The sequence below is a fragment of the Dendrobates tinctorius genome, unplaced genomic scaffold (genome assembly GCF_039654945.1).
Source record: "Dendrobates tinctorius isolate UK_male_01 unplaced genomic scaffold, ASM3965494v1 ptg000084l, whole genome shotgun sequence".
NCBI classification, from domain to species: Eukaryota; Metazoa; Chordata; class Amphibia; order Anura; family Dendrobatidae; genus Dendrobates; species Dendrobates tinctorius.
This window is the reverse complement of record NW_027361752.1, coordinates 26,729,707-26,801,795: the sequence shown is the minus strand read 5'-3', so window position 1 is coordinate 26,801,795 and position 72,089 is coordinate 26,729,707. Positions and strand designations below refer to the sequence as shown.

Here is a 72,089-nt window from a genome sequence, read left to right as displayed (position 1 = left end):
AACACTCACATTAAGAATAAAGTCTTTTAAAGAAATTATTAAAAACATAGGTTTGCCATCTTTATTATACTCCCAATCCAATCCAGGTCAGTCAGGGCCTCTGGGCATCCTCAGTGACAGATGCTGACATCACTGAGGCTGTTCAGAAACTTTCCCATGCTACTGAGTTCATGTCCGGTCAGGCGGGGAGGCTGCACAGGCAACTTTTCATTCATTAGACATTGGTTTACAGCCGGGGAGTAGCATTAGCATTGGTCCCGGTTGTAAACTATTTAACCCCTTGAGATGGATTGCAGTGTGGGACTTGACTGTACAGCGGATAGGAATGGGATTTTGTTGCTTTTTTAATTTTTACAGAACAAGGGCTTCGATTGGATTGGGAATTTAATAAAGATGGCAAACCTGTGTGTTTAATAATTTCATTAAAAGACTATTCTTAATGTGTGTTTTTTTAACTCTTTCATACTATTAGATTAATAATGGATAGGTGGCTTATTGACACCTCTACATTATTAACCAGGCTTAATGTCACCTTACAATACCAAGGTGATATTAACCCATTATTACCCCATATGCCACCCACTGCAGGGCAATGGGAAAAGAGAGGCTAAGTGCCAGAATTGGTTAATCTTACAGTTGTGCTTTTTCTAGGGTGGCTTGAGGCAGATGCTTTTAGCTGGGGGTGCAATAACCATGGTCTCTCTCTAGGCTATTAATATCTGCCCTCAGTCACTGACTTTCCCTCTCTGGTGGAGAAAATAGCATGGGAACCCACGCCAGTTTTTTCCGTGATTTAAATCTTTAATTTAACACCAACAGCTCCAATATTTTACACACACACACAAATAACATTATTAGTGAGAGACAGATATAAATCTAATGGATATGCAATGTTTTACTGTATGTAAACCATGTCTCATATCCTGTGGGGTTCGGTAATGATTTTGCAGAAGCCGACAATTGAATTATCAGCTATTCTGCCACCTAGGTCTGTATGAAATATAAAGTGATATATATATATATATATATATATATATATATATATATATATATGTCTCACTGACATATATATATATATATATATATATACACTCACTGGCCACTTTATTAGGTACACCATGCTAGTAACGGGTTGGACCCCCTTTTGCCTTCAGAACTGCCTCAATTCTTCGTGGCAGAGATTCAACAAGGTGCTGGAAGCATTCCTCAGAGATTTTGGACCATATTGACATGATGGCATCACACAGTTGGCGCAGATTTGTCGGCTGCACATCCCTGATGCGAATCTCCCGTTCCACCACATCCCAAAGATGCTCTATTGGATTGAGATCTGGTGACTGAGGAGGCCATTTGAGTACAGTGAACTCATTGTCATGTTCAAGAAACCAATCTGAGATGATTCGAGCTTTATGACATGGCGCATTATCCTGCTGAAAGTAGCCATCAGATGTTGGGTACATTGTGGTCATAAAGGGATGGACATGGTCAGCAACAATACTCAGGTAGGCTGTGGCGTTGCAACGATGCTCAATTGGTACCAAGGGGCCCAAAGAGTGCCAAGAAAAAATTCCCCACACCATGACACCACCACCACCAGCCTGAACCGTTGATACAAGGCTGGATGGATCCATGCTTTCATGTTGTTTACGCCAAATTCTGACCCTACCATCCGAATGTCGCAGCAGAAATCGAGACTCATCAGACCAGGCAACGTTTTTCCAATCTTCTACTGTCCAATTTCGATGAGCTTGTGCAAATTGTAGCCTCAGTTTCCTGTTCTTAGCTGAGAGGAGTGGTACCCAGTGTGGTCTTCTGCTGCTGTAGCCCATCTGCCTCAAAGTTCGACGCACTGTGCGTTCAGAGATGCTCTTCTGCCTACCTTGGTTGTAACGGGTGGCAATTTGAGTCACTGTTGCCTTTCTATCAGCTCGAACCAGTATGCCCATTCTCCTCTGACCTCTGGCATCAACAAGGCATTTCCGCCCACAGAACTGCCGCTCACTGGATTTTTTTTCTTTTTCGGACCATTCTCTGTAAACCCTAGAGATGGTTGTGCGTGAAAATCCCAGTAGATCAGCAGTTTCTGAAATACTCAGACCAGCCCTTCTGGCACCAACAATCATGCCACGTTCAAAGGCACTCAAATCACCTTTCTTCCCCATACTGATGCTCGGTTTGAACTGCAGGAGATTGTCTTGACCATGTCTACATGCCTAAATGCACTGAGTTGCCGCCATGTGATTGGCTGATTAGAAATTAAGTCTTAACACACAGTTGGACAGGTGTACCTAATAAAGTGGCCAGTGAGTGTATATATACAGTATATCAATTCTGTATATATGTTTTTACAAATATTTGAGGCCATGGATCAGTTAAATGTCCATTTTGCAAGGCTGCGAGAATATCTCGACATACGGATGCCATACGGATGCCATACGGATGCTTAGATGTGGGAAAATCGCATCCTCGCATTGCGAACAGATGACATACGGATCACTGTTCAAGGAACATTTCTGAGATTCTCGTCCATGTAAAACGGACCAATTTTTTATACGTTGTGTGTGACTCCAGCCTAACTGTCATCTTCTTTTTACATCTATTGGCTGTCACTACATGGGAGGCTGTCAGGCATAACTTGAAGCATTTGAGTGTGTCAGGCAGGAATTGTCCCTTTGGTTGTCAGCAGGAAGAGACCATGGTGCATTTCAAAAGTGATTGCTGGGGAGGAAGCAAAATAAGGGCAGAGGTGTCAAGTAAGATATAAATCCACAGATTACTGTCCCTGAAATATCCTGATATTATCTATGGTGTCTTATAAATATGCAGCATCAAAACAGCAGCCAATCCCGTATGGGGGAATTTGTCCTCAAGCTTTCTGCCCTAATTTGTGGCAATGGTCAAGCTATTTGACCAAAATCTAGTCTGCCTGTTTTCCTGTAAGATTCTTTTGTTGGGTGTTGTAATAAACCCCAAAACTTTAACCCTAATCCACTTACAAGCTAGGCGCTTCTATTACCCTGGTTTTAGTAATAACCAACAGTTGTCATCATGTGACATAACTGTAATATTATGGAACTGTATTTTCCACATACAGGACAGTGGAGGCTGAAAAATGATTAGTGATGAGCTGGAAATGGAGTTAGGCAGATTTAAACAAATTAGACAGGAAAATTCAATTTGAATTGAATTGATTTAATATAAATTGAATTTGCCTTATTATGTTCTGAGGTTTATAAAAAATTACTCACTTCACCATGCAGCCCCACTTTGGTACAGTTTCTGTTAGGCGCCAAGATTTTTTCTGTGGTCATTCATTCAGGTTCAGCCACTGGGATGACTGCTGAGCACAGACTTTGGTCCCAGTGCCTTGCACAGGCTCATGCTGCACGTGTAGTTGCTGCTAGCTCTCCAGCTAAGCCTATGGTGGCTACTATTTTACACATGCAGGGTTGTACTATGGAGCCTAAGTCCAGAGCAGAGCAGCAGAGAGTCCTACTGAGCATGGCCGGGGTATGGCGCCTTCTCATTGGTGCTCGGACATCACCTGCTCTGGTTATGTGGCAGCTTCTTATTGGTCCACAGGCAAGGTCCTGTCTGTCTGGATTTGAGCTGTATGTATAAAAGGTACTCTGGAGAGTACACCTGGGTGTTAGTACCTTGTGTGCTTGGTGTGTTGGTGGCTACTTTACCACCCTGTGTGCACGTGTGCAGCTAATAGCACTGCAAGTGTTTGTCTAGACAGGCAGTGCAGGGTGAGAACTCCCACTTGAACTTAGCATCTGCACTGGGCATCCTCAGGCGCCCATACTAAAACACATCTTGTGTCAGAGCAGGGTCAATCACCAGCTTAGTCTTCGTTGGGGGGTTAAGGTATAGGGACCACAATTAGTATTTTTCTATACATCTGTGCAGTCTAACAGGGTATAGTCCTTTTTGCTTTGCTTCATAGTACCACTCTGTGGTGTAACAGAGGTTGTTACTTTGCACTCAGTGCACATTGAGTGACATTTAACTCAGTGTGCTTTAAGTGTTTTCCCGCAGCCTTGCTCCACCATTGTGCTAGCTACACTTTCTCCATCATCACACGGTGGAACCCGGATTGAGAACGCACTTTATTATAATTTCTTATTTGGTGCATTCCACCAATCCTAACAGTATACTAGCACCAGGGTCTGGCTAGCAATGGCAGATGATCAGCGTCTTCAGCAGTACATCCAGCAGCTTGAGAGCAGGTTGACCACTCTCAATTTGGTTTCTACAGCTGTGGATCTTGCCGCATTGGCAGGACAATCAGCCGCTGAAGCCGCTACTAAGGTTACTACTGCAGCTCCTGTTTCCTCTATGCCATGCTTTTTGCTGCCCAAAAAATGTTCTGAGGACAGCAAGGCTTTTAGAGGGTTTGTGAATCAGTGCTCAATCCACCTGGAATTACTGGTTTCACGATTTCCAACTGAGCGTAACAAGGTGGGATTTATTATTTCCCTTTTGTCAGGCAGGGCGTTGGAGTGGGCTACACCATTATGGGAATGAGATGATCACCTGATCCTTAGCGCCTTTCATTTTCTGGGTGCCCTGAAAGAGGTTTTTTTGGGGGCCACAAGTAACTCATGATACTGCACTCCAACTCCTGACTTTAGCTTAGGGTTCATCCTTGGTTAGCCAGCTTGCCATTTAGTTTCGTACCCTGGCTACCGAGTTGGAATGGCCTGATAAGGTCCTAATACCAATATCCTGGAAGGGATTAGCAGGTCATGCCAGGAATGCTTTGGCCACTAGGGAGATTCCAACTACACTGGAGGAATTAATATCAGTGGCCACCCGCATCGATTTGCGACATGTTGAGCGTGGTTTGGAGTGAGCCCAAACTAAACCCTGGGTTCAGTTGGCTCTGAATTTTGCCAATCCCATGTGTCCTTCAACTCAGGTTGATGGCCCTGTAGAGCTCATTGATGTCTCTCAAGTGGAGCCAATCTACTGCTTTGTACGTCTGCAGCCGACTTGTTTCGCCTGCTGTATGCATAAAAGGTCCTCTGGAGTGCACGCCTGGATGCTAGTATCTTGTGTGTTGGGGTGTTGGTAGCTACTGTATTACCCTGTGTGCATGTGTGCTGTTAATAGCACTGAAAATGTTTGTCTATACAGGCAGTGTAGGGTGGGAACTGCTGCTTGAACTTAGCATCTGCACCGGGCGTCCTCAGGCGCGCTTTCTAAAGCACACCGTGTGTCAGAGCAGGGTCAACCACCAGCTTAGTCTTCCTTGGGGGGTTAAGTTATAGGGACCCCAATTAGTATTTTTCTATATGCCTGTGTAGTCTAACAGAGTATAGTCCTTTTTGCTTTGCTTCATAGTGCTACTCTGTGGTGTAACAGAGCTTGTTACTTTGCGCTCTGTGCACACTGAGTGACATTTAACTCACTGTGCTTTAAGTATTTTCTCAAAGCCTTGCTCCGCCATTGTGATAGCTGCTATTTCTCCATCACCGCATGGTGGACCCCAGGTTGAGAACGCACCTTATCATAATTTCTTATTTGGTGCATTCCGCCAATCCTAACAGTTTCCACTCTGTCTCTTTAGGGTTTCTGGTACAGAATATGTTTTGTAGACCATGACATTTCACATGCTGTCATAACTCTCCTCTTTATGTGATGTCATGATGTTGAGCAGCTTAGTCAGTAGTGAAGATACTGAAGATGCCAGAAGGCAGACACAAACTAAAGATTGGACACAAGCAGAGTCATGCAGTGGTAAAAGTGAGGGCTAATTGAAGTGAATATATATATACACACTGTTCAAAAAAATAAAGGGAACACTAAAATACCACATCCGAGATATCTCTGAAATAAATATTCCAGTTGCAAATTTTTATTCATTGCATAGTGGAATGTGTTCAGAACAATAAAACATAGCAATTATCAATGTAAATCAAAATGAATATCCCATGGAGGTCTGGAATGATACTCAAAATCAAAGTGGAAAATCAAGTTACAGTCTGATCCAACTTCATTGGAAATGCCTCATGACAAGGAAAAGATGCTCAGTAGTGTGTGTGGCCTCCACGTGCCTGTATGACCTCCCTACAATGCCTGGGCATGCTCCTGATGAGGCGGTGGATGGTCTCCTAAGGGATCTCCTCCCAGACCTGGACTAAAGCAACCGCCGACTCCTGGAAGTCTGTGGTGCAACGTGACATTGGTGGATGGAGCGAGACATGATGTCCCAGATGTGCTCAATCGGATTCAGGTCTGGGGAATGGGCGGGCCAGTCCATAGCTTCAATGCCTTCATCTTGCAGGAACTGCTGACACACTCCAGCCACATGAGGTCTGGCATTGTCCTGCATTAGGAGGAACCCAGGGCCACCAAGAGGTCTAAGGATCTGATCTCGGTACCTAATGGCAGTCAGGCTACCTCTGGCGAGCACATGGAGGGCTGTGCGGTCCTCCAAATAAATGCCACCGCACACCATTACTGACTCACTGCCAAACCGGTCATGCTGAAGGATGTTGCAGACAGCAGATAGCTTTAAATGACATCTCCAGACTCTGTCACGTCTGTCACATGTGCTCAGTGTGAACCTGCTTTCATCTGTGAAGAGCACAGTGCACCAGAGTCAAATATGCCCATCCTGATGTTCTGTGGCAAATACCAAGCATCTTGCACGGTGTTGGGCGGTGAGCACAACCCCCATCTGTAGATGTCGGGCACTCAGACCATCCTCATGGAGTCGATTTCTAACCATTTGTGCAGACACATGTACATTTGTGGCCTACTGGAAGTCATTTTGCAGTGCTCTGGCAGTGCTCCTCCTGTTCCTCCTTGCACAAAAGCAGAGGTAGCGGTCCTGTTGCTGGGTTGTTGCCCTCCTACAGCCCCCTCCATGTCTCCTGGTGTACTGGCCTGTCTCCTGGTAGCACCTCCAGCCTCTGGATACTATACTGACAGACACAACAAACCTTCCTGCCACAGCTCTCATTGATGTGCCATCATGGATGAGCTGCACTACCTGAGCCACTTGTGTGGGTTGTAGAGTCCGTCTCATACTACCACGAGTGTGAAAGCACAACCAACATTCAAAAGTGACCAAAACATCAGCCAGATAGCATTGTTACTGAGATGTGGTCTGTGGTCCCCACCTGCAGAGTCACTCCTTTATTGAGAGTGTCTTGATAATTGCCAATAATTTCCATCTGTAGTCTATTCTATTTGCACAACAGCATGTGAAATTGATTGTCTATCAGTGTAGCTTCCTAAGTGGACAGTTTGATTTCACAGAACTATGATTTACTTGGAGTTATATTTTGTTATTTAAGGGTTCCCTTTATTTCTTTGAGCAGCGTATATATCTACTATATAATCATCTAATTCTGTCTGTCTGTAACAGAAGCCCCTCGTCGCTGATTGGCTGCACCCGGCCGGCCGCGACCAATCAGCGACAGGCGCAGTCCAGCCGCGAACTGGCACGGCATTTGAATGATGCACGCCACTGCTACCGTCGGGAGAATTGCGACACTAGACGCTGATCTCCCGACGGTTGCCGCGGGTCATCTCCTGCCGCATGGAGGTCAGTGGCAACACAGCCGGGAGATGACCGGCGCAGTGCTCAATGTGCGGATCGCACCCAGGGTCCGGAGGAGAGGAGACTTTCCTCCAGGCCCTGGGTACCATAAACCAGTAAAAAATAGAATAAAATAAAAAATAGTGAGATACTCACCATCCGATGGCCCCCGGACTCTTTCCCTCCTCTCACCACGCGCCCGGTATCTTCCGGTCCCAGTAATGCTTTGCGCGAAAGACCGCTGATGACGTCGCGCTCTCGTGAGAGTGACGTCATCTCCGGTCCTTCGTGCTAAGCATTACTGGGACCAGAAGATGCCGGGAGCGTGGAGAGGAGATTGAGGCCGTCAGAAGGTGAGTATATCGCTCTGTTTGTAACGTAAATCCCTCGTGCACTGTGCCTTCCTGATGCGATAGCGATATATAAATAATTTTTTTAACCCTTCTTATGCAAAGTGAACTCTAAAATTTCTAATTCTGCTTAATTTTTATTTTTTTGTAAAATTACAGGTAATTTCTATTTGCCTCAAATGTATTCTCTCATATCTACTAGAGTTGAGCGACTTTTGGTTTTTTAGGGTCGAGTTTCGTTTCGTGAAACCCGACTTTTCCAAAAGTCGGGTCGAGCAAGATCGTCCGATTATAGGGAAAAGTCGGGGTCGTCCCGAAACACGAAACCCAATGTAAGTCAATGGGGAATAAAAGTCGGCAGTGAGAGGAGGACAGGAAACACACCTACAGTGCCCATTTGAATGCCAAAAGCATCAATTCTTCTTACTTAAGCTTGTCAACCTTAATTAACTTCATAATACAAGTTACGCACTGAAAAATGGGGGTTATTTGGCTAAAGTTGTGGGGGGGGGGGCTGGCTCCAGGTTTTCATGTGCCCTGGGCGAAAGAGCGCCCCTTTAACACATACCACAACTCATCATGCTCCGATACGGCAGAGAAATAGCGGTATAGTACAATGAAAAATACTTCACTTTTTACATCTCATGACGAGGCCCATCTATTTCTCCATACAGAATCATTGGTCCCATATAATGTTTGAAACAGTATATGATGAGCTCCACATAATGCTACAGTATATGTTGGTCCCCATGGATGAAGCTCCACTGTCTTATGGGCCCAAATAATGCTCCAAACATAATGTGCCCCATTTCTAATGCTCTAGTGCAGGGGTCCTCAAACTTTTTAAACAGGGGGCCAGATTACGGTCCCTCGGACCGTTGGAGGGCCGGAATATAGTTTAAAAAAAATTATGAATAAATTCCTGTGCACACAATAGGCAGCACAGGTCCCCATTAGGCAGCACAGGTCCCCATTAGGCAGGTAGATGTCCCCATTAGGCAGATAAATGTCCCCATTAGGCAGATAAATGTCCCCAATAGGCAGCACAGGTCCCCATTAGGCAGGTAAATGTCCCCATTAGGCAGGTAAATGTCCCCAATAGGCAGCACAGGTCCTCATTAGGCAGCACAGGTCCCCATTAGGCAACATACTTCTCCAATAGGCAGGTTAATGTCCCCAATAGGCAGCACAGGTCCCCAGTAGACAGGTAAATGTCCCCAATAGGCAGCATAGGTCCCCAATAGGCAGGTAAATGTCCCCAATAGGCAGGTAAGTGTCCCCATTAGGCAGCACAGGTCCCCATTAGGCAGGTAAATGTTCCCATTAGGCAGCACAGGTCCCCAATAGGCAGGTAAATGTCCCCATTAGGCAGCACAGGTCCCCATTAGGCAGGTAAATGTCCCCATTAGGCAGCACAGGTCCCCATTAGGCAGGTAAATGTCCCCATTAGGCAGCACAGGTCCCCAATAGGCAGGTAAATGTCCCCATTAGGCAGCACAGGTCCCCATTAGGCAGGTAAATGTCCCCATTAGGTCCCCATTAGGTGGCACAGGTCCCCATTAGGCAGCACAGGTCCCCATTAGGCAGGTAAATGTCCCCAAAAGGCAGCACAGGTCCCCATTAGGCAGCACAGGTCCCCAATAGGCAGGTAAATGTCCCCATTAGGCAGCACAGGTCCCCATTAGGCAGGTAAATGTCCCCATTAGGTCCCCATTAGGCGGCACAGGTCCCCATTAGGCAGCACAGGTCCCCATTAGACAGCACAGGTCCCCATTAGACAGGTAAATGTCCCCATTAGGCAGGTAAATGACCCCAATAGGACCTGGCGTTAAAAAAGAAAAAAAAAGTACTCACCTATGTCCCTTGCTGCTCTGAAGAGGTGCCCGCTCATCTCAGTCTTCTTCCTGCACAGGCACACAGGCAGCGTGATGTCATCAGGCCGCGCAGGGGGCGTGATGATAATCACACCGTCTGTGTGCACTGTGCTCTGCTGCATACGGAGGGCTGCGTAACGCCTTTCCTCGGCGCCTCGTCCCGCCTGCGATTACAGGGCCCGCCGGCATTGAACTGCAGTGCAGTTCATGAGTTCATTGTCGGCCTGGCGGGGGGCCGGATAAAAGTCCTTGGCGGGCCGCATGTGGCCCGCGGGCCGTAGTTTGAGGACCCATGCTCTAGTGTATAATGGGCCCTGTAAATGCTGCTCCAGTGTCTGATGTCCACCTTTGGAATGTTCCAGTGTATGGTGGGCCCCATCTATCATTCTCCAGAGTATAGTGCTCCCCAAAAATTGCTGTCCCAACATTGAAAACAATCAAATAAGTCTCCTCTCTAGGGAATCCCTGTACTAGTCTGGACTCCACGTCATCCCCATCTTCCATCTCACTGCACAGTATTTCAACCTTGCAAGTGCTGTGATCCTGAGCAAGCAGGGGGGCCCACTCGTTGGCGACGGCACTGGCACAGGGCCTCTGATAGTACGGTGGTGTGTCTGATGGCGGGTGGGCCGAACCTGCACTTTCATCTGCAGCTTCCTCTTTGTCACCGTGTAAGATGGAACTGTATATGGGAAGGGTAACCTGAGTTTCATCAGGGTCAGATTCAGGCCGTGTAGTGTGCGAGGGGAATGTAGTGGTCTGGGTCAATGTACCAGCAGATTCATCGAGCAGTGGCTGGGCATCAGTGCACTTGTGTCGCCACCAGGAGTACGGTCGCCACAGTGGCATTACCTTCTTCCTAGGGAGTGTGATGTCATGCTTGGGAGCAACGAACGATCTCTCTAGCAGGTTAACTGATTGGGCGGCGTTATTCCCACGAGTCATGACCCTCCAAACAGCGTTCATGAAGGCAAAGTGTTTGTTTTACGTGGGCAGTATGGTTGCAAAGCTGAACCTTAAAGGAATGTCCAGAAGGGCACCACCAGGAGTGGAGCCTACGGTTAAATTCGACTCCACCTGGGAAACCTCAACCATGCCAGCTACAGAACAGATGCACACATTGCAAGCTTAATTCCGTTAACGAACGAGACTCCGTCATGCCCCGCGGACTGCGTCCGGCTTACTAGAGGGACACGTGAGGCTCTGGCACATGAGATTGGCCAATAACTGGTGTGTCATGCCCTTACATGTCCGTGGCTGCATGTGCGCTACACTGAAAAGGCCAGCGTTTGTCGCTTACAGGTGCAGATAACCCGCTGAACAACGTTAGTGATGGGGATCACTGATTACAATTATTACCCGCGAACAATGATTTCCCAGTAAGTGCAGGTCAACCGCAGTTCCGGAATTAGGCCTAACCGTCATTCCTGAAAAAATGAAAAACTTACGTATGCAAACCACAGGTGCTGTAGCTTGCTTAACAGCTTGCCAGCCGTTCTCACGCCCAGTATGGATTACACGTGATTGCACAAAGGTGAGAAAGGGTACCGTATCCCCAGATAACATGTATGGATAGAAAAAAGAGGGGGAGAAGCCAGCGCTGCTTGTGGTCAGAACGTAATACATAAAGTGTGAAAACACACATTGGTTTCTATCTGTATTCAAAAATGAGACATTTAGCAAAAAATTGATCAATTGTTTGAGCTACCCCGCCACGTCAAGGCAGTCTCGTATGGGGAGTCCTACTCTACGTTTTTTATGTTCGCTGTGCCATTGCGGCCTCCTAAATGTATAAAAGCAAGACCTCATTACATGCACACTGTACCTCAAGCATTTCAGAATCGCTCCTATGGCACCAGAGAGGACAAGCGCAGATAAAGGTTAGCCAGGTCCATGCAGACATTTCAGGTCCAACCTCCACACTGCCTGACCAGCACCACAGATAAAGGACGATCCAGGCCCAGATACAGGTGCGTAATCAAATAAAGCCTAGGGCAGGGCAGGGCCGCTGTTAATGTGAACAGCAGCCTAGATCAATCACTAAGAAAACAGAAAGAATAGCGTACATGACCCAGCGCGCACGGCTACAGTGGTGGTCAGCCACAAAACCAATATCAAGAAAAAAGAGGGGGAGAAGCCAGCGCTGCTTGTGGTCAGAACGTAATACATAAAGTGTGAAAACACACATTGGTTTCTATCTGTATTCAAAAATGAGACATTTAGCAAAAAATTGATCAATTGTTTGAGCTACCCCGCCACATCAAGGCAGTCTCGTATGGGGAGTCCTACTCTACGTTTTTTTATGTTCGCTGTGCCATTGCGGCCTCCTAAATGTATAAAAGCAAGACCTCATTACATGCACACTGTACCTCAAGCATTTCAGAATCGCTCCTATGGCACCAGAGAGGACAAGCGCAGATAAAGGTTAGCCAGGTCCATGCAGACATTTCAGGTCCAACCTCCACACTGCCTGACCAGCACCACAGATAAAGGACGATCCAGGCCCAGATACAGGTGCGTAATCAAATAAAGCCTAGGGCAGGGCAGGGCCGCTGTTAATGTGAACAGCAGCCTAGATCAATCACTAAGAAAACAGAAAGAATAGCGTACATGACCCAGCGCGCACGGCTACAGTGGTGGTCAGCCACAAAACCAATATCAAGAAAAAAGAGGGGGAGAAGCCAGCGCTGCTTGTGGTCAGAACGTAATACATAAAGTGTGAAAACACACATTGGTTTCTATCTGTATTCAAAAATGAGACATTTAGCAAAAAATTGATCAATTGTTTGAGCTACCCCGCCACGTCAAGGCAGTCTCGTATGGGGAGTCCTACTCTACGTTTTTTATGTTCGCTGTGCCATTGCGGCCTCCTAAATGTATAAAAGCAAGACCTCATTACATGCACACTGTACCTCAAGCATTTCAGAATCGCTCCTATGGCACCAGAGAGGACAAGCGCAGATAAAGGTTAGCCAGGTCCATGCAGACATTTCAGGTCCAACCTCCACACTGCCTGACCAGCACCACAGATAAAGGACGATCCAGGCCCAGATACAGGTGCGTAATCAAATAAAGCCTAGGGCAGGGCAGGGCCGCTGTTAATGTGAACAGCAGCCTAGATCAATCACTAAGAAAACAGAAAGAATAGCGTACATGACCCAGCGCGCACGGCTACAGTGGTGGTCAGCCACAAAACCAATATCAAGAAAAAAGAGGGGGAGAAGCCAGCGCTGCTTGTGGTCAGAACGTAATACATAAAGTGTGAAAACACACATTGGTTTCTATCTGTATTCAAAAATGAGACATTTAGCAAAAAATTGATCAATTGTTTGAGCTACCCCGCCACGTCAAGGCAGTCTCGTATGGGGAGTCCTACTCTACGTTTTTTATGTTCGCTGTGCCATTGCGGCCTCCTAAATGTATAAAAGCAAGACCTCATTACATGCACACTGTACCTCAAGCATTTCAGAATCGCTCCTATGGCACCAGAGAGGACAAGCGCAGATAAAGGTTAGCCAGGTCCATGCAGACATTTCAGGTCCAACCTCCACACTGCCTGACCAGCACCACAGATAAAGGACGATCCAGGCCCAGATACAGGTGCGTAATCAAATAAAGCCTAGGGCAGGGCAGGGCCGCTGTTAATGTGAACAGCAGCCTAGATCAATCACTAAGAAAACAGAAAGAATAGCGTACATGACCCAGCGCGCACGGCTACAGTGGTGGTCAGCCACAAAACCAATATCAAGAAAAAAGAGGGGGAGAAGCCAGCGCTGCTTGTGGTCAGAACGTAATACATAAAGTGTGAAAACACACATTGGTTTCTATCTGTATTCAAAAATGAGACATTTAGCAAAAAATTGATCAATTGTTTGAGCTACCCCGCCACGTCAAGGCAGTCTCGTATGGGGAGTCCTACTCTACGTTTTTTATGTTCGCTGTGCCATTGCGGCCTCCTAAATGTATAAAAGCAAGACCTCATTACATGCACACTGTACCTCAAGCATTTCAGAATCGCTCCTATGGCACCAGAGAGGACAAGCGCAGATAAAGGTTAGCCAGGTCCATGCAGACATTTCAGGTCCAACCTCCACACTGCCTGACCAGCACCACAGATAAAGGACGATCCAGGCCCAGATACAGGTGCGTAATCAAATAAAGCCTAGGGCAGGGCAGGGCCGCTGTTAATGTGAACAGCAGCCTAGATCAATCACTAAGAAAACAGAAAGAATAGCGTACATGACCCAGCGCGCACGGCTACAGTGGTGGTCAGCCACAAAACCAATATCAAGAAAAAAGAGGGGGAGAAGCCAGCGCTGCTTGTGGTCAGAACGTAATACATAAAGTGTGAAAACACACATTGGTTTCTATCTGTATTCAAAAATGAGACATTTAGCAAAAAATTGATCAATTGTTTGAGCTACCCCGCCACGTCAAGGCAGTCTCGTATGGGGAGTCCTACTCTACGTTTTTTATGTTCGCTGTGCCATTGCGGCCTCCTAAATGTATAAAAGCAAGACCTCATTACATGCACACTGTACCTCAAGCATTTCAGAATCGCTCCTATGGCACCAGAGAGGACAAGCGCAGATAAAGGTTAGCCAGGTCCATGCAGACATTTCAGGTCCAACCTCCACACTGCCTGACCAGCACCACAGATAAAGGACGATCCAGGCCCAGATACAGGTGCGTAATCAAATAAAGCCTAGGGCAGGGCAGGGCCGCTGTTAATGTGAACAGCAGCCTAGATCAATCACTAAGAAAACAGAAAGAATAGCGTACATGACCCAGCGCGCACGGCTACAGTGGTGGTCAGCCACAAAACCAATATCAAGAAAAAAGAGGGGGAGAAGCCAGCGCTGCTTGTGGTCAGAACGTAATACATAAAGTGTGAAAACACACATTGGTTTCTATCTGTATTCAAAAATGAGACATTTAGCAAAAAATTGATCAATTGTTTGAGCTACCCCGCCACGTCAAGGCAGTCTAGTATGGGGAGTCCTACTCTACATTTTTTATGTTCGCTGTGCCATTGCGGCCTCCTAAATGTATAAAAGCAAGACCTCATTACATGCACACTGTACCTCAAGCATTTCAGAATCGCTCCTATGGCACCAGAGAGGACAAGCGCAGATAAAGGTTAGCCAGGTCCATGCAGACATTTCAGGTCCAACCTCCACACTGCCTGACCAGCACCACAGATAAAGGACGATCCAGGCCCAGATAAAGGTGCGTAATCAAATAAAGCCTAGGGCAGGGCAGGGCCGCTGTTAATGTGAACAGCAGCCTAGATCAATCACTAAGAAAACAGAAAGAATAGCGTACATGACCCAGCGCGCACGGCTACAGTGGTGGTCAGCCACAAAACCAATATCAAGAAAAAAGAGGGGGAGAAGCCAGCGCTGCTTGTGGTCAGAACGTAATACATAAAGTGTGAAAACACACATTGGTTTCTATCTGTATTCAAAAATGAGACATTTAGCAAAAAATTGATCAATTGTTTGAGCTACCCCGCCACGTCAAGGCAGTCTCGTATGGGGAGTCCTACTCTACGTTTTTTATGTTCGCTGTGCCATTGCGGCCTCCTAAATGTATAAAAGCAAGACCTCATTACATGCACACTGTACCTCAAGCATTTCAGAATCGCTCCTATGGCACCAGAGAGGACAAGCTCAGATAAAGGTTAGCCAGGTCCATGCAGACATTTCAGGTCCAACCTCCACACTGCCTGACCAGCACCACAGATAAAGGACGATCCAGGCCCAGATACAGGTGCGTAATCAAATAAAGCCTAGGGCAGGGCAGGGCCGCTGTTAATGTGAACAGCAGCCTAGATCAATCACTAAGAAAACAGAAAGAATAGCGTACATGACCCAGCGCGCACGGCTACAGTGGTGGTCAGCCACAAAACCAATATCAAGAAAAAAGAGGGGGAGAAGCCAGCGCTGCTTGTGGTCAGAACGTAATACATAAAGTGTGAAAACACACATTGGTTTCTATCTGTATTCAAAAATGAGACATTTAGCAAAAAATTGATCAATTGTTTGAGCTACCCCGCCACGTCAAGGCAGTCTCGTATGGGGAGTCCTACTCTACGTTTTTTATGTTCGCTGTGCCATTGCGGCCTCCTAAATGTATAAAAGCAAGACCTCATTACATGCACAATGGCACAGCGAACATAAAAAACGTAGAGTAGGACTCCCCATACGAGACTGCCTTGACGTGGCGGGGTAGCTCAAACAATTGATCAATTTTTTGCTAAATGTCTCATTTTTGAATACAGATAGAAACCAATGTGTGTTTTCACACTTTATGTATTACGTTCTGACCACAAGCAGCGCTGGCTTCTCCCCCTCTTTTTTCTTGATATTGGTTTTGTGGCTGACCACCACTGTAGCCGTGCGCGCTGGGTCATGTACGCTATTCTTTCTGTTTTCTTAGTGATTGATCTAGGCTGCTGTTCACATTAACAGCGGCCCTGCCCTGCCCTAGGCTTTATTTGATTACGCACCTGTATCTGGGCCTGGATCGTCCTTTATCTGTGGTGCTGGTCAGGCAGTGTGGAGGTTGGACCTGAAATGTCTGCCTGGACCTGGCTAACCTTTATCTGCGCTTGTCCTCTGGTGCCATAGGAACGATTTTGAAATGCTTGAGGTACAGTGTGCATGTAATGAGGTCTTGCTTTTATACATTTAGGAGGCCGCAATGGCACAGCGAACATAAAAAACGTAGAGTAGGACTCCCCATACGAGACTGCCTTGACGTGGCGGGGTAGCTCAAACAATTGATCAATTTTTTGCTAAATGTCTCATTTTTGAATACAGATAGAAACCAATGTGTGTTTTCACACTTTATGTATTACGTTCTGACCACAAGCAGCGCTGGCTTCTCCCCCTCTTTTTTCTTGATATTGGTTTTGTGGCTGACCACCACTGTAGCCGTGCGCGCTGGGTCATGTACGCTATTCTTTCTGTTTTCTTAGTGATTGATCTAGGCTGCTGTTCACATTAACAGCGGCCCTGCCCTGCCCTAGGCTTTATTTGATTACGCACCTGTATCTGGGCCTGGATCGTCCTTTATCTGTGGTGCTGGTCAGGCAGTGTGGAGGTTGGACCTGAAATGTCTGCCTGGACCTGGCTAACCTTTATCTGCGCTTGTCCTCTGGTGCCATAGGAACGATTTTGAAATGCTTGAGGTACAGTGTGCATGTAATGAGGTCTTGCTTTTATACATTTAGGAGGCCGCAATGGCACAGCGAACATAAAAAACGTAGAGTAGGACTCCCCATACGAGACTGCCTTGACGTGGCGGGGTAGCTCAAACAATTGATCAATTTTTTGCTAAATGTCTCATTTTTGAATACAGATAGAAACCAATGTGTGTTTTCACACTTTATGTATTACGTTCTGACCACAAGCAGCGCTGGCTTCTCCCCCTCTTTTTTCTTGATATTGGTTTTGTGGCTGACCACCACTGTAGCCGTGCGCGCTGGGTCATGTACGCTATTCTTTCTGTTTTCTTAGTGATTGATCTAGGCTGCTGTTCACATTAACAGCGGCCCTGCCCTGCCCTAGGCTTTATTTGATTACGCACCTGTATCTGGGCCTGGATCGTCCTTTATCTGTGGTGCTGGTCAGGCAGTGTGGAGGTTGGACCTGAAATGTCTGCCTGGACCTGGCTAACCTTTATCTGCGCTTGTCCTCTGGTGCCATAGGAACGATTTTGAAATGCTTGAGGTACAGTGTGCATGTAATGAGGTCTTGCTTTTATACATTTAGGAGGCCGCAATGGCACAGCGAACATAAAAAACGTAGAGTAGGACTCCCCATACGAGACTGCCTTGACGTGGCGGGGTAGCTCAAACAATTGATCAATTTTTTGCTAAATGTCTCATTTTTGAATACAGATAGAAACCAATGTGTGTTTTCACACTTTATGTATTACGTTCTGACCACAAGCAGCGCTGGCTTCTCCCCCTCTTTTTTCTTGAACATGTATGGATAGTGTACACATTCAAAATATATGTCTATACATCAGGAGGCAGGCTCAGACGGTGTTAGGCCCAGTATGGATTGCACGTGATTGCACAAAGGTTAGAAAGGGTACCGTATCCCCAGATAACATGTATGGATAGCGTACACATTCAAAATATATGTCTATACATCAGGAGGCAGGCTCAGATGGTGTTAGGCCCAGTATGGATTGCACGTGATTGCACAAAGGTTAGAAAGAGTACCGTATCCCCAGATAACATGTATGGATAGCGTACACATTCAAAATATATGTCTATACATCAGGAGACAGGCTCAGACGGTGTTAGGCCCAGTATGGATTGCACGTGTTTGCACAAAGGTTAGAAAGGGTACCGTATCCCCAGATAACATGTATGAATAGCGTACACATTCAAAATATATGTCTATACATCAGGAGGCAGGCTCAGACGGTGTTAGGCTCAGTATGGATTGCACGTGATTGCACAAAGGTTAGAAAGGGTACCGTATCCCCAGATAACATGTATGGATAGCGTACACATTCAAAATATATGTCTATACATCAGGAGACAGGCTCAGACGGTGTTAGGCCCAGTATGGATTGCACGTGATTGCACAAAGGTTAGAAAGGGTACCGTATCCCCAGATAACATGTATGGATAGCGTACACATTCAAAATATATGTCTATACATCAGGAGGCAGGCTCAGACGGTGTTAGGCCCAGTAGGGATTGCACGTGATTGCACAAAGGTTAGAAAGGGTACTGTATCCCCAGATAACATCTATGGATAGCGTACACATTCAAAATATATGTCTATACATCAGGAGGCAGGCTCAGTCGGTGTTAGGCCCAGTATGGATTGCACGTGATTGCACAAAGGTTAGAAAGGGTACCGTATCCCCAGATAACATGTATGGATAGCGTACACATTCAAAATATATGTCTATACATCAGGAGTCAGGCTCAGACGGTGTTAGGCCCAGTATGGATTGCACGTGATTGCACAAAGGTTAGAAAGGGTACCGTATCCCCAGATAACATGTATGGATAGCGTACACATTCAAAATATATGTCTATACATCAGGAGACAGGCTCAGATGGTGTTAGGCCCAGTATGGATTGCACATGATTGCACAAAGGTTAGAAAGGGTACCGTATCCCCAGATAACATGTATGGATAGCGTACACATTCAAAAGATATGTCTATACATCAGGAGGCAGGCTCAAACGGTGTCAGGCACAGTATGGATTTGACGGCCCAGACTACACAGCGGAGGAGCAGGGAGAGGTAAAGATTGCAAATGCTGGTGCCCTGCCCAAGAAAGGGGGGCCCACTCGTGGGCGTCGGTACTGGCACTGGGCCCCTCATAGTACGGCGGTGTGTCTGACGGCGGGTGTGCACCACCACCGTCAGAGACACTTGATTGCACTATGAGGGACCCTGTGCCAGTGCCCGCGCCCAAGAGTCGGCCTACCCACCTGTCCAGGGCAACGGCACTCGCACGGTGTCGTGCACTAGGTGGTGACCCCGGCCATGGGGGGGAGGCAGCACAGTTAGGGAGTTTTAGAAAGTGGCATATGTTGATGTTGGACATTCAGCTGATGCAAAAGGTGAAATAGGTCAAGTCCCAGGAAGAGGTGGACCAAAGCAAGACATTTTTCTGTCACCCTATGTGTCATCAGGGGAAGGTGGGACAAAATCCTTGGAAAACCATGCATGGTTCATTTTAATGAAGGTTAGATCATCCACATTTTGGGTTGACAGACGGGTACTTTTTTCTGTCAGGATTGATCCAGCTGCACTGAAGACTCTTTCCGATAGCACACTTGCAGCTGGGCAAGCGAGCTCCTGTAAGGCATATTGTGCCAATTCAGGCCAGGTGTCCAGTTTAGCGGCCCAATAGTCAAAGGGGAATGACCTGTGTGGGAGAACATCGATATGGGAGGAAAAGTAGTTTGTAACCATAGTTGACAACTGCTGTCTCCTGTCACTTTCCATCGATGCAGTATTACCAGTTGTGTGAGCGGTACTTGAAAAATCAGTCCACAACATTGTCATGAAACCCCTGTCTCCAACGCCACTTCTGCTGTGTGCACCACGAACACCTCTGCCAAGCTGCCTCCGGCCCGTACGGCTCGTGTGAGAACCATCACCGCTGCTGTGTGCTGGGAATGCCTCAAGCAACCGATTTACCAGAGTTGCTTGTTTATTAGCCAATATTAGGTCAAGGTTCTCCTGTGGCATGATGTTTTGTAATTTGCCTTTATAGCGTGGATCCAGGATGCTGGCCAACCAGTAGTCGTCATCGTTCATCATTTTGGCAATGCGGGGGTCCCTTTTTAGGATCTGCAAGGCATAATCTGACATGTGGGCCAATGTTCCCGGTGTCAATGATGCACTGCGAGTGTTGGTTGGAGGAGCACTTTCTGGCAAATCCACATCCCTCCAGTCACGCACAAACCCTGTACCAGACCTTGCCACGCCAACATTTTCACTTGCCCCACGAGATGCATCCTCCTCCCCTAAGTAATCATCCCCATCATCCTCCTCCTCCTCTTCTTCCTCCACCTCGTCCAGGAGAGGTCCCTGAGCAGACAATGGCTGAATGTCATCAAGGAATCCCTCCTCCTCTTCCTCCTCATCAACATTGGCTGCAGAAGCCTGCTCCTTAAGGTGCGTCAAAGTTTGCATGAGCAGACGCATAAGTGGGATGCTCATGCTTAGGATGGCGTCGTCTGCGCTTACCAGCCGTGTGCATTCCTCAAAACACTGAAGGACTTTACAGAGGTCTTTCAGCTTCGACCACTGCACACCTGTCAACTCCATGTCTGCTCTCAAAGTGCCTGGCCGTGTATCCTCCCACAAATGCATTATGGCCTGCCTCTGCTCGCACAGCCGCTCCACCATGTGCAGGGTGGAGTTCCACCTTGTTGCAATGTCGATAATGAGGCGGTGGTTGAGAAGGTGGAGCAATCGCTGCAGCTTCTGCATACGAACGGAGTGTACAGGTGACCGGTGGATGTGCGCGCACAGTCTTCGCACCTTCTGGAGCAGGGCTGTTAACTCCGGATAATTTTTGAGGAAGCACTGCACCACCAGGTTCAAGGTGTGAGCCAAGCAAGGTATGTGGCTGAGTTTTGAAAGGGCTATGGCTGCCACAAAATTACGGCTGTTATCACTAACTACCTTGCCTGCCTCAAGATGTACACTGCCCAGCCATGACTCAGTTTGTCGCTGAAAGTACTCGGCCAGCACCTCGGCGGTGTGTCTGTCGCCCAAACACATCATCTGCAACACAGCCTGCTGACGCTTTCCACTAGCTGCTCGATAGGGGGACACATCGTGTGCAACAGTGGCAGCTGCAGATGGAGTGCTCGTGCGCTCTGTGGACGAGCTTTCGCTTCTGGAGGAGGAGGAGGAGGAGGGTCGAACGCCTACAGCCAACTGTTTCCTATACCGTGGGCTAGGCAGCACTGTCCCACCACCGCTGTCCCCTGTGGACCCTGCATCCACCACATTAACCCAGTGCGCAGTGATGGACACGTAACGGCCCTGGCCATGCCGACTGGACCATGCATCAGTTGTGAGGTGCACCTTTCCGCTCAATGACTGCTTGAGTGCATGGACAATGCGGTCTTTCACATGATGGTGGAGGGCTGGGATGGCTTTGCGAGAGAAGAAGTGGCGACTGGGTAGGTCATAGCGTGGTACTGCATAGGCCATGAGTTTGCGGAAAGCTGCGCTTTCCACCAACCGAAAGGGCATCATCTCAAACGAGATTAGTTTGGCAATGTGGGCGTTCAAACCCAGTGTACGCGGATGAGAGACTGAGTACTTTCTTGACCTACTCATAGTGTCTGGGAGGGTGAGCTGGACTTGAGAGCTGCATATCGTGGAAGTAGCGGTGGACAGGGCGGACTGAGAGAGGGTTGATGATGGTGATGGAGTTGTTGTTCTTTCTGATGGCCTAGAATCAGTCTTTCGTTGATATAACAGTGGGATTCCCTGACTGCTGTGGCCTTGCAACGACACCTCAACATTTGCTGCTGTGCTAACCGGTGGGCTTACAGTGGGGGAAGCAATGTAGCGTTGCTGACTACCTTCGTTGTGATCAGTTGCACATGTGGCACTTGAGGTTTGGTGTTGTGTCCACGCTTGCAAGTGCATGCTGGTTAAATGTCTAAGCATGCAACTGGTATTCAAATTTTTCAGATTTTTCCCTCGGCTAAAGGTCTTTGCGCACTTCTTACAGATAACTTTGGCCTGATCATGAGGAATTTGTTCAAAAAATTGCCACACTGCATTCTTCCTACTTTGGCAGACATTATGCGGCCTAGCACGCTGTGATCTTTTGACCCTCTGGACAAGCTGTCCAGCAACTCTTTTGATGTTTGGAACCTGTCTTTGGAGTGCTCCGGGCCTGCCAGATAACAGCTGTTGCGATGTCGATGTCTGCTGTGGATGCTCCTCATCTGAGCTATTGAAAGCAGCACCCTCTTCCCCCAATGGATGCCAATCTGGGTCAACAACTGGGTCATCCATCACCTCCTCTTCTATGTCATGTGCACCTTCCTCTGTGTCACCGTGTATGGTGGTATAGTGTGCGGGAAGGGGCACCTGAGTCTCATCAGGGTCAGAATCTGGCTCTGTACACTGCGAGGACAATGTAGTGCTCTGAGTGAATGTACCAGCAGAATCATCCATCAGCGGCTGTGAATCAGTGCACTCCATGTCAGATTCATCTTGGCCTGGGTAATTCACCATTTGACTTGATAATCCAGGCATGGTATGTGAAAACAGCTCCATGGAGTAATCAGTAGTATGGCCTGCGTCATCCTTCAATCTTGGTTGGGGTGAAGGACACAAGGAAAGGTGTGGTTCATGAACATGAGCCTCCAATGACGACTCAGTGCTTTTACTTTTCACAACTGAAGAAGAGGAGGCGATAGAGCTGGAGGCTGAGTCAGCAATGTAAGACAAAACTTTTTCCTGATGCTTTGGCTTTAAAAGCGGTTTGCCAACTCCTAGAAAACTAAGCGTTCGAGGCCTTATGTAGCCAGACGATGACGAAGGCTCAACACCTCCTGCATTCGGTCCTATTTTGCTCTTGCCACTACCATCGGATCCACCACCAACACCATCATTACCAGCTGCCAACCCCCGCCCAATTCCACGGCTTCTTCCACCAGCCTTCCTCATTTTTGGTAGAAATGTAGACAAAATCCAACAAACTATATAGTAATGTAAAACAAGGTACAAGGTGTCTATAGGACAGGGGAGATTTTTAATTTCTGCAGACACTTGTGGACACTGGACACTTTGGATTGTGTGAGGCCCACTGAGTATCTGAGCGCTCTGTCACAGGCTCGATGGCAGAGCTGTGACCAAAGTCACTCGAGGATAAGGGAGATTTTTAATTTCTGCACACACTTGTGGACACTGGACACTTATGGATTGTGTGAGGCCCACTGAGTATCTGAGCGCTCTGTCACAGGCTCGATGGCAGAGCTGTGACCAAAGTCACTAGAGGATAAGGGAGATTTTTAATTTCTGCACACACTTGTGGTCACTGGACACTTATGGATTGTGTGAGGCCCACTGAGTATCTGAGCGCTCTGTCTCAGGCTCGATGGCAGAGCTGTGACCAAAGTCACTAGAGGATAAGGGAAATTTTTAATTTCTGCACACACTTGTGGACACTGGACACTTATGGATTGCGTGAGGCCCACTGAGTATCTGAGCGCTCTGTCACAGGCTCGATGGCAGAGTTGTGACCAAAGTGACTAGAGGATAAGGGAGATTTTTAATTTCTGCACACACTTGTGGACACTGGACACTTATGGATTGTGTGAGGCCCACTGAGTATCTGAGCGCTCTGTCACAGGCTCGATGACAGAGCTGTGACCAAAGTCACTAGAGGATAAGGGAAATTTTTAATTTCTGCACGCACTTGTGGACACTGGACACTTATGGATTGTGTGAGGCCCACTGAGTATCTGAGCGCTCTGTCACAGGCTCGATGGCAGAGCTGTGACCAAAGTCACTAGAGGATAAGGGAAATTTTTAATTTCTGCACACACTTGTGGACACTGGACACTTATGGATTGTGTGAGGCCCACTGAGTATCTGAGCGCTCTGTCACAGGCTCGATGGCAGAGCTGTGACCAAAGTGACTAGAGGATAAGGGAGATTTTTAATTTCTGCACACACTTGTGGACACTGGACACTTATGGATTATGTCAGGCCCACTGAGTATCTGAGCGCTCTGTCACAGGCTCGATGGCAGAGCTGTGACCAAAGTGACTAGAGGATAAGGGAGATTTTTAATTTCTGCACACACTTGTGGACACTGGACACTTATGGATTGTGTGAGGCCCACTGAGTATCTGAGCGCTCTGTCACAGGCTCGATGACAGAGCTGTGACCAAAGTCACTAGAGGATAAGGGAAATTTTTAATTTCTGCACACACTTGTGGACACTGGACACTTACAGATTGTGTGAGGCCCACTGAGTATCTGAGCGCTCTGTCACAGGCTCGATGGCAGAGCTGTGACCAAAGTCACTAGAGGATAAGGGAGATTTTTAATTTCTGCACACACTTGTGGACACTGGACACTTATGGATTGTGTGAGGCCCACTGAATATCTGAGCGCTATGTCACAGGCAGAAATTGGCTAGTGTATCACAAACTACAAGGTGTATGTAGAATTGGAATCTCCCTAGAGTGCAGGTCTGTAAGAACGGAACATGTCCTCGACTTAGTCTCACAGAGTGACTCACTGATAGCTTCACTGTGGCTGTGATAACAGCCGTTACACGGTACTGTGTGAGGAGCGTACACCGCTGTATGGTGTGAAAAAATGCACGCTCAGTACCTCAGCAGGACAAAAAAAAAATTGTGATTGCTTTTAAAAAAGCAGTTTGCAGAGCAGTGGGTAAACAGCAATGCAGGAATGTCAGGAAGCCTTAGAAGGCAGCCCAACAACCAACACCACTGATACACCACTATATAGCCTCCCCTTGCACTGCACAGTGACTGGTGTGTTGTACAGGCAAAATCGCTAGCAGCAGAAGCAGTTTTTTTTTCTTCTTCTCAGCAGGACAAAAAAAAAATTGGGGTTGCTTTTAAAAAAGCAGTTTGCGGAGCAGTGGGTAAACAGCAATGCAGGAATGTCAGGAAGCCTTAGAAGGCAGCCCAACAACCAACACCACTGATACACCACTATATAGCCTCCCCTTGCATTGCACAGTGACTGGTGTGTTGTACAGGCAAAATCGCTAGCAGCAGAAGCAGTTTTTGGTGTCTTCTTCCCTGCCTAACGCTCTCCCTACAAAATCAGCAGCAGCAGCAGCTCTCCCTATTCTGAGATCAGCATGAGTAACATGGCGGTCGGCGTGCACGCCCTTTTATACCCCCTGTGACGCCCACCAAAGCAAGCCAATCACTTGCATGCCCTTCTGAAAGATGGTGGTGACCCGTGCCTATGTCATCACGTTGCCCACAGTGTCCGTGGATCCTGATTGGCTGAAAAAGAGCGCAAAAGAAACTTTTGAAACGCGACTTTGGCGCGTAAGTCGCCGACCTCGTGGCCGACCTCATCCTAGGGTCGGGTTTCGTTTCATGAAACCCGACTTTGCCAAAAGTCGGGGTCTTTTGAATTTTTTCGACCCGTTTCGCTCAACTCTAATATCTACTATTGACTGACTGCCAACAAATATGGCTTTGCAACAGAAACTTGCTCACTAACCAAACTACATTTTCCAAAGATTTGTTACATTTTTTATTATTATTTTTCAATGAATGCCAATTGCTAAAATTATCGCACTTACTAATTGAGATGAAAAAGTTACTAAATGTGTTATATTCATTATGATCAGTGCAATGAACTGCAGATTGTTGAGCTTGTTATTTCCATAACTACAATGTTGTGCATCTGCAAGAGTACAGACGTCGGATGGCTGTTTTGATATTTAATTTTCTAGCTGGCTCTACCTTGTATACCTCTAAACAAATGTTTTACATTCATCATTAGCAAAGTTTTCATATCCATAAAGAGATTATATTTACAGGTAAATGTTTAAGCGAACTATAGTTAGGTTGTCATTCCAGTCATGTCTTCCAATTAATCAAGAGACAAGATGCCGGCTATTAATTTAGCTTTCAGTAATCAGTAATAGGATGATTATTAACCCCTTTCCTACAATGGACGTACTATTCCGTCCGTGTCACTTGGGACCTAAGTCACAAGGACGGAATAGTACGTCTAGTGAGATCAGCTGTGCTCACGTGGTGAGCGCCGCTGATCGCAGCCAGGTGTCAGCTGATTATCACAGCTGAAACCCAGCACAATGTGTCAGGGGCGGTCACGACCACCCCCGACACATTAACCCCTTGAACACCGCGATCAAACATGATCACGGTGTATCGGGGGTTAAAGGGAAGCATCGGTAGGGAGGGGGCTCCTTCCATGCTTCCCTGAGCCCCCCACAGCAGCGCACTGGGGGGCTCCATCCCTGCAGGTCACCGAATCCAAGATGGCGACAGGGACCTTCGGGGGCCTGCAGGGAGCTGACTTCCTCAGTGCCTGCAAAGCGCAGGCATGAGGATGTCTGCGTCTATGCCTGTGACAGATCGCTGATCTGTCACAGTGATCTGTGACCACTGTGACCTAATAAAGTTAAAAAAGTGTAAAAATAATTTTTTTAAAATCGCTAAATAAATTAAAAAAAAAAATATTCTTTAATAAATTCATTTTTTGGAAATAAAAAAACCAAACAATAAAAGTGCACATGTATGATATTGCCTCATCCATAACGACCCGCCCTATAAAACTGTCCTATTAGTTAACCCCTTTAGTAAACCCCTTAAAAAAGAAAAATAAAAAACGAAGCAAAAAATAATGATTTATTATCATGCTGCCGAACGAAAAGTGTAACAACACACGATCAAAAAGACGGATATAAATATACATGGCACCGCTGAAAACGACATCTTGTCCCGCAAAAAACGAGCCACGACATATCGTCATCAGCAAAAAAATAAAAAAGTTATAGCTCGCAGAATAAAGTGATGCAAAAATAATTATTTTTTATATAAAATTGTTTTCATTGCATAAAAGCAACAAAACAGAAAAAAACTACATAAATGAGGTATCGCTGTAACCGTACTGACCCGAAGAATAAAATCGCTTTATCAATTTTACTGCAGCAGAATGGCGTAAACGCACCCCCCAAAAGAATTTCATGAAAAGCCGGTTTTTGTTCATTCTGCGTTCCAAAAATCGGAATAAAAAGCGATCAAAAGATGTCACATGCCCGAAAATGAAACCAATAAAAACGTCAACTCGTCCCGCAAAAAATAAGACCTTACATGACTCGGTGGGTCAAAATATGGAAAAATTACAGCTCTCAATATGTGGTGATGCAAAAACTATTTTTACAATAAAAGTGTCTTTTAGCGTGTGACAGCTGCCAAATATAAAAACCGCCATAAATAGTAAATCAAACCCCCCCGTTATCACCCCCTTAGGGAAAAGTAATAAAATTAAAAAAATGTATTTATTTCCATTTTCCCATTAGGGTTAGGGCTAGGGCTAGGACTAGGGTTAGGGTTAGGCTAGGGTTAGGGTTACGGTTAGGGCTAGGGTTAGGGCTGAGATTAGGGTTAGGGGTGTGTTGGGGTTAGGGTTGAAATTAGAATTGGTGGTTTTCCACTGTTTGGGCACATCAGGTGCTCTCCAAACGCAACATGGCATCTGATCTCAATTCCAGCCAATTCTGCGTTGAAAAAGTCAAATGGTGCTCCTTCCCTTCCAAGCTCTGCCATGCGTCCAAACAGTGTTTTACCCCCACATATGGGGTATCAGCCTACTCAGGACAAATTGCAAAACAACTTTTGGGGTCCAATTTCTCCTGTTGCCCTTGGGAAAAAAATATTGGGGGCAAAAATATCATTTTGGGGGAAAAAAATATGATTTTTTTATTTTCACGCCCGGGCGTTATAAACTTCTGTGGAGCACTTGGGGGTTCAAAGTGCTCACCACACATCTAGATAAGTTCCATGGGGGTTATAGTTTCCAAAATGGGGTCACTTGTGGGGAGTTTGAATAGTTTAGGCACATCAGAGGCTCTCCAAACGCACATGACACCCCCAGACCATTCCATCAAAGTCTGCATTCCAAAACATCACTCCTTCCCTTCCGATCCCTGACGTGTGCTGACACAATAGTTTTCTCCCACATATGAGGTATCAGCGTACTCAGGACAAATTGGACAACAACTTTTGGAGTCCAATTTCTCCTGGTACCCTTGGGAAAATAAAAAAATTGGGGACTAAATGATCATGTTTGTTGAAAAAATACAATTTTTTTATTTTCACGCCAGGGCATTATAAACTTCTGTGAAGCACTGGGGGGGTTCAAAGTGCTCACCACACATCTAGATAAGTTCCTTGGGGGGTCTAGTTTCCAAAATGGTGTCATTTGTGGGGGGTTTCTGCTGTTTTGCTACATCAGGGGCTTTCCAAACGCAACATGGTGTCCGATCTCAATTCCAGCCAAAAACGTCAAATGGCGCTGCTTCCCTTCCGAGCTCTGCCATGCGCCCAAATAGTCGTTTACACCTACATATGAGGTATCAGCGTACTCAGGACAAATTGCACAATAACTGTTAGGGTCCTGTTACCCTTGAAAAAATAAGAATTGAGGGTGAAAAGATCATTTTTGTGGAAAAATATATGATGTTTTAATTCTACGGCTATACGTTATAAACTTCTGTGAAGCCCTTGGGGGTTCAAGGTTCTCACCACACATCTAGATAAGTTCCTTGGGGGGGGTCTAGTTTCTACAATGGGGTCACTTGTGGGGGGTTTCCACTGTTTAGGTACATCAGGGGCTCTCCAAACGTGAAATGGCGTCCTATCTGAATTCCAGCCAATTTTGCATTGAAAAAGTCAAACGGTGCTCCTTCCCTTCTGAGCTCTGCCATGCACGAAACAGTGGTTCCCCCCATATATCAGGTTTCAGCGTACTCAGGACAAATTGCAAAATAACTTTTGCAGTCCAATTTCTCCTATTACCCTTGGTAAAATAAAAAAAATTGAACCTGAAGTATTTTTTTTGTGAAAAAAAGTTAAATGTTCATTTTTTTTGTAAATGTTCAAAAAATTCCTGTGAAGCACCTGAAGGGTTAATAAACTTCTTGAATGTGGTTTTGAGCACCTTAAGGGGTGCAGTTTTTAGAATGCTGTCACTTTTGGGTATTTTCTATCATATAGACCCCCTCAAAGTGGCTTCAAATGTGATGTGGTCCGTAAAAAAAAAATGGTGTTGCAAAAATGAGAAATCGCTGGTCAACTTTTAACCCTTATAATTTCCTAACAAAAAAAAATTTTGGTTCCAAAATTGTGCAGATGTAAAGTAAATATGTGGGAAATGTTACTTATTAATAGAGTTGAGCGACTTTTGGTTTTTTAGGGTCGCGTTTCGTTTCGTGAAACCCGACTTTTCCAAAAGTCGGGTCGAGCAAGATCGGCCGATTATAGGGAAAAGTCGGGGTCGTCCCGAAACACGAAACCCAATGTAAGTCAATGGGGAATAAAAGTCAGCAGTGAGAGGAGGACAGGAAACACACCTACAGTGCCCATTTGAATGCCAAAAGCATCAATTCTTCTTACTTAAGCTTGTCAACCTTAATTAACTTCATAATACAAGTTACGCATTGAAAAATGGGGGTTATTTGGCTAAAGTTGTGGGGGGGAGGGCTGGCTGCAGGTTTTCATGTGCCCTGGGTGAGAGAGCGCCCCTTTAACACATACCACAACTCATCAATGATCATGCTACGATACGGCAGAGAAATAGCGGTATAGTACAATGAAAAATACTTCACTTTTTACATCTCATGACGAGGCCCATCTATTTCTCCATACAGAATCATTGGTCCCATATAATGTTTGAAACAGTATATGATGAGCTCCACATAATGCTACAGTATATGTTGGTCCCCATGGATGAAGCTCCACTGTCTTATGGGCCCAAATAATGCTCCAAACATAATGGGCCCCATTTCTAATGCTCTAGTGTATAATGGGCCCTGTAAATGCTGCTCCAGTGTCTGATGTCCACCTTTGGAATGTTACAGTGTATGGTGGGCCCCATCTATCATTCTCCAGAGTAACCTGCTCCCCAAAAATTGCTGTCCCAACATTGAAAACAATCAAATAAGTCTGCTCGCTAGGGAATCCCTGTACTAGTCTGGACTCCTCGTCGTCCCCATCTTCCATCTCACTGCACAGTATTTCAACCTTGCAAGTGCTGTGATCCTGAGCAAGCAGGGGGGGCCCACTCGTTGGCGACGGCACTGGCACAGGGCCCCTGATAGTACGGTGGTGTGTCTGATGGCGGGTGGGCCGAACCTGCACTTTCATCTGCAGCTTCCTCTTTGTCACCGTGTAAGATGGAACTGTATATGGGAAGGGTAACCTGAGTTTCATCAGGGTCAGATTCAGGCCGTGTAGCGTGTGAGGGGAATGTAGTGGTCTGGGTCAATGTACCAGCAGATTCATCGAGCAGTGGCTGGGCATCAGTGCACTTGTGTCGCCCCCAGGAGTACGGTCGCCACAGTGGCATTACCTTCCTCCTAGGGAGTGTGATGTCATGCTTGGGAGCAACGAAGGATCTCTCTAGCAGGTTAACTGATTGGGCGGCGTTATTCCCACGAGTCAAGACCCTCCAAACAGCGTTCATGAAGGCAAAGTGTTTGTTTTACGTGGGCAGTATGGTTGCAAAGCTGAACCTTAAAGGAATGTCCAGAACGGCACCACCAGGAGTGGAGCCTACGGTTAAATTCGACTCCACCTGGGAAACCTCAACCATGCCAGCTACAGAACAGATGCACACATTGCAAGCTTAATTCCGTTAACGAACGAGACTCCGTCATGCCCCGCGGTCCGAGTCCGGCTTACTAGAGGGACACGTGAGGCTCTGGAACATGAGATTGGCCAATAACTGGTGTGTCATGCCCTTACATGTCCGTGGCTGCATGTGCGCTACACTGAAAAGGCCAGCGTTTGTCGCTTACAGGTGCAGATAACCCGCTGAACAATGTTAGTGATGGGGATCACTGATTACAATTATTACCCGCGAACAATGATTTCCCAGTAAGTGCAGGTCAACTGCAGTTCCGGAATTAGGCCTAACCGTCATTCCTGAAAAAATGAAAAACTTACGTGTGCAAACCACAGGTGCTGTAGCTTGCTTAACAGCTCGCCAGCCGTTCTCACGCCCAGTATGGATTACACGTGATTGCACAAAGGTTAGAAAGGGTACCGTATCCCCAGATAACATGTATGGATAGCGTACACATTCAAAATATATGTCTCAGGAGGCAGGCTCAGACGGTGTTAGGCCCACTATGGATTGCACGTGATTGCACAAAGGTTAGAAAGGGTACCATATCCCCGGATAACATGTATGGATAGCGTACACATTCAAAATATATGTCTCAGGAGGCAGGCTCAGACGGTGTGTTAGGCCCAGTATGGATTGCACGTGATTGCACAAAGGTTAGAAAGGGTACCGTATCCCCGGATAACATGTATGGATAGCATACACATTCAAAATATATGTCTCAGGAGGCAGGCTCAGACGGTGTTAGGCCCAGTATGGATTGCACGTGATTGCACAAAGGTTAGATAGGGTACCGTATCCCCGGATAACATGTATAGCTAGCGTACACATTCAAAATATATGTCTCAGGAGGCAGGCTCAGACGGTTTTAGGCCCAGTATGGATTGCACGTGATTGCACAAAGGTTAGAAAGGGTACCGTATCCCCGGATAACATGTATGGATAGCGTACACATTCAAAATATATGTCTCAGGAGGCAGGCTCAGACGATGTTAGGCCCAGTATGGATTGCACGTGATTGCACAAAGGTTAGAAAGGGTACCGTATTCCCGGATAACATGTATGGATAGCGTACACATTCAAAATATATGTCTCAGGAGGCAGGCTCAGACGGTGTTAGGCCCAGTATGGATTGCACGTGATTGCACAAAGGTTAGAAAGGGTACCGTATCCCCGGATAACATGTATGGATAGCGTACACATTCAAAATATATGTCTCAGGAGGCAGGCTCAGACGGTGTTAGGCCCAGTATGGATTGCACGTTATTGCACAAAGGTTAGAAAGGGTACCGTATCCCCGGATAACATGTATGGATAGCGTACACATTCAAAATATATGTCTCAGGAGGCAGGCTCAGACGGTGTCAGGCACAGTATGGATTTGACGGCCCAGATTACACAGCGGAGGAGCAGGGAGAGGTAAAGATTGCAAATGCTGGGGCCCTGCCCAAGCAAGGGGGGCCCACTCGTGGGCGTCGGTACTGGCACTGGGCCCCTCATAGTACAGCGGTGTGTCTGACGGCGGGTGTGCACCACCACCGTCAGAGACACTTGATTGAACTATGAGGGACCCTGTGCCAGTGCCCGCGCCCAAGTGTCGGCCTACCCACCTGTCCAGGGCAACGGCACTCGCACGGTGTCGTGCGCTAGGTGGTGACCCCGGCCATGGGGGGGAGGCAGCACAGTTAGGGAGTTTTAGAAAGTGGCATATGTTGATGTTGGACATTCAGCTGATGCAAAAGGCGAAATAGGTCAAGTCCCAGGAAGAGGTGGACCAAAGCAAGCCATTTTTCTGTCACCCTATGTGTCATCAGGGGAAGGTGGGACAAAATCTTTGGAAACCCATGCATGGTTCATTTTAATGAAGGTTAGATCATCCACATTTTGGGTTGACAGACGGGTCCTTTTTTCTGTCAGGATTGATCCAGCTGCACTGAAGACTCTTTCCGATAGCACACTTGCAGCTGGGCAAGCGAGCTCCTGTAAGGCATATTGTGCCAATTCAGGCCAGGTGTCCAGTTTAGCGGCCCAATAGTCAAAGGGGAATGACCTGTGTGGGAGAACATCGATATGGGAGGAAAAGTAGTTTGTAACCATGGTTGACAACTGCTGTCTCCTGTCACTTTCCATCGATGCAGTATTACCAGTTGTGTGAGCGGTATTTGAAAAATCAGTCCACAACATTGTCATGAAACCCCTGTCTCCAACGCCACTTCTGCTGTGTGCACCACGAACACCTCTGCCAAGCTGCCCCCGGCCCGTACGGCTCGTGTGAGAACCATCACCGCTGCTGTGTGCTGGGAATGCCTCAAGCAACCGATTTACCAGAGTTGCTTGTTTATTAGCCAATATTAGGTCAAGGTTCTCCTGTGGCATGATGTTTTGTAATTTGCCTTTATAGCGTGGATCCAGGATGCTGGCCAACCAGTAGTCGTCATCGTTCATCATTTTGGCAATGCGGGGGTCCCTTTTTAGGATCCGCAAGGCATAATCTGACATGTGGGCCAATGTTCCCGGTGTCAATGATGCACTGCGAGTGCTGGTTGGAGGAGCACTTTCTGGCAAATGCACATCCCTCCAGTCACGCACAAACCCTGTACCAGACCTTGCCACGCCAACATTTTCACTTGCCCCATGAGATGCATCCTCCTCCCCTAAGTAATCATCCCCATCATCATCCTCCTCCTCCTCTTCTTCCTCCACCTCATCCAGGAGAGGTCCCTGAGCAGACAATGGCTGAATGTCATCAAGGATTCCCTCCTCCTCTTCCTCCTCATCAACATTGGCTGCAGACGCCTGCTCCTTAAGGTGCGTCAAAGTTTGCATGAGCAGACGCATAAGTGGGATGCTCATGCTTAGGATGGCGTCGTCTGCGCTTACCAGCCGTGTGCATTCCTCAAAACACTGAAGAACTTTACAGAGGTCTTTCAGGTTCGACCACTGCACACCTGTCAACTCCATGTCTGCTCTCAAAGTGCCTGGCCGTGTATCCTCCCACAAATGCATTATGGCCTGCCTCTGCTCGCACAGCCGCTCCACCATGTGCAGGGTGGAGTTCCACCTTGTTGCAATGTCGATAATGAGGCAGTGGTTGGGAAGGTGGAGCAATCGCTGCAGCTTCTGCATACGAACGGAGTGTACAGACGACCGGCGGATGTGCGCGCACAGTCTTCGCACCTTCTGGAGCAGGGCTGTTAACTCCGGATAATTTATGAGGAAGCACTGCACCACCAGGTTCAAGGTGTGAGCCAAGCAAGGTATGTGGCTGAGTTTTGAAAGGGCTATGGCTGCCACAAAATTACGGCCGTTATCACTAACTACCTTGCCTGCCTCAAGATGTACACTGCCCAGCCATGACTCAGTTTGTCGCTTCAAGTACTCGGCCAGCACCTCGGCGGTATGTCTGTCGCCCAAACACATCATCTGCAACACAGCCTGCTGACGCTTTCCACTAGCTGCTCGATAGGGGGACACATCGTGTGCAACAGTGGCAGCTGCAGATGGAGTGCTCGTACGACTGCGCTCTGTGGACGAGCTTTCGCTTCTGGAGGAGGGGGAGGGTGGAACGCCTACAGCCAACTGTTTCCTATACCGTGGGCTAGGCAGCACTGTCCCACCACCGCTGTCCCCTGTGGACCCTGCATCCACCACATTAACCCAGTGCGCAGTGATGGACACGTAACGACCCTGGCCATGCCGACTGGACCATGCATCAGTTGTGAGGTGCACCTTTCCGCTCACTGACTGCTTGAGTGCATGGACAATGCGGTCTTTCACATGATGGTGGAGGGCTGGGATGGCTTTGCAAGAGAAGAAGTGGCGACTGGGTAGGTTATAGCGTGGTACTGCATAGGCCATGAGTTCGCGGAAATCTGTGCTTTCCACCAACCGAAAGGGCATCATCTCAAACGAGATTAGTTTGGCAATGTGGGCGTTCAAACCCAGTGTACGCAGATGAGAGACTGAGTACTTTCTTGACCTACTCATAGTGTCTGGGAGGGTGAGCTGGACTTGAGAGCTGCATATGGTGGAAGTAGCGGTGGACAGGGCGGACTGAGAGAGGGTTGATGATGGTGATGGAGTTGGTGTTCTTTCTGATGGCCTAGAATCAGTCTTTCGTTGATATAACAGTGGGATTCCCTGACTGCTGTGGCCTTGCAACGACACCTCAACATTTGCTGCTGTGCTAACCGGTGGGCTTACAGTGGGGGAAACAATGTAGCGTTGATAACTACCTTCGTTGTCATCAGTTGCACATGTGGCACTTGAGGTTTGGTGTTGTGTCCACGCTTGCAAGTGCATGCTGGTTAAATGTCTAAGCATGCAACTGGTATTCAAATTTTTCAGATTTTTCCCTCGGCTAAAGGTCTTTGCGCACTTCTTACAGATAACCTTGGCCTGATCATGAGGATTTTGTTCAAAAAAGTGCCACACTGCACTCTTCCTACTTTGGCAGACATTTTGCGGCCTAGCACGCTGTGATCTTTTGACCCTCTGGACAAGCTGTCCAGCAACTCTTTTGATGTTTGGAACCTGTGTTTGGAGTGCTCCGGGCCTGCCAGATAACAGCTGTTGCGATGTCGTTGTCTGCTGTGGATGCTCCTCATCTGAGCTATTGGAAGCAGCACCCTCTTCCCCCAATGGATGCCAATCTGGGTCAACAACTGGGTCATCCATCACCTCCTCTTCTATGTCATGTGCACCTTCCTCTGTGTCACCGTGTATGGTGGTATAGTGTGCGGGAAGGGGCACCTGAGTCTCATCAGGGTCAGAATCTGGCTCTGTACACTGCGAGGACAATGTAGTGCTCTGAGTGAATGTACCAGCAGAATCATCCATCAGCGGCTGTGCATCAGTGCACTCCATGTCAGATTCATCTTGGCCTGGGTAATTCACCATTTGACTTGATAATCCAGGCATGGTATGTGAAAACAGCTCCATGGAGTAATCAGTAGTATGGCCTGCGTCATCCTTCAATCTTGCTTGGGGTGAAGGACACAAGGAAAGGTGTGGTTCATGAACATGAGCCTCCAATGACGACTCAGTGCTTTTACTTTTTACAACTGAAGAAGAGGAGGCGATAGAGCTGGAGGCTGAGTCAGCAATGTAAGACAAAACTTTTTCTTGATGCTTTGGCTTTAAAAGCGGTTTGCCAACTCCTAGAAAACTAAGCGTTCGAGGCCTTATGTAGCCAGACGATGATGCATGCTCAACACCTCCTGCATTCGGTCCTATTTTGCTCTTGCCACTACCATCAGATCCACCACCAACACCATCATTACCAGCTGCCAACCCCCGCCCAATTCCACGGCCTCTTCCACCAGCCTTCCTCATTTTTGGTAGAAATGTAGACAAAATCCAACAAACTTTATAGTATGTAAAACAAGGTACAAGGTGTATATAGGACATGGGAGATTTTGAATTTCTGCACACACTTTTGGACACTGGACACTTTTGGATTGTGTGAGGCCCAATGAATATCTGAGCGCAATGTGACAGGCTCGATGGCACAGCTGTGACCTAAGTGACTAGAGGATAAGTGAGATTTTGAATCTCTGCACACACTTTTGGACACTGGACACTTTTGGATTGTGTGAGGCCCACTCATATCTGAGCGCTATGTGACAGGCTCGATGGCACAGCTGTGACCTAAGTGACTAGAGGATAAGTGAGATTTTGAATCTCTGCACACACTTTTGTACACTGGACACTTTTGGATTGTGTGAGGCCCAATGAATATCTGAGCGCTATGTGACAGGCTCGATGGCACAGCTGTGACCTAAGAGACTAGAGGATAAGTGAGATTTTGAATCTCTGCACACACTTTTGGACACTGGACACTTTTGGATTGTGTGAGGCCCAATGAATATCTGTGCGCTATGTGACAGGCTCGATGGCACAGCTGTGACAAAAGTGACTAGAGGATAAGTGAGATTTTGAATCTCTGCACACACTTTTGGACACTGGACACTTTTGGATTGTGTGAGGCCCAATGAATATCTGAGCGCTATGTGACAGGCTCGATGGCACAGCTGTGACCTAAGTGACTAGAGGATAAGTGAGATTTTGAATCTCTGCACACACTTTTGGACACTGGACACTTTTGGATTGTGTGAGGCCCAATGAATATCTGAGCGCTATGTGACAGGCTCGATGGCACAGCTGTGACCTAAGTGACTAGAGGATAAGTGAGATTTTGAATCTCTGCACACACTTTTGGACACTGGACACTTTTGGATTGTGTGAGGCCCAATGAATATCTGAGCGCTATGTGACAGGCTCGATGGCACAGCTGTGACCTAAGTGACTAGAGGATAAGTGAGATTTTGAATCTCTGCACACACTTTTGGACACTGGACACTTTTGGATTGTGTGAGGCCCAATGAATATCTGAGCGCTATGTGACAGGCTCGATGGCACAGCTGTGACCTAAGTGACTAGAGGATAAGTGAGATTTTGAATCTCTGCACACACTTTTGGACACTGGACACTTTTGGATTGTGTGAGGCCCAATGAATATCTGAGCGCTATGTGACAGGCTCGATGGCACAGCTGTGACCTAAGTGACTAGAGGATAAGTGAGATTTTGAATCTCTGCGCACACTTTTGGACACTGGACACTTTTGGATTGTGTGAGGCCCAATGAATATCATAGCGCTATGTGACAGGCTCGATGGCACAGCTGTGACCTAAGTGACTAGAGGATAAGTGAGATTTTGAATCTCTGCACACACTTTTGGACACTGGAGACTTTTGGATTGTGTGAGGCCCAATGAATTTCTGAGGGCTATGTGACAGGCTCGATGGCACAGCTGTGACCTAAGTGACTAGAGGATAAGTGAGATTTTGAATCTCTGCACACACTTTTGGACACTGGAGACTTTTGGATTGTGTGAGGCCCAATGAATTTCTGAGGGCTATGTGACAGGCTCGATGGCACAGCTGTGACCTAAGTGACTAGAGGATAAGTGAGATTTTGAATCTCTGCACACACTTTTGGACACTGGACACTTTTGGATTGTGTGAGGCCCAATAAATATCTGAGCGCTATATGACAGGCTCGATGGCACAGCTGTGACCTAAGTGACTAGAGGATAAGTGAGATTTTGAATCTCTGCACACACTTTTGGACACTGGACACTTTTGGATTGTGTGAGGCCCAATGAATATCTGAGCGCTATGTGACAGGCTCGATGGCACAGCTGTGACCTAAGTGACTAGAGGATAAGTGAGATTTTGAATCTCTGCACACACTTTTGGACACTGGACACTTTTGGATTGTGTGAGGCCCAATGAATATCTGAGCGCTATGTGACAGGCTCGATGGCACAGCTGTGACCTAAGTGACTAGAGGATAAGTGAGATTTTGAATCTCTGCACACACTTTTGGACACTGGACACTTTTGGATTGTGTGAGGCCCAATGAATATCTGAGCGCTATGTGACAGGCTCGATGGCACAGCTGTGACCTAAGTGACTAGAGGATAAGTGAGATTTTGAATCTCTGCACACACTTTTGGACACTGGACACTTTTGGATTGTGTGAGGCCCAATGAATATCTGAGCGCTATGTGACAGGCTCGATGGCACAGCTGTGACCTAAGTGACTAGAGGATAAGTGAGATTTTGAATCTCTGTGCACACTTTTGGACACTGGACACTTTTGGATTGTGTGAGGCCCAATGAATATCATAGCGCTATGTGACAGGCTCGATGGCACAGCTGTGACCTAAGTGACTAGAGGATAAGTGAGATTTTGAATCTCTGCACACACTTTTGGACACTGGACACTTTTGGATTGTGTGAGGCCCAATGAATTTCTGAGGGCTATGTGACAGGCTCGATGGCACAGCTGTGACCTAAGTGACTAGAGGATAAGTGAGATTTTGAATCTCTGCACACACTTTTGGACACTGGACACTTTTGGATTGTGTGAGGCCCAATAAATATCTGAGCGCTATATGACAGGCTCGATGGCACAGCTGTGACCTAAGTGACTAGAGGATAAGTGAGATTTTGAATCTCTGCACACACTTTTGGACACTGGACACTTTTGGATTGTGTGAGGCCCAATGAATATCTGAGCGCTATGTGACAGGCTCGATGGCACAGCTGTGACCTAAGTGACTAGAGGATAAGTGAGATTTTGAATCTCTGCACACACTTTTGGACACTGGACACTTTTGGATTGTGTGAGGCCCAATGAATATCTGAGCGCTATGTGACAGGCTCGATGGCACAGCTGTGACCTAAGTGACTAGAGGATAAGTGAGATTTTGAATCTCTGCACACACTTTTGGACACTGGACACTTTTGGATTGTGTGAGGCCCAATGAATATCTGAGCGCTATGTGACAGGCTCGATGGCACAGCTGTGACCTAAGTGACTAGAGGATAAGTGAGATTTTGAATCTCTGCACACACTTTTGGACACTGGACACTTTTGGATTGTGTGAGGCCCAATGAATATCTGAGCGCTATGTGACAGGCTCGATGGCACAGCTGTGACCTAAGTGACTAGAGGATAAGTGAGATTGGATTGCTTTTAAAAAAGCAGTTTGCGGAGCAGTGGGTAAACAGCAATGCCAGCCTGTCAGGAAGCCTTAAAAGACAGCCCAACAACCAACACCACTGATACACCACAATATAGCCTCCCCTTGCACTGCACACACAGTGACTGGTGTGTTGTGCAGGCCAAATTGCTATCAGCAGCAGAAGCAGTTTTTTTTTCTTCTCAGCAGGACAAAAAAAAAAATGGGATTGCTTTTAAAAAAGCAGTTTGAGGCCAATGAATATCTGAGCGCTATGTGACAGGCTCGATGGCACAGCTGTGACCAAAGTGACTAGAGGATAAGGGAGATTGGATTTCTTTTAAAAAAGCAGTTTGCGGAGCAATGGGTAAACAGCAATGCCAGCCTGTCAGGAAGCCTTAGAAGGCAGCCCAACAACCAACACCACTGATACACCACTATATAGCCTCCCCTTGCACTGCACACACAGTGACTGGTGTTTTGTGCAGGCCAAATCGCTAGCAGCAGAAGCAGTTTTTTGGTCTTCTTCCCTGCCTAACGCTCTCCCTACAGAATCAGCAGCAACCTCTCCCTATACTGAGATCGGCAGAAGTAAGATGGCGGTCGGCGTGCACGCCCTTTTATACCCCCTGTGACGCCCACCAAAGCAAGCCAATCACTTGCATGCCCTTCTGAAAGATGGTGGTGACCCGTGCCTATGTCATCACGTTGCCCACAGTGTCCGTGGATCCTGATTGGCTGAAAAAGAGCGCAAAACAAACTTTTGAAACGCGACTTTGGCGCGTAAGTCGCCGACCTCGTGGCCGACCTCATCCTAGGGTCGGGTTTTGTATCATGAAACCCGACTTTGCCAAAAGTCGGCGACTTTTGAATTTTTTCGACCCGTTTCGCTCAACTCTACTTATTAAGTTTTTTGTGTGCCGTATCTCTGTGATTTAAGAGCATAAAAATTCAAAGTTGGAAAATTGCAAAATTTTCAAAATTTTTGCTAAATTTCTGTTTTTTTTCACAAATAAACGCAAGTTATTTGAATGAAATTTTACCACTACCATGAAGCACAATATGTCACGAGTAGAGTTGAGCGATACCGTCCGATACTTCAAAGTATCGTATCGGATGGTATCGGCCGATCTTTAAAAAAAGTATCGGTATCGCCGATTCCGATACCGGAAGTCCCATTCAAGTCTATGGGACTTCCGGTATCGGAATAAGAAAAACCCTTTCCTGCCCTTGTACAGCCTCTCTGGGGTCTGTACGGGCCTTTCGGGGGGCTGTGCCGGCCTGCCAGGGGGTCTGTGCAGGCTCCGGTGGTCTGTGCCGGCCTGCCGGTGGTCTGTGCAGGCTCCGGGGGGCTGTGCCGGCCTGCCGGGGGGCTGTGCAGGCTCCGGGGGGCTGTGCCGGCCTGCCGGGGGACTGTGCAGGCTCCGGGGGGCTGTGCCGGCCTGCCGGGGGGCTGTGCCGGCCTGCCGGGGGGCTGTGCCGGCCTGCCGGGGGGCTGTGCAGGCTCCGGGGGTCTGTGCAGGCATCGTCCGATGGGACTACAAGTCCCATCGGGCGATGCCTGCTACCATGACAGTGATTGACACATTAGCCAATGATGGGACAGTAGTAGTCCCATCATCCGGCTAATGTGTTAAATGTAAAAAAAAAAAAAAAAAAAAAAATTACATGCTACATACATACAACATGCATACTACATACATGCTACATTCATACTACATACTACATACATGCTACATTCATACTACATGCAACATACATACTACATATATACTACATGCATGCTACATACATACTGCATACTACATGCTACATACAGTGGGGCAAAAAAGTATTTAGTCAGTCAGCAATAGTGCAAGTTCCACCACTTAAAAAGATGAGAGGCGTCTGTAATTTACATCATAGGTAGACCTCAACTATGGGAGACAAACTGAGAAAAAAAAATCCAGAAAATCACATTGTCTGTTTTTTTTTCCTTTTATTTGCATATTATGGTGGAAAATAAGTATTTGGTCAGAAACAAGCAATCAAGATTTCTGGCTCTCACAGACCTGTAACTTCTTCTTTAAGAGTCTCCTCTTTCCTCCACTCATTACCTGTAGTAATGGCACCTGTTTAAACTTGTTATCAGTATAAAAAGACACCTGTGCACACCCTCAAACAGTCTGACTCCAAACTCCACTATGGTGAAGACCAAAGAGCTGTCAAAGGACACCAGAAACAAAATTGTAGCCCTGCACCAGGCTGGGAAGACTGAATCTGCAATAGCCAACCAGCTTGGAGTGAAGAAATCAACTGTGGGAGCAATAATTAGAAAATGGAAGACATACAAGACCACTGATAATCTCCCTCGATCTGGTGCTCCACGCAAAATCCCACCCCGTGGGGTCAGAATGATCACAAGAACGGTGAGCAAAAATCCCAGAACCACGCGGGGGGACCTAGTGAATGAACTGCAGAGAGCTGGGACCAATGTAACAAGGCCTACCATAAGTAACACACTACGCCACCATGGACTCAGATCCTGCAGTGCCAGACGTGTTCCACTGCTTAAGCCTGTACATGTCCGGGCCCGTCTGAAGTTTGCTAGAGAGCATTTGGATGATCCAGAGGAGTTTTGGGAGAATGTCCTATGGTCTGATGAAACCAAACTGGAACTGTTTGGTAGAAACACAACTTGTCGTGTTTGGAGGAAAAAGAATACTGAGTTGCATCCATCAAACACCATACCTACTGTAAAGCATGGTGGTGGAAACATCATGCTTTGGGGCTGTTTCTCTGCAAAGGGGCCAGGACGACTGATCCGGGTACATGAAAGAATGAATGGGGCCATGTATCGTGAGATTTTGAGTGCAAACCTCCTTCCATCAGCAAGGGCATTGATGATGAAACGTGGCTGGGTCTTTCAACATGACAATGATCCAAAGCACACCGCCAGGGCAACGAAGGAGTGGCTTCGTAAGAAGCATTTCAAGGTCCTGGAGTGGCCTAGCCAGTCTCCAGATCTCAACCCTATAGAAAACCTTTTTGGAGGGAGTTGAAAGTCCGTGTTGCCAAGCGAAAAGCCAAAAACATCACTGCTCTAGAGGAGATCTGCATGGAGGAATGGGCCAACATACCAACAACAGTGTGTGGCAACCTTGTGAAGACTTACAGAAAACGTTTGACCTCTGTCATTGCCAACAAAGGATATATCACAAAGTATTGAGATGAAATTTTGTTTCTGACCAAATACTTATTTTCCACTATAAAATGCAAATAAAAGGAAAAAAAAACAGACAATGTGATTTTCTGGATTTTTTTTTCTCAGTTTGTCTCCCATAGTTGAGGTCTACCTATGATGTAAATTACAGACGCCTCTCATCTTTTTAAGTGGTGGAACTTGCACTATTGCTGACTGACTAAATACTTTTTTGCCCCACTGTACATACTACATATATACTACATGCATGCTACATACATACTACATGCTACATACATACCACATACATACTACATATATACTACATGCATGCTACATACATACTACATATATACTACATGCATGCTACATACATACTACATGCTACATACATACTACATACATACTACATATATACTACATACATGCTACATACATACTACATACATACCACATACATGCTACATATATACTACATGCATGCTACATACATACTACATATATACTACATGCATGCTACATACATACTGCATGCTACATACATACTGCATGCTACATGCATGCTACATACATACTACATACATACTACATGCTACATACATACCACATATATACTACATACATACAATACATTCATACAATACATACATAGACATACAGTACATATAACATAGAGTAACATACTTACCAATACTTGTCACATTGTTCCCCGAAGCCATTGTCGTCTACGGAATAAATATTAACATAACAAACCACAAAAATACTCACCCACGATCCGAAGCAGTCCACGAGTGTGTCCCACGACGATCTTGGGTAGAGAACTGCAGCATCAGATGATGCTGCCGTTCTCTACGGGCTGCAGGAATCCAATGACGGAAGGTAGGTATCCTTCCGCACTGTATTCCTCCGCCACTTAAAAAAAAAAAAGTCCCTAGTCTCACTTTATGCCATTGCTGTGTGGGAAATTCCCACACAGCAATGGCATAAAGTGAGACTAGGGACTTTTTTTTTTTTTAAGTGGCGGAGGAATACAGTGCGGAAGGATACCTACCTTCCGTCATTGGATTCCTGCAGCCCGTAGAGAACGGCAGCATCATCTGATGCTGCAGTTCTCTACCCAAGATCGTCGTGGGACACACTCGTGGACTGCTTCGGATCGTGGGTGAGTATTTTTGTGGTTTGTTATGTTAATATTTATTCCGTAGACGACAATGGCTTCGGGGAACAATGTGACAAGTATTGGTAAGTATGTTACTCTATGTTATATGTACTGTATGTCTATGTATGTATTGTATGAATGTATTGTATGTATGTAGTATATATGTGGTATGTATGTAGCATGTAGTATGTATGTAGTATGTATGTAGCATGCATGTAGCATGCAGTATGTATGTAGCATGCAGTATGTATGTAGCATGCATGTAGTATATATGTAGTATGTATGTAGCATGCATGTAGTATATATGTAGCATGTATGTGGTATGTATGTAGTATGTATGTAGCATGTATGTAGTATATATGTAGTATGTATGTAGTATGTATGTAGCATGTAGTATGTATGTAGCATGCATGTAGTATATATGTAGTATGTATGTAGCATGCATGTAGTATATATGTAGTATGTATGTGGTATGTATGTAGCATGTAGTATGTATGTAGCATGCATGTAGTATATATGTAGTATGTATGTAGTATATATGTAGTATGTATGTAGCATGTAGTATGTATGTAGCATGCATGTAGTATGTATGTAGTATGTATGTAGCATGCATGTAGTATGTATGTAGTATGTATGTAGCATGTATGTAGTATGTATGTGGTATGTATGTAGCATGTAGTATACATGTAGCATGTATGTAGTATGTATGTGGTATGTATGTAGCATGTAGTATATATGTAGCATGCATGTAGTATGTATGTGGTATGTATGTAGCATGTAGTATGTATGTAGCATGCATGTAGTATGTATGTAGTATGTATGTAGTATGTATGTAGCATGCAGTATGTATGTAGTATGTATGTAGTATATATGTAGTATGTATGTAGCATGCATGTAGTATGTATGTAGCATGTATGTAGTATGTATGTAGTATATATGTAGTATGTATGTAGCATGTAGTATGTATGTAGTATTTTTTTTTTTTTTTTTTTTTAACATTTAACACATTAGCCGGATGATGGGACTACTACTGTCCCATCATTGGCTAATGTGTCAATCACTGTCATGGTAGCAGGCATCGCCCGATGGGACTTGTAGTCCCATCGGACGATGCTTGCACAGACCCCCGGACATCAGCACAGCCCCCCGGCAGGCCGGCACAGCCCCCCGGCAGGCCGGTACAGACCCCCACAGGGTGCACAGACCACCGGCAGGCCGGCACAGCCCCCCGGCAGGCCGGTACAGACCCCGGGCAGTCCACACAGCCCCCCGGCAGGCCGGCACAGCCCCCCGGCAGGCCGGCACAGCCCCCCGGCAGGCCGGCAGAGACCCCCGGAAGGCCCGAAATGACGGCGCATCATGATGCGCACACACCGCGCATCATGATGACGTCAGGCCGTCAATCAACTGAACTTCCGATTCCGATGCCGAATTCCGATATTGAAAAAATATCGGAAGTCGGTATCGGAATTCCGATACAGCAAGTATCGGCCGATACCCGATACTTGCGGTATCGGAATGCTCAACACTAGTCACGAGAAAACATTGTCAGAATCACCGGGATCCATGGAAGCGTTTCAGAGTTATTACCTCATAAAGGGACAGTGGTCAGAATTGTATAAATTGGCCCGGGAGTTAATGTGCAAACCACCCTTGGTAGTGAAGGGGTTAAAAGAAATCTCAGATTGGTCTGCTTCAGAGGCAATTTTCTTAGTAATGTAGTCTGAGTGAGAAACTGCAAGTCATTATAAGATCTAGCCTGTCTTATACATCCCTAGTAAAATGCTTTTTAAATGTTATATAAATTGTCAGCGGATTACAACCCATGCTGTATTCAATCATTGGCCTGTCAGTTGCAAAATATACAGCAAAAAAATAGAAAATGAATAATAATTGCCAAAAATTGAGAGTATTTTGCATAGTTATATTTCACTTGAGGAAAGATCAGAAAGGAAAGTGTTCACAAGGATTAGTATACTCCGCAGTTTATTTTCTAACTGTAATTAAATTTAATGGCTAATTCAATGAAAAATACTTAATTGGCTACATAAAAAAAGCTTGATATAATGGATTCTAGGTGCGCTCTCAAAATACGAGACAGAGGAAGTAAAGTATTTAATGTTGTTTAAGTAATATCCAAGCGCAGGGAAAAGGGGAGGATGAATTTGTAGCAAGAATAATGTTATGAACTTCTTTGAAAAGGAAACTAATTTGAGTAATAGTGGAAATGGAATTTCAAAGTGTGGACGAGGCGAAACAGGAGAAATGTCATGGCTGTCCATATGTAATTTTAATACACAAAAGGCTATTATATTCTCGCTTATGATTTATGTGCTGGGTAACAATATGGGGAGAGGAGGATTTTGATCATCTGATGTGTTTGCTCTTGGATTGCCATGTTTTATTATGTTCTGGCTTTCCTTCTGATTATTCTCAAGTTTAACTATTGGAGGTTATCTTCATTTTGCACTTTTTACTGTCTAATCATTCCACGCTCTTCTATTCCTGGACTCTGACATGGCTAACCTTGAATTTTTTTTTTTTTTTTATCAGATTCTATCCTACTTATTGCTTCCCTGGTTCTGTTCTGACTTCTTTCATGTTCACCTCACCTTTCTTCAACAGTAAGCAGCTACTCTGCGCACACAACCTGAAAGGCAAGCCCGGACGCCTGCCCCAAAGGGGCTACAGGGAGGGCGCACATGACTAAGGAGGGATGCTAGGCCTGAGGGTTAGTGAAGGGTAAGGTGTAGTGCTTTTGTGTATGTGGGGAAGGTGTGGGTTGGAGCTATGGGGTTATGGTGCAATGTGAGTTGGCAGGGAGTGGTCAGTAGTGCTTTGTGCTTGTGGGGAAGGTGTGGGTTGGAGCTATGGGGCTTATTGTGCAATGTGAGTTGGCAGGGAGTGGTCAGTAGTGGGATGGATATATAGGGCAGAACTGTGGGGGATGGTCATTCCTTACCTTGCAGACGTCCGGAATCGTCAGCTTCTCACATCTGGGACTTCAGCTTGAATCTTTGGATCCAGAAGATGGAATACCTCATGGCACAGATGAAGAGGATGATGGAGCAGCGCGGCCAGCAGTGGATGAAGGAACAGCTGCAGCGATGGTCTGGTGATGGCGACGGCGGAGAAGATGGGACCCCTCTGCCTCCGAAGCGGCAGCGACGATCACGGCCTCCTGAGCACCTCAGCCCGGAGTTAAGATTGCAGCGGAGGATGAGCCCCATTAGCAGACCTGTTGCAGAAGACATCGCGGGGCCGGAGCCAGAAGTCGAGAAGCAGGCAGCAAGGTAACGGGGCGGTGAGTGACGTGGCCGGCCTCCCCTCCATTTCGGATCGCGTCATACAGTGGTGACGCGCACGTCACGGCCACGTTACCCGGCGTGGTCACCTGACCCGGCGCGGTCATCGGCATCAGTGGACGGCGGTGACGTGACGCGGCAAGGAGCCCGGTGGCGAGGTGGTGTGTGACTTCACCGGCCTCATTTCCTTTCTTGCGGCGCTGGGGGGAAGCGGGCGGTGGCTCGGTCATGTGGCCACCCTTCAGCTGCCAGGGGCCACAGGTCATGTGGTCCGGCATCGCGTTCCCCTGGCGTTGGGTGCCAGATTCAGGAGGTGTTGCCTGCGGCTGGAGTGCCAACCTCCCACCCCTGTTTGAGGCTCCGAGCCAGTGACTTTTTGCCATGCGTTCCCGGACGGACAATCGGTCTGGGCGCTGGCGCTGCGGCCCAGGAGGGCTGCAGTCGGCGTAGATCCATGGAGAAGATCGCAGTTGCGGTGCTCGACGCGGAGGACACGTGACGGCTGTTCCGTGGGGTTCCGCGGAGTCAGCCTAGTAAGTAAGGCTCACTTAAACCTTTATTAATGTCTAGATTATATTGGTTGGGAAGGGTGTTGCTACGTATGGTTTCGGGTGTTTGTCTGGGGGTTCGAAAAGATGCGCGGCTGGTCCATGTGGACAGCGTTCGAATCTGTGAGGGAATGGTTGCTTTGTGGTCCAGGAGGCTGTTTTGTGCACTTCATGAGTGTTGGGAGGTATTTTTTAATTTCATGCTAGTTTGCTTTTATGATAGTGGGTATATCTATAGGTGACGACATCATTTTATTTTGGTTAGTATAATTGTGCTTGCATTCTCTGGGTGTTTGTGTATGACTGGTGGTGATTCCATGGCAGTTTGTGAGTAATTCAGGTGGTGATACGGATATTGGCAGAGCGGTGGTGGATAGCCATATCCATGCCAGTTTTATGGTTTATTGTTATAGGCATGGGGTCTTTGGGCTGGAGGATTATCGCCGCGCCAAGTATTTGATAAGGGTTTGATGGTAGTTCACTGATGTGGTGAGCTGTTTTATCGCCGCGCCTAGTATTTGATAAGGGTTGATGTTAGTTCACTGATGTGGTGAGCAGTTTTATCGCCGCGCCTAGTATTTGATAAGGGTTGATGTTAGTTCATTGATGTGGTGAGCAGTTTTATCGCCGCGCCTAGTATTTGATAAGGGTTTGATGGTAGTTCACTGATGTGGTGAGCAGTTTTATCGCCGCGCCTAGTATTTGATAAGGGCTTGATGGTAGTTCACTGATGTGGTGAGCAGTTTTATCGCCGCGCCTAGTATTTGATAAGGGTTGGATGGCAGTTCACTGACGTGGTGATCTGTTTGGGTAGTGCATCGGGCGGCTTAATCTTTCACGTTACAGTGGGGTGTGTTCTATTGCTGGTCAGAGGTGAGGGGGTAGGTGGTCGAGTTTTCATTAGGGTGTGTTTTATTTATATGCCGGGTTCGGTTCTCCAATAGGGGCTTTGAGTGTACTAAGGGTTTTCATGTTCACTAGGGGCATTTTGGTTTGTTGCGGCAGACGTTCTGGTGAGGTCGAGATGCTTGGGACGGCAGATCTTTCGGGAACCTGCCTTTCTGGCAGCAATGGATGACATTTCCCCCGGGGGCTTGGAGTTGACCTTTTACCGGATTTGTTTTCCTGGTTAATTTCTGGGGGTACGTAGATATGGCGTGGAGCTGGGGTTATGGTTGGTCAATGTCCGGTTGTTGAGGTCCGTGGTTTGGTTTCTGTGTGGTAGTCGGGGATTATCTGGTATTAGGGATGGTGCAGTGCTTATTTTCTGTTCATGGTCCAACCTGGGACTACTATCTGGTATTAGGGAAGGTGGTGTGCTTATTTCTGTTCATGGTCCAACCCTTGACTACTTTGGGTTTCTTCATGCTCAGGGCGTTGTTGCGGTTATCATGTGTTTGGATAAGTCAAAGTGTTTGATTCACCTGGGGCCCTATGTCTAAGTCAGGTTAGGTTAACGAGTACATCGTGTCAGGTTGGGGGTCGTTATTAGGTTCCCGTGTATATCGCGCTGCTGTTTTGGGGGGTTGATTTTGGTTACTGAATACGTGGGGCTACGAGCCACTGGGGGTTTTTGCATGATCTGCAGTCATATGGCGTTCTTACGGTAATTTGCTGGTCGTGGCTGCCCTGGGGCAGTTTTAACAACTTTTGTACGTAAGGACTGGTGGGTTCTCACTGCGGTTCTTTAGGGTTGCCGATTGAGCTTTTGGCAGACTGTATCGGGTGGTATTTGTTACAGCCGTTGATTGCAGCTACGTAGGAGTTTATTATACAGAGTGGATAGTTTTTCGTTACAATAGGCTAGGAGGTTTAATGTGGGTGCAGCTGGTCCTGCTTTGCCTTCTGGGTATACAGCTCTCCTTAGAGTCTTTTCTTTTTGGGTGCCCCCGGACGGGGGGGCCAGGGTGAAGTGTTGCGCAAGGATGATGCAACATTTGAGTTGGGTAACCCAGCGTGTGCTTTACTGGTCTCGGGGGGTCCTGGTTGGTGAACGGTTTGTTTATCCAGCGGGTGTTGTTCCATTTGTCAGGAATTCTGTATAGAGCATGAGGCAGGACATGTTGTTTCGATGGCCGTGTGAATGGTCTCCCGCGTGGGTGTAGCCCGTCCGGCAATACATGGCTATGTCATTTATTCCGTTATGCGCACTTGTCAGGACCGGCTGGTATTATGGGGACACGGTTGTGGTGCAGCGCTGCTGCGGGGGAGGTGTACTTTAGGTAGTGGGTGAGCAGGTTGCAGCTATAACATTACTTTCATTAATGTCGGGCTGGTGGTACGCTGTGGCAGGGGAAGCTAGTGCGATGTGCATTGACTTTTAATGATTCTAAGGACCTGGTAATCGTCTGGGGCTGTGCTCTGTTTGGGGGTGCTTTTTGCGGTGCTTTAAGGCTGAGTGGTGGACAAGCATCGGGCACCGGTGAGTGCAATGTTTTGACGGATGGCCCGGGTTTATGGTGTCTGGGGTTTTCGGGAGACGTGATGTGTGTCTGAGTTTTCCTGGACTTCAGGTGGTGTGGAGTCGCTTTTCTTTCTTTTGTGAGTAGTGTCGAATCCGCAGTTCAGCGGGGAATGGGTGCGGAGTACATCTCACTTTTGGTAAGAGGGTGGCAACAATAGTGTTGTGATTCTGGGTTCGAAGTGCACGGGTGATGCACACAATTAATTCGTTCCGGGTCGTGGTGATTACGGGGTGGATTGGTTTATGTTTTCTAGTTGGGTGGATATTTTAAGATAGATGCTATCACGCAGGGTTGACGGGACCAACAGTGTTTTGGTACTGCACGTGTGTGGTGGAGACTTGGTCGCTGGGGCGTCAAGGAGTTTGATCTGAGACATCGGGCCTGAATGCTCCTGCCTGGGAGCCATGCTCGTGTTGTTGTTCATGACTATATAGTGGGGCACGTTTTTCAAGAATCTGTCGGAGGTTGGGGAACCAGTGTAGGTTCTGTTGTTACGTCTATAATGGTTGGCTTTGATTATTATCAGGTGGAGTGCAATTTTCTGCCTGAGAGCCGTGCTCATGTTGGTGTCCATAGGGGCTCCTGTTTGGAATGACTACATAGTGGGTTTTACTGGGCACATTTTCAAGAATCTATCGGAGGTTTGGGGAACCAATGTAGGTTCTTTTGTTCACGGCAATAATGGTTGGCTTTGATTAATTATTAGGTGAAGTATAATTTTCGGAGGCGCCTGCAATGTTGTGGTCTCAACGAGGCAGAGGCGGCGGCTCAGGTTGGGGACTGGTCGCGCAGGCGGTGCATAGGATTGGACGATGCGGTTGGCTAGTTGCAGGTCTTGGGTGTGGCTGACCTTGTTGTACTGGTATTTTGGTGTAGGTTGGCATTGTGAGGTCTAATGGGGATCAGTTTTGATTGATTGGTCTTGGTACAGAAACATTGGTTACTCGAGCCGCAGAGTCGGCTCGGGTTGGGTTTTTGCTGGTGGTACTCGCACGTACAAGGTGTCATACGTGCTCGCGGTGGCGGAAAGGAGGGGGGTATTTGAAGTCGGTGGATTGCACAAAGAGCGGGGGGGTGAACCCAGTGCAGGAGCGGGTTACCCCTGGTGGTGCAATGGTATAATTGGTTAAGGTGGGTCCCAGCTGTGCTGGGTCACAGCGGGACATGTTAACGTGGGACCCTGCTGTGCTCGGTCACAGCGGGACATGTTAACGTGGGTCCCTGCTGGGCTGGGTCCCAGCAGGACATTGGTTGGGCAACACTCGGCTGGGTGTCCTCGAGCCGGTGTGGTGCGGCTGAGGGCACGTGGTGGAGCTGGTGTTGCAATCATGTACAATGGGTTTTGCAACACTCGGCTGGGTGTCCTCAAGCCGGTGTGGTGCGGCTGAGGGCACGTGGTGGAGCTGGTGTTGCAATCATGTACAATGGACTCTTCATTTACCCCCCCCTCCTTTTGCTGGTGGTTATGTTTATGGAATATTTCTACGTTTATGGATAAAATGTTATTGCTTGTTTGGTGTTAATAAACAGGGCTGCTGTGGCCTTTTACATCCAATGTCACGCAGTCGTGTCTTATTTAAGTTAAGAAGGGGTAAGTGTGGGTTTTGGGAGGGGTCATTACAGTGAAGCCGTCAGTCAGACTTTCCTAAGTCAAGCCCCTGTAAGGATAAAATCAAGTGAACCTTTTTGATCTGGACAAGTAGAATTAATTCGCTATGCACTTAAAAAACTATTGTAACAAATGTGCTGATTAGAGTTGAGCGACTTTTGGTTTTTTAGGGTCGCGTTTCGTTTCGTGAAACCCGACTTTTCCAAAAGTTGGGTCGAGCAAGATCGTCCAATTATAGGGAAAAGTCGGGGTCGTCCCGAAACACGAAACCCAATGTAAGTCAATTGGGAATAAAAGTCGGCAGTGAGAGGAGGACAGGAAACACACCTACAGTGCCCATTTGAATGCCAAAAGCATCAATTCTTCTTACTTAAGCTTGTCAACCTTAATTAACTTCATAATACAAGTTACGCACTGAAAAATGGGGGTTATTTGGCTAAAGTTGTGGGGGGGGGCTGGCTCCAGGTTTTCATGTGCCCTGGGCGAAAGAGCGCCCCTTTAACACATACCAAAACTCATCATGCTCCGATACGGCAGAGAAATAGCGGTATAGTACAATGAAAAATACTTCACTTTTTACATCTCATGACGAGGCCCATCTATTTCTCCATACAGAATCATTGGTCCCATATAATGTTTGAAACAGTATATGATGAGCTCCACATAATGCTACAGTATATGTTGGTCCCCATGGATGAAGCTCCACTGTCTTATGGGCCCAAATAATGCTCCAAACATAATGGGCCCCATTTCTAATGCTCTAGTGTATAATGGGCCCTGTAAATGCTGCTCCAGTGTCTGATGTCCACCTTTGGAATGTTCCAGTGTATGGTGGGCCCCATCTATCATTCTCCAGAGTAACGTGCTCCCCAAAAATTGCTGTCCCAACATTGAAAACAATCAAATAAGTCTCCTCGCTAGGGAATCCCTGTACTAGTCTGGACTCCTCGTCGTCCCCATCTTCCATCTCACTGCACAGTATTTCAACCTTGCAAGTGCTGTGATCCTGAGCAAGCAGGGGGGACCCACTCGTTGGCGACGGCACTGGCACAGGACCCCTGATAGTACGGTGGTGTGTCTGATGGCGGGTGGGCCGAACCTGCAATTTCATCTGCAGCTTCCTCTTTGTCACCGTGTAAGATGGAACTGTATATGGGAAGGGTAACCTGAGTTTCATCAGGGTCAGATTCAGGCCGTGTAGCGTGCGAGGTGAATGTAGTGGTCTGGGTCAATGTACCAGCAGATTCATCGAGCAGTGGCTGGGCATCAGTGCACTTGTGTCGCCCCCAGGAGTACGGTCGCCACAGTGGCATTACCTTCCTCCTAGGGAGTGTGATGTCATGCTTGGGAGCAACGAAGGATCTCTCTAGCAGGTTAATTGATTGGGCGGCGTTATTCCCACGAGTCATGACCCTCCAAACAGCGTTCATGAAGGCAAATTGTTTGTTTTACGTGGGCAGTATGGTTGCAAAGCTGAACCTTAAAGGAATGTCCAGAAGGGCACCACCAGGAGTGGAGCCTACGGTTAAATTCGACTCCACCTGGGAAAAATCAACCATGCCAGCTACAGAACAGATTCACACATTGCAAGCTTAATTCCGTTAACGAACGAGACTCCGTCATGCCCCGCGGTCCGAGACCGGCTTACTTGTGTCATGCCCTTACATGTCCGTGGCTGCATGTGCGCTACACTGAAAAGGCCAGCGTTTGTCGCTTACAGGTGCAGATAACCCGCTGAACAACGTTAGTGATGGGGATCACTGATTACAATTATTACCCGCGAACAATGATTTCCCAGTAAGTGCAGGTCAACTGCAGTTCCGGAATTAGGCCTAACCGTCATTCCTGAAAAAATGAAAAACTTACGTGTGCAAACCACAGGTGCTGTAGCTTGCTTAACAGCTCGCCAGCCGTTCTCACGCCCAGTATGGATTACACGTGATTGCACAAAGGTTAGAAAGGGTACCGTATCCCCAGATAACATGTATGGATAGCGTACACATTCAAAATATATGTCTCAGGAGGCAGGCTCAGACGGTGTTAGGCCCAGTATGGATTGCACGTGATTGCACAAAGGTTAGAAAGGGTACCGAATCCCCGGATAACATGTATGGATAGCGTACACATTCAAAATATATGTCTCAGTAGGCAGGCTCAGACGGTGTTAGGCCCAGTATGGATTGCACGTGATTGCACAAAGGTTAGAAAGGGTACCGTATCCCCGGATAACATGTATGGATAGCGTACACATTCAAAATATATGTCTCAGGAGGCAGGCTCAGACGGTGTTAGGCCCAGTATGGATTGCACGTGATTGCACAAAGGTTAGAAAGGGTACCGTATCCCCAGATAACATGTATGGATAGTGTACATATTCAAAATATATGTCTCAGGAGGCAGGCTCAGACGGTGTCAGGCACAGTATGGATTTGACGGCCCAGATTACACAGCGGAGGAGCAGGGAGAGGTAAAGATTGCAAATGCTGGGGCCCTGCCCAAGCAAGGGGGGCCCACTCGTGGGCGTCGGTACTGGCACTGGGCCCCTCATAGTACAGCGGTGTGTCTGACGGCGGGTGTGCACCACCACCGTCAGAGACACTTGATTGCTCTATGAGGGACCCTGTGCCAGTGCCCGCGCCCAAGAGTCGGCCTACCCACCTGTCCAGGGCAACGGCACTCGCACGGTGTCGTGCGCTAGGTGGTGACCCCGGCCATGGGGGGGAGGCAGCACAGTTAGGGAGTTTTAGAAAGTGGCATATGTTGATGTTGGACATTCAGCTGATGCAAAAGGCGAAATAGGTCAAGTCCCAGGAAGAGGTGGACCAAAGCAAGCCATTTTTCTGTCACCCTATGTGTCATCAGGGGAAGGTGGGACAAAATCCTTGGAAACCCATGCATGGTTCATTTTAATGAAGGTTAGATCATCCACATTTTGGGTTGACAGACGGGTCCTTTTTTCTGTCAGGATTGATCCAGCTGCACTGAAGACTCTTTCCGATAGCACACTTGCAGCTGGGCAAGCGAGCTCCTGTAAGGCATATTGTGCCAATTCAGGCCAGGTGTCCAGTTTAGCGGCCCAATAGTCAAAGGGGAATGACCTGTGTGGGAGAACATCGATATGGGAGGAAAAGTAGTTTGTAACCATGGTTGACAACTGCTGTCTCCTGTCACTTTCCATCGATGCAGTATTACCAGTTGTGTGAGCGGTATTTGAAAAATCAGTCCACAACATTGTCATGAAACCCCTGTCTCCAACGCCAATTCTGCTGTGTGCACCACGAACACCTCTGCCAAGCTGCCCCCGGCCCGTACGGCTCGTGTGAGAACCATCACCGCTGCTGTGTGCGGGGAATGCCTCAAGCAACCGATTTACCAGAGTTGCTTGTTTATTAGCCAATATTAGGTCAAGGTTCTCATGTGGCATGATGTTTTGTAATTTGCCTTTATAGCGTGGATCCAGGATGCTGGCCAACCAGTAGTCGTCATCGTTCATCATTTTGGCAATGCGGGGGTCCCTTTTTAGGATCCGCAAGGCATAATCTGACATGTGGGCCAATGTTCCCGGTGTCAATGATGCACTGCGAGTGCTGGTTGGAGGAGCACTTTCTGGCAAATCCACATCCCTCCAGTCACGCACAAACCCTGTACCAGACCTTGCCACGCCAACATTTTCACTTGCCCCACGAGATGCATCCTCCTCCCCTAAGTAATCATCCCCATCATCATCCTCCTCCTCCTCTTCTTTCTCCACCTCGTCCAGGAGAGGTCCCTGAGCAGACAATGGCTGAATGTCATCAAGGATTCCCTCCTACTCTTCCTCCTCATCAACATTGGCTGCAGACGCCTGCTCCTTAAGGTGCGTCAAAGTTTGCATGAGCAGACGCATAAGTGGGATGCTCATGCTTAGGATGGCGTCGTCTGCGCTTACCAGCCGTGTGCATTCCTCAAAACACTGAAGGACTTTACAGAGGTCTTTCAGCTTCGACCACTGCACACCTGTCAACTCCATGTCTGCTCTCAAAGTGCCTGGCCGTGTATCCTCCCACAAATGCATTATGGCCTGCCTCTGCTCGCACAGCCGCTCCACCATGTGCAGGGTGGAGTTCCACCTTGTTGCAATGTCGATAATGAGGCGGTGGTTGGGAAGGTGGAGCAATCGCTGCAGCTTCTGCATACGAACGGAGTGTACAGGCGACCGGCGGATGTGCGCGCACAGTCTTCGCACCTTCTGGAGCAGGGCTGTTAACTCCGGATAATTTTTGAGGAAGCACTGCACCACCAGGTTCAAGGTGTGAGCCAAGCAAGGTATGTGGCTGAGTTTTGAAAGGGCTATGGCTGCCACAAAATTACGGCCGTTATCACTAACTACCTTGCCTGCCTCAAGATGTACACTGCCCAGCCATGACTCAGTTTGTCGCTTCAAGTACTCGGCCAGCACCTCGGCGGTATGTCTGTCGCCCAAACACATCATCTGCAACACAGCCTGCTGACGCTTTCCACTAGCTGCTCGATAGGGGGACACATCGTGTGCAACAGTGGCAGCTGCAGATGGAGTGCTCGTACGACTGCGCTCTGTGGACGAGCTTTCGCTTCTGGAGGAGGAGGAGGAGGAGGAGGGTGGAACGCCTACAGCCAACTGTTTCCTTTACCGTGGGCTAGGCAGCACTGTCCCACCACCGCTGTCCCCTGTGGACCCTGCATCCACCACATTAACCCAGTGCGCAGTGATGGACACGTAACGACCCTGGCCATGCCGACTGGACCATGCATCAGTAGTGAGGTGCACCTTTCCGCTCACTGACTGCTTGAGTGCATGGACAATGAGGTCTTTCACATGATGGTGGAGGGCTGGGATGGCTTTGCGAGAGAAGAAGTGGCGACTGGGTAGGTCATAGCGTGGTACTGCATAGGCCATGAGTTCGCGGAAAGCTGTGCTTTCCACCAACCGAAAGGGCATCATCTCAAACGAGATTAGTTTGGCAATGTGGGCGTTCAAACCCAGTGTACGCGGATGAGAGACTGAGTACTTTCTTGACCTATTCATAGTGTCTGGGAGGGTGAGCTGGACTTGAGAGCTGCATATGGTGGAAGTAGCGGTGGACAGGGCGGACTGAGAGAGGGTTGATGATGGTGATGGAGTTGGTGTTCTTTCTGATGGCCTAGAATCAGTCTTTCGTTGATATAACAGTGGGATTCCCTGACTGCTGTGGCCTTGCAACGACTCCTCAACATTTGCTGCTGTGCTAACCGGTGGGCTTACAGTGGGGGAAACAATGTAGCGTTGCTGACTACCTTCGTTGTGATCAGTTGCACATGTGGCACTTGAGGTTTGGTGTTGTGTCCACGCTTGCAAGTGCATGCTGGTTAAATGTCTAAGCATGCAACTGGTATTCAAATTTTTCAGATTTTTCCCTCGGCTAAAGGTCTTTGCGCACTTCTTACAGATAACCTTGGCCTGATCATGAGGATTTTGTTCAAAAAAGTGCCACACTGCACTCTTCCTACTTTGGCAGACATTTTGCGGCCTAGCACGCTGTGATCTTTTGACCCTCTGGACAAGCTGTCCAGCAACTCTTTTGATGTTTGGAACCTGTGTTTGGAGTGCTCCGGGCCTGCCAGATAACAGCTGTTGCGATGTCGATGTCTGCTGTGGATGCTCCTCATCTGAGCTATTGGAAGCAGCACCCTCTTCCCCCAATGGATGCCAATCTGGGTCAACAACTGGGTCATCCATCACCTCCTCTTCTATGTCATGTGCACCTTCCTCTGTGTCACCGTGTATGGTGGTATAGTGTGCGGGAAGGGGCACCTGAGTCTCATCAGGGTCAGAATCTGGCTCTGTACACTGCGAGGACAATGTAGTGCTCTGAGTGAATGTACCAGCAGAATCATCCATCAGCGGCTGTGCATCAGTGCACTCCATGTCAGATTCATCTTGGCCTGGGTAATTCACCATTTGACTTGATAATCCAGGCATGGTATGTGAAAACAGCTCCATGGAGTAATCAGTAGTATGGCCTGCGTCATCCTTCAATCTTGGTTGGGGTGAAGGACACAAGGAAAGGTGTGGTTCATGAACATGAGTCTCCAATGACGACTCAGTGCTTTTACTTTTTACAACTGAAGAAGAGGAGGCGATAGAGCTGGAGGCTGAGTCAGCAATGTAAGACAAAACTTTTTCCTGATGCTCTGGCTTTAAAAGCGGTTTGCCAACTCCTAGAAAACTAAGCGTTCGAGGCCTGATGTAGCCAGACGATGACGCAGGCTCAACACCTCCTGCATTCGGTCCTATTTTGCTCTTGCCACTACCATCAGATCCACCACCAACACCATCATTACTAGCTGCCAACCCCCACCCAATTCCACGGCCTCTTCCACCAGCCTTCCTCATTTTTGGTAGAAATGTAGACAAAATCCAACAAACTATATAGTATGTAAAACAAGGTACAAGGTGTCTATAGGACAGGGGAGATTTTGAATTTCTGCACACACTTTTGGACACTGGACACTTTTGGATTGTGTGAGGCCCACTGATATCTGAGCGCTATGTGACAGGCTCGATGGCACAGCTGTGACCTAAGTGACTAGAGGATAAGTGAGATTTTGAATCTCTGCACACACTTTTGGACACTGGACACTTTTGGATTGTGTGAGGCCCACTGATATCTGAGCGCTATGTGACAGGCTCGATGGCACAGCTGTGACCTAAGTGACTAGAGGATAAGTGAGATTTTGAATCTCTGCACACACTTTTGGACACTGGACACTTTTGGATTGTGTGAGGCCCACTGATATCTGAGCGCTATGTGACAGGCTCGATGGCACAGCTGTGACCTAAGTGACTAGAGGATAAGTGAGATTTTGAATCTCTGCACACACTTTTGGACACTGGACACTTTTGGATTGTGTGAGGCCCACTGATATCTGAGCGCTCTGTGACAGGCTCGATGGCACAGCTGTGACCTAAGTGACTAGAGGATAAGTGAGATTTTGATTCTCTGCACACACTTTTGGACACTGGACACTTTTGGATTGTGTGAGGCCCACTGATATCTGAGCGCTATGTGACAGGCTCGATGGCACAGCTGTGACCTAAGTGACTAGAGGATAAGTGAGATTTTGAATCTCTGCACACACTTTTGGACACTGGACACTTTTGGATTGTGTGAGGCCCACTGATATCTGAGCGCTATGTGACAGGCTCGATGGCACAGCTGTGACCTAAGTGACTAGAGGATAAGTGAGATTTTGAATCTCTGCACACACTTTTGGACACTGGACACTTTTGGATTGTGTGAGGCCCACTGATATCTGAGCGCTATGTGACAGGCTCGATGGCACAGCTGTGACCTAAGTGACTAGAGGATAAGTGAGATTTTGAATCTCTGCACACACTTTTGGACACTGGACACTTTTGGATTGTGTGAGGCCCAATGAATATCTGAGCGCTATGTGACAGGCTCGATGGCACAGCTGTGACCTAAGTGACTAGAGGATAAGTGAGATTTTGAATCTCTGCACACACTTTTGGACACTGGACACTTTTGGATTGTGTGAGGCCCAATGAATATCTGAGCACTATGAGACAGGCTCGATGGCACAGCTGTGACCTAAGTGACTAGAGGATAAGTGAGATTTTGAATCTCTGCACACACTTTTGGACACTGGACACTTTTGGATTGTGTGAGGCCCAATGAATATCTGAGCGCTATGTGACAGGCTCGATGGCACAGCTGTGACCTAAGTGACTAGAGGATAAGGGAGATTTTGAATCTCTGCACACACTTTTGGACACTGGACACTTTTGGATTGTGTGAGGCCCAATGAATATCTGAGCGCTATGTGATAGGCTCGATGGCACAGCTGTGACCAAAGTGACTAGAGGATAAGGGAGATTGGATTGCTTTTAAAAAAGCAGTTTGCGGAGCAGTGGGTAAACAGCAATGCCAGCCTGTCAGGAAGCCTTAAAAGGCAGCCCAACAACCAACACTACTGATACACCACAATATAGCCTCCCCTTGCACTGCACACACAGTGACTGGTGTGTTGTGCAGGCCAAATTGCTATCAGCAGCAGAAGCAGTTTTTTTTTCTTCTCAGCAGGACAAAAAAAAAAAATTGGGCTTGCTTTTAAAAAAGCAGTTTGAGGCCCAATGAATATCTGAGCGCTATGTGACAGGCTCGATGGCGCAGCTGTGACCAAAGTGACTAGAGGATAATTGAGATTGGATTGCTTTTAAAAAAGCAGTTTGCGGAGCAGTGGGTAATCAGCAATGCCAGCCTGTCAGGAAGCCTTAGAAGGCAGCCCAACAACCAACACCACTGATACACCACTATATAGCCTCCCCTTGCACTGCACACACAGTGACTGGTGTGTTGTGCAGGCCAAATCGCTAGCAGCAGAAGCAGTTTTTCTGTCTTCTTCCCTGCTTAACGCTCTCCCTACAGAATCAGCAGCAACCTCTCCCTATGCTAAGATCGGCAGAAGTAAGATGGCGGTCGGCGTGCACGCCCTTTTATACCTCCTGTGACGCCCACCAAAGCAAGCCAATCACTTGCATGCCCTTCTGAAAGATGGTGGTGACCCGTGCCTATGTCATCACGTTGCCCACAGTGTCCGTGGATCCTGATTGGCTGAAAAAGAGCGCAAAACAAACTTTTGAAACGCGACTTTGGCGCGTAAGTCGCCGACCTCGTGGCCGACCTCATCCTAGGGTCGGGTTTCATTTCATGAAACCCAACTTTGCCAAAAGTCGGCGACTTTTGAATTTTTTCGACCCGTTTCGCTTAACTCTAGTGCTGATTACATGATTTTGTGCTATTTTCTAATACACAAGTAATGCAAGTTCTTGTCCTGCACTTGTTATTGCAGCTGTGAGAACAGGATTTATTTGTCTCTACTGACTCCATTTTGGTTATTCTACATCTTTCTCCTTGGTTTTAAATTTGGAGTCTGTGTATGTTTTGAGATAAGACGTCTCAGGAATTTCTTTGTTTAACGGGACTTAATGATAACACATAGCAAAGTGAAAGTAAGGGTAGCATTACACTAAGCGATCCCAACAATGATACGACCTAATAAGGATCGCTGGTACGTCGCTACATGATCGCTAGTAAGCTGTCAAACAGGCAGATCTACGCAACGATGAGGCGATCCGTATAACGACCTCGGCGGTCGTTGGGACCTTGTCACACAGCAGCTATTCTGACGACTCATGCCTGCATCCATGTGTTCTGCGTCGCCAACAAGGTCGCTCGTCGGCATCAAACACAGCGATGCATGCTGGCCAGAGGGACGCCAATGATCAAAAAATGGCCTGGGACATTCGAGCACGATCAGCGATATCCAGCGGGGGGGCTGGTTGCCACTATGTGTCACACGTAGCGAGATCGCTGGCGAGGTCGCTGTTGCATCACAAAATCGGTGACTTTCCAGCGATCTCGCTAACGATCTCGCTTAGTGTGAAGTACCCCTAAGAGGTAGCACACCTAAATACTTCAGCTTGATGTAGATAAACTTTAGCCAATGAGATGTATTTATGTTAATGCCATCATATATGTAGAGATAAGCTGAGCCAATTATATTGCTGAAATGTATGTAAAGAAAATGCCTGTATAAACGCTGACCAATCATATAATAAACAGAGATCTTTCTAGATGCTCAATGTACCAGCGTGGCTCCTCCGTACTTGTATTTGGATTTTACAATTTAACTTAGAGCAGGAACAACATCTCAGAACGTCCCACAGTACATGACAATGACAAAACCTGGCTCCCAAAAAGAGACACGCTTATTCAAAGGACAGCTTGATCCAATTTTTTTTGCTGTGCCCAGACAGACAGACAAGTCAGGACAGCTGCAACAAAAGGTAAGAAGCTTTCTTTCACTACCTGAACTTGGAGCAGGTACAAGGGCTCAGAACATCCCAAAGACTGTACAGCTCTAATGTTTGCAAAATGGCTACCAATGGACGTGCATATGACCATTAGTCTCCACCAATAGGAAAACACTGTGTTAACAATCTATTTTTTAATTGGAGGTGTCTGATGGAGAGATGTTTTCTCACAGACCTCCATAAACTACCTGATTCCATCAACTACATAACTGCAATAGCGCTTTTGATGCTGAAATAGTAATTTCCCTTTCATAGAGTAGTGAAAGTTTCTTGTAATATTTCTACCAGTGCCAATAATCTACTATCCTAGATGTAATGCTTTATATCCCTTTCAGAATTAGCTTCTTCATTTGAATAAGACATTTTTCTTTAATTTTTAAAATTGTTTGTCTTGATGTTAGAAAATATTAGAAACAACATAACATGCCACGGATGCATACATATTGATGAATTCTATCATACGGAATGAGATAATCCATCATTATGCCAAATGTTGCCTGATATCAGACATGACAAGGAATGTAATTCATAGCCTTCTACAGATTATCATGTTGCTGAGCTCTTCAGTGTCAATGAGTTAACACTTGGTGCCAATATTGAACTCAGAGTTTTAATCTCATAAGGGACACTGTCTGTATAGAGCTTATATGTTCTTTATACCTGTGTGGATTTACTCATGGTGCTTTTACGTTTTCCTATAACTGAAAATTACAACTGTACTCCCAAGTTTATTGCTTTTTTATGACATTGGACATGTGTTTTAAGGAAGATGAGTTCTTTTCTTTGTACACGCTTTTCGTTATCACTATTTAGGTGGTGTTTAAATTAAAATATCATATTTCAAATGTCATAACAGTGAAAAGTTGAGTAAATACAAAATCAGAAAATATTGTGACTTTTTGCTTGTCCTTCAACCCAGGGATTTTCAATCTAAATACCACATAGGAACATTTAACACATTGTAAAACTTGGTGTAGGCAAAGGAATTGTCCAGTTGTGTGACGTTAGTCTTTATGCCCTATGTATTATTGCAGATCTTTGGCTCCTCACATATGCACGACGTGCACTGTGAGGATTCTCCGGTGTCAGAGTCGATAGCAGGCAAGTATGCAATATGAATACAGCCAGTCACATTACAACTAGACATGTTCTGCATCATTCAATGCAAGTGAATTTAGTGAGGTCATGTGCGTCCAGACAGAATATGACCGAAAGTAGGTATACCGGATACTTGTGTTCACATGACTGCCCCAAATCGCCTCCAGCATTGGAAGAAATCTGACAGCATATGATTTGTGATCTGTGAAATTCAAAAATCTGCATTCACAGACTTTCGTCACAAGCCTTGACAACCCCTTTAAACTTTGTGTTCTAGTTTTTATTGATTTTTTAAACATCTTTAAACCTGTAAGCAAAGTTTTTTGTCGAAGTTCAATTTTTTTAATTGTTTTTTTATCTCTACATTTTTATACCTTTTTTTTTCCAAAACTGAAACTGAATAATGATTGTTTTTTATTTCTTTTAAGTGGTAATAGTAATAAGTTTTAATCAGTACATGTAACGTCAGGGTTGGTGGACATAGTTGAAGGGTTTTTGTGATTGCCATTCTTCTAAGCATAAAAAAGATTTCATAAGATTTCTGGTTAAAATAATGCATAATGCAACTGAGCAGGCTGGCCAATTGTAGAAGAGTATTCTCTGTCTGGCATCTGATGAATCAGTCTGAGTTTGGCAAATACCAGAAGAACATTACCTGCCTGACTGTAATGTGCCAGCCCTAAAGCTGGGTGGAGGAGAGATAATATAATGTTCTTGGTTTTCAGGGGTCAAACTCTGGATTTTCATGGGTCGCCTCTTAGATTCAGTGGAGAGAAATCATAAAACTTCATCATACCAAGACATTTTTGACAACTTTTTTGGAATAGTTTGGGAAAGACTCTTTTCTGTTCCAGCATGACTATACCCTAATGCACAAATCATAATGCATAAAGGCAGTGTACAAAAGTAGCTTCGAGTGTGGACATTTTGTGAGCCCCACTGAAGATTTAAGGGCCTGTCACACTAAGAGATATCGCTAGCAATATCGCTATAACTTGTGATGTTATAGTGATATTGCTAGCGATATCGCTGTGTGTGATACTTACCTACAACCCGCTCCCCCGCTGGTTATCGCTGATCGCGCGAGAACAGGCTGGACTGTTTCTCGTCGTCAGCTTCCTGCGGCGCTTCCTGCTGTGACAATGAGCGACGCGTGGATGCTGGCGGAAGGACGCAGGATCGCCTGGTGTGACAGGTAAGTAGCGACCCCCATCCCCAGCGATGTCGCTGGTGAGATCTGCCTGTGTGGCAGCTCACTAGCGACCACTTAGCGATGTACCAGCGATCCTGACCGCGTCATATCGCTGGTTGGGATCGCTGGTGCATCGCTAAGTGTGACAGTACCTTAAGACTCATGTGTCGTGACTCATGATGTCTTCCTCCAACACAATACTGCAGATATTGTTGACCCTATATTAGCAATAAGAAACACAAGAATGCAATTAGTGACTTTCCTACCCCTCATTGTAACATTTATTGTTATATATTATGCAATTGATCTTTTAGTTTGTTCATTACTGCACATTTACTCAACACTTAGATGTCACAGTGTTCTACGAATGCTCCTGTGTTATACTGATGTTTTTGTTCTGAGCCTCATGTAGTGATCATTTTGATCAACAGTATGTTTTAATTAATTTATTTATCTAATTCAGTGCAAAGAAGAGCTGTTATCCATAACATGACCTTTCTGTAATTGCTTCTTTCCATATAGCATTAGTACACACTGTACTTTATCTAATAACCTTTTCATGTTCACATTGATAGTGAATTGATCAAAGAACTTCAATCAACTCAAAATCCAACGCTTCGGTAATGTATCAAAGTGAATTTCAAAGATATTATCACTTATTTGCATCATAAATCCATCTCATAAAATTCCATACAAATATAGGGACATGTTATGAAATGTACTTACAGATTTGCAAGTGGATTTATCATTGTTTCTATTGTGCACTATAATAGTTGAGATAAAATAACTTTGCAAAATTAATTCTAGTTGTATGGAAAATCTGATTAAACACAGCGAAACTTTTCATTTAAAATATCTAATCATTGTTAAAAAGTCTATCTCTTTATAAATAGGCAAATCTTAACATTCTTAACAATTGCTACACAGTTTGTCACTTAGAATACATAGTGTTAACAAAATTAAAGTCATATCAGGGATTAGAAAACATGGTGCTCTCTGCCATAGAACAGGTTGTGTGTGGCATTACAGATGAACCACATTCATTCACATGGAATTGAGCTGCAAAATCACACACCACCTATAAATAGGCTTGGTGACGTTTTTGGAAGAAAGCAGCCAAGTTTTTCTAATCCTGGACAAAAACGACGTAACTCCTTCACAACATATGATGTACATTTACGTCATATGTTATGTCTGTCACTTTAATGAGTGCTCGAATACCAACCATTATCTTTCCCAGCAGATGATGGCTGAATTAATCAGCCATCATGTGCCTTTAACAGTCGCCGTGGCTGCTTACCTGGTAAATGCTGCTGTCAGTCTCTAGAAAAAAAAGTTTTTAAAACTATGAGAAAAAATGAAGAATACAAAAATGCTAATTTCCCCACCCCCCTTTTTGTCCCACTTAAAATAAAACAATTAAAAAATAAATAAAAAATACACATATTTGGTATGGCTGCATTCGAAAAAATCCAATCAAAACATAAAATAAAATAATCCAATCAGTAAACAGTATAACGAGAACAAAAATCAAAATGCCGGAATTACTTTTTTTAGCCACTGCAGCATAGCTATAAAATGTAACAAGAGACGATGAAAGCATCATATCCACTCCAATATGGCATGAGTAGAAAAGTCTGGTGATGGCAAATTATATAAGCTCTATCACAGCCCCATATCCTGAAAATTGAAAATGTTACTCCTTTCGGAAAATGGCAACACAAGCAATACATTTTTGTTATATTTTTTTTAACCTCTTAAATAAATAAAACTATTCATGTTTGGTATCTGTGTAATTGACCTGGAGAATCATATTACCTGGTCAGTTTTAACATATAGTGAACATATTAAATGAAAAAAATAAAAAACTGTTGTGGAATTGCACTTTTTCTTGCAATTTCAACGCACTTTTTTCTAGCTTTCCATGATAAAATTATTGATATCCATCAAAAGCACAACCTGTTCCACAAAAGTCAACCACTCATACGGCTATGTGAATGGAAAAGATATGGCTTTTGTTAAAAGGGGAGGGAAAAATAAAAACAAAAAAAAGCCCTGAAAATAGCCCGGTCATGAAGGTGTTGAGGATTAAATTGACCAATCTGCACTCCATTGATTTTAGTATAAACAGAAGCATAAACTCATCATATACACAGGCTTAGAGGTCATCTGGTGCTAAATAGCTGCAGAAAAAGGAAACCAGAACATAAGGTGTTAAAAAATTGCTGTTTAGATGCTTTGCTGTATGATTTTTTTTAAGTTTTTGCATGTCTTCCTTCTGATTTGAAAATAGGAATGCCTAATAATATTAACAAATGTCAATAATTGTGTATTTTTTAATGTCGCAAAAGATAAGTGACTTTCTAAGGAATTACTATGCATTTACTGCAAAGAGGTCACAATTTTCTGAAATTTGGATTTCAAAATCCTAATTTTTTATAATTCAATTATCGATATTTTCAGCTGGCCATCGTTTTTCTGGATTCTGAGTATCAGAAAGGGTTTCAAAAAATCATATTCTCACTTTGTCCATCTCAATACCTATTCCCTGCAACCAATGCTTTGAATGTTTCCTCTGTCTGCACTCTTCTTCTTCACTATCCTCTTCTGTTTCAGGTGTTTCAGTGGTGTCGTTCTTCGCTGGGACACTGTCGCATCACGGTTGCCAACAATCCAGAAATTCCAGGAAAGTCCATAAAAATAAAGCACTTTTTTTCCTGTCCATGAAAAATCATTAAGTCATTTGCGATTATTTTCTGGATCTAAAGTACAGTATATACTTTAGTATAAGCTGACCCGAGTATAAGGCCTCTTTCACACTTCAGTTTTTTGCAATCAGTCACAATCCGCCAGGTTTTGAAAAAAACGGATCCTCAATTTTCTTTTGAGGATCCGTTTTTTTCCCCATTGACTTCCATTATTGGCGGATTGTGACGGATTGCCGTCCGTTGCATCCGTTTTTTTTGAGGAGCCGCCAAAATTTGCCGTCCGTCACAATCCTCAAAGATTTGAAAACGGAGCTTGCAACGTTTTTTTCTGTGGCGGATCCTCCAGACACTCATTTAACCCGAAATTCTTTCTGGGTGCCGGACAAAAAAAAAAACAATTCATTCTCTCTCTCTCTCTCTCTCTCTCTCTCTCTCCTTTTCCAGGCTGCGATTCCTTTAAAATTCTTCATTTGTCGGATCCGTCAAAAAAAACATCATCATCAGTACTAAAACGGATCCGCCATCCGTCCTTTTGGCGGATTTTGACTGATGCAAAAAACTGAAGTGTGAAAGAGGCCTAAGCCTAGGCACCAAATTTTGCCATGGAAAAATGGGTAAGCTTATTGACTTGAGTTTAAGCCAGGTATGCATTGTCCCCTCATCCCTTTCCTGGTGTGCATGGCTCACCTGTCCTTTCCTGGTGTGCGTGGCTCCCCCCATCCTGTCCTGGTATGCGTGGCTCCCCCTGTCACTGTCCTGGTATGTGTGGCTTCCCCCGTCGCTGTCCTGGTATGCTTGGCTTCACAGTCGCTGTCCTTATTTGCGTGGCTTCCCCCCTCACATCCTTGTATGCATGCTTCATTTAACAAAAAAAAATCCTACTTACCCTCCCCCAGCATTCCCTCACAGCATCTCATTGGTGCCGGCTTACAGCAGCTCTTCCTGTGCTGAGCGATCATGTGGCACCACATTAAGGTAATGAATATGTGCTCCACACCTATGAGAGTGGAGACGCGTGCATATTTAATACCTTAATGAATGGTGCCATGTGATCACTCAGCACAGGAAGAGCTGCTGGAAACCAGAACCAACGAGATGCAGGACACACTGGAGGGTGAATAGGATGTCTTCTGGAAGCCAACGGCTGCAGCTGTAACTGTGCATGCTATAAGAGAAAAGAATATTAATTTCTCTTTAGCAGCGGCACAGGCTTTAGCCACAGCCACCGGCTCCTGCCTCTGTCACCCGCTGCTCTGCCACTCCCCCTTCAGCTTTCTGGGACAATGACTCATGAATAAGCTGAGGGGGGCATTTTCAGGACAAAAAAGTGCTGAAAAACTCGGCTTATACTCGAGTATATATATGGTAAGTTATACAGATTAATTTGACTGTAATTATCATCAATTTACAGTTTACAGTGAATGCAGCTAATGCACACTATTAGAATTATGAGCTGTAGATAGTTATCACTATATGGTTTTCCAATTTTTTCATAAAAAAGTAGGCTGTCTGTGTCCAAAAAAAATAAAAAGTTATGGAGACAAACCTGTTTTACATGCTTTGTGATGTAGGTTGATGACTTGCAGTACGCTGATCACTGTCATTTGGGGTGAGATACACATTGCTAACATCAATGACCTAGTGGGGCTTAGTGAAGAAAAGCAGTGTGAGGCTTGGAAACTGAAGAAGATAGAAGAGAGACTACAGGAGGATTGGAGGATCAGCAGCAGCAAAGCAGGTTTCAGAAAGATGTTAACTACTTTACGTCAAATTCAATGTGCACCAAATTTATTTCATGTGAATCAAATTTCCTGGCCTAATTTGAGCAAATCTTTCAAATTCGATTTTTGGAAAATTTGTTAATTTATTCATGTGAATATTTTTTTTCTATCCACACAAATCAGTTAATTTGTTTCTTTCTGTAAATCCATAGTACGAGTTTAAAGTACAACTTTTAGGTCTAATTCTTTTCATATTTTTTATACTTTTCAAGAACAACTTTAAATATTTTCTTACTTATAGATTAAAATAAACATCCACTATAAAGTATTTTGTTTTTTTTTTCTGTTGAATAAGGGTTCTAAATGTTCTAATCCAAGCTGAAAAGATGAATCTTTAGCTAATCATCGTAAAAGCGTTCACCTTGTAGCATCCAATTGCTTTCTCTTTTGAGTGTTGCTTAAGATAAATGCATCAAACCAATGTTGTGTAAAATAAATATATCCTTCTGAATAGCAGTCATGAAAAACACGTGAACATTTCATAACTCAGTAGACACCATCAGTGATGCTTTAGTTTTCTGCTAAAGATTCACCATATTACTTATAAAGTTTCACTTATTTCATTACATTCGTAAAGTAGTGAACAGCTCTTGCCTCTAGAGTTCCTGGATAGAATCAAAAGTAAGGTATCGTAATGCCCCATGTTGTGCCCAATTGTGATCAGAAGATTTTTATATAACAAATTATCAAACTTCAATCAAACATTTCAGAAAAGGAAATATTGGATTTGGTTATACAAGATAAAACTATTATTTAACATTTTAAAAGCGTTTCCAATAAAAAAATATGGTCTTTCTGCCCAATTGCATCAAGTCAAAGCCAATTCTCATTGTCTGTAACTTGCCAACTATACCTTTTGAAAAGGCTATTCATTTTTATTTGCAATCTTCCAGCACTATAGGTGCAGGGACATCCTTTCCTTAACTTTCTAGTTTGTATTGGACCCTTCATTGTCAAATAGCTCTTTTAATACTCTAGTCAACATTGAAATTGCAACAAAAATAAAGGAAAAATATACAGCTCTGGCAAAAATTAATAGACCACCACATCAAAATCCTGTCATGGACAGCTCATTCTCCAGACCTGAACCCCATTGAAAACCTCTGGAATATAATCAAGAGGATGATGGATAGTCACAAGCCATCAAACAAAGAAGAACTGCTTAAATATTTCCACCAGAAGCAGTGTGAAAGACTTGGTGGCAAGCATGCCAAGACTCATGAAAGCTGTTTTTAAAAATCTTGGTTATTCCATCAAATATTGATTTCTGAACTCTTCCTGAGTTAAAACATTATTGTTTATAAATAATAATGAACTTGTTTTCTTTGCCTTATTTGAGCTCTGAAAGCACTGGGGTGTTTTGTTTTCATTTTGACCATTTCTCCTTTTCAGAAAAAAAACAAAATTTGTTGCTTGAAAATTCAGAGACATGTTGTCAGAAGTTTGTAGACTAAAAGAACAATTTATATTTTACTGAAAAATATACCTGCAAAGAGAAAAATCAGACAAAGAGAACATTTGGAACTGGTCTCTTAATTTTTGCAAGAGCTGTATATTTGTATTGTGCATTAACTACTGGGAGTCCTAAGTGGTTGAAACATTTTAATGGCTAACATTTCCCATCTTATCAGTTAGTCATTAAAAGTTATCAACCACTGAAGACTCCCAATTTTCATGAATTCAAAGGCATATAATTATGGAAATCAATGGTTTTATAGACATGGTAATGAATATGATATACAAATGATGAAAAACTGAAAGTAACATTTTCAAATCATCTTGATTTATTTAGTACCATATTTTTCTGACCATAAGATGCAGTTTTTTCCCAAAAATTTTTTGGGGAAAATGTTGGTGCGTCTTATGGTCGCAATATACTTACAAATCCTGTGGCAGCAGTGGTCCCACTGTCAGCGGTCCCGATGCAGCCTCCCTTCCCAGGCTGGTGCGGCTGTGGTATGGCTGTGGTGTGGCGCTGGCTGTGCTCTGTGGTGCAATGGTGTCGGGGCTCTGTGGTGTGGCGGCAGTGGGGCTCTGTGCTGCGTGGGGGGTTCCACCGGTATTTTATCAAAGCCCGGACGCCAATGCAGTGGCCTTCGAAAAGATGGTCGCTGGGGTTGGCGCATGCTCAGATTCAGATCTCGGCAATGAGATCTCGTCCCGAGATCACATCTCCTGAGATCTCGGGACAAGATCTCATTACCAAGATCTGAATCTGAGCATCTGAATCTGAGGCCTCTGCGTCACAACAACGGAGCTGCGGTGCTTCCGGGCTTTGATGAAATGCCGGTGGAGCCCCCCATGCAAAACAAAGAGCCACTGCAACCCCTGGACAGAGTGCTACCACCCCACAGAGCCCAAGCCACCCCACAGAGCCCAAGTCATCCCACAGAGCCCAAGCAACCCCACAGAGCCCAAGCCACCCCAAAGAGCCCAGCCACCCCACAGAGCCCAGCCACCCCACCGAGCTCAGCCACCCCACAGAGTCCACGCAAACCCACAGAGCACAGCCTCCCCACAGAGCACAGCCACTCCACAGAGCACCACCACCCCACAGAGCGCTGCCACCCCACAGATTGCCGCCACCGCACAGAGTGCCACCACTGCACAGAGCACTACCACCACGCCAGTCTGGGATGGGATTTCCCAGAGACCACCACACCTGCCTGGACCACCGAATGACCCCTGTGACCACTCCTCCACCTGTGCCAATCCCTTCCCTGGTAAGCTGAATTCGGACTGTAAGACGGACCCCCATTTGACACACTATTTTTTCCCCTATTTTCCATCTGAAAATTTGGGGTGCGTTTTATGGTCCGGTGCGTCTTATAGTCTGAAAAATGCGGTACAGTGTGCACAATAATTAGGTAATTTGTATTTTTTGATAATTAATTTTATTATAGAACTATAGAGCTGTCAGTTAATCCAAAAGTTAAATATACTCAAAAGTAAAAGGCTACTTTCACACATCAGGTTTTCGGCGTCAGGCGCGATCCGGCGTCGTGCCGGAATGCCGGATCCGGCAAATGTTTTGTAAAACCTGAAGTGCCGGATCTGGTTTTCTGCCGGATCCGTCTTGTTCTTGACAGACAAAACCGGATCCGTCTCATCCGGTTCATCCGTTTTTCTATCCGTTTTTCTATCCGTTTTTCGACGGATTACGCCGGATCCGGTTTTTAAAATTGACCCTTGTGGCCTTCCGAACGGGATTGGCTACTGGAAAACTAGATATAGCATGTTCCTACAGCCCTTCTTTGACAGGTTGTAGAGAAGAAAGTGCAGGTTGGAGAGAAGAGCAAGTTACTGGCGAAGATGGATGTTGTCATTGGAAATATTACCACTAGAAGTTCTGTGACGGTTTCAGGGACAATTTTCCACTATACTTTATGTCACCTCAAGGCAGAGTACACTGGGATGACAGAGTGTGAAAGATTTGTGCCCTAAACTTGTGTACCTTCTGGACCAACAGTATATACCTTTGCCAAAAAAAGTTGGCTATCTTGTCATAGTCTTACTATTTTTACCTTTAGGCCACAGGTGTGTACCTGGTTGTGTTTTATGCAAAGTATTTCACCTTTTAACAAAAGTTGTGTACATTGGTAGGAAATCACCAACAATAAACACAACTTTTTAGGTGAAATACTTTGCTTCAAACACAACCAGGAACACAACTGTGGCAAAAAGCTAAAATTTACCCACAGTTATATACCTGGTTTTGAATACCTTTTTACCTTTGAAATACCCTGTATTTAACCTTTTTTTAAAACATAGTTCGCCGCAGAAAGAAATGACAAACAACCATTGTGAAACGATAATTTAACTTTTATTTAAATTTTTTTTTTTTTTGTAAAATGTTTTTAAAGTGCAAAAAACTTTTTTAATAAAGGTTTTAAACCCAATGGGCATTTTTATTACAAAAAACACACATTACAAATCTG

The 72,089-nt window shown here is 45.9% G+C and overlaps 1 long non-coding RNA gene across 1 annotated transcript; it reads left to right on the top strand.

Moving 5' to 3' along the window:
• Window positions 1-15,958: 15,958 nt before the first annotated feature.
• Window positions 15,959-66,378, top strand: LOC141097374 (uncharacterized). Its single transcript, XR_012233935.1, has 3 exons — window positions 15,959-17,515; window positions 64,238-64,282; window positions 66,279-66,378. It is a non-coding gene; the product is annotated as an uncharacterized lncRNA (long non-coding RNA).
• Window positions 66,379-72,089: the final 5,711 nt, after the last annotated feature.